This window comes from Pristiophorus japonicus, unplaced genomic scaffold (genome assembly GCF_044704955.1).
Source record: "Pristiophorus japonicus isolate sPriJap1 unplaced genomic scaffold, sPriJap1.hap1 HAP1_SCAFFOLD_91, whole genome shotgun sequence".
NCBI classification, from domain to species: domain Eukaryota; kingdom Metazoa; phylum Chordata; class Chondrichthyes; family Pristiophoridae; genus Pristiophorus; species Pristiophorus japonicus.
This window is the reverse complement of record NW_027254835.1, coordinates 1,974,297-2,046,385: the sequence shown is the minus strand read 5'-3', so window position 1 is coordinate 2,046,385 and position 72,089 is coordinate 1,974,297. Positions and strand designations below refer to the sequence as shown.

Sequence of the window (72,089 nt, the reverse complement as noted above, 5' to 3'; positions counted from 1 at the left end):
AATATCTAAAACCAGGGTGTCAGTCAGTTAAAGCTTCAGATTGCTCCGATGGGGATGGAACTTGTCCGGTCTCAGTTGTACTTTTCCCAAGTAAAGGGTGGGACATTCATTGTGGATGTGTGGAAGCAGTCTGGTCCCGTACACTGCAGACACTTCCATGTCACCGCCAACCAGCTCTCCCACAACCGGTGTGATCTGCCTTCCTGCCTTCCGGTGCCTTGTCTGTGACGAAGTATGTTTCAAAAGTTCGGGTATTATTGGTTCCATGGTGTAATGGTGAGCCCTCTGGACTTTGACTCTTGTGATTTGAGTTCAAATCTCAGTGGAATCTAAAATCTTGATGTCTCAGCTGGTGAAAATTTGGGACAAACAAGTGAAAGACACCTGGTGCTGGTGGGCAGTTTTGTTGTCTTTTTCATTGATGCTGGATCTACAAATCTAGTTGTCAAATTGTGTGCTCAACCGTCAGTGATCTGCTACAAATCAGCGGAGGACAAATCACTTTGTTGTCTAATGCTGCCTTTGCCTGCACAATGTGTGCTGAGATTATCTGTGCAATATGCATTCCGCAGGATGAATAAAAGCAATGCTTTTTGAAATGCAGGCACTGCATGTTTTGCACTCGACAAAACGTTGCATTTTCTTTTCATTAATTTTTCATGAATGCATTGCAATGCCAACGCACTTTTTACGTGGCAAGATCGATAATTAGCATGGCGTAATGAAGAGATCGCAAAGTTTATGTTTAAAGAATGGACTCAGTCAAGAATATTTTGTGGATTTTATTTTTCTGAGGCTATTTTCCCTGTGCTGGGATCAACCTGTGCAGATATGTGAAAAAGCTGGTTTTGTTAAAACTCCAGAGACCGCATGGAAGTTAGCTGGGACAAAAGATCAGTCAGTCATCCATTGACAAAAGAGCTGTCGGCCAGGAAGGGGGACCACTGACAAAGCCACTCTAATTTGTAAAAGCACTTCTCACCTGCATCTCAGAAGGAGACACAAAACAATGAACCCACCAGCCTGGCCAGCCAAGGAGGAGCTGGGTCTTTCCCAACACAAAGGCTCAGAGAGATGCCCAGACTAAGAGCCATCAGCCCAATGCATGGGTGGGATGGCCCATCACTGACTAAGTACCCGTGCTTAGAAACAAAGGGGTTTTAAAGATTGGCGGGAAAGATAGGGGTAGCAAGACTCCCAGAAAGACAGGGTACTTTTTACTTTTTTTTTAGCTTGGAGCTTGGTGTGAAGCTTGGAGCTTGCAGCTTGCAGCTTGTGTCTAGAGAGAGCCACCTCTCCCTCTCGATCTCGCTCCACCGATCGATGTACCAGAGGAAGGGGCCGCAGTTCTGCAGAAGAAGCCACCGAGACTGAAGACCAGGCAGTGACTTCCCACAGCTGAGCTGAGCAAGGTAACGGGCTGCGTGTGGTGCTGAACATGGTCGCGAGTGTCCCAAGCCAGTAAACAGATATCCCAGGCCAGCTGGGTAAGGGCTCAGGCTTTTCTCAGAAGTGAAGCTTTTCAGGGCTATTCTGTGGAGGGTAATTCATTGGTAGGGGTTGGGTTAGAATCCACCAGCGAATTACTGCGTGTTACTAGGTCTCATTTCTGTACTGTATGTATGTTGTTTGTAACCGGGATTTTATTCTGTGATTTCATTTCGCAGTGCATGTTTTAGCCAATGTATGTTTGACCAAATAAATATACTACGATTTATCACCGAAGCATCCCTTTCCGTGACTCATTTAATTTACACTCTGAATAATAATTCCCGGATCTAGAACTTTCGTAAGGTGGGGGCGATTCAAACCGTCCGTCTGGCAATTGGGCGAGGATCACAAACACTTACAATATTTACGAAAGGATATACTTGCTTTGGAGGCAGTTCAGAGAAGGTTCACTGGGTTGATTACGGAGATGAGTGGGTTGACTTATGAGAAAAGGTTGAGTAGGTTGGGCCTCTACTCATTGGAATTCAGAAGAATGAGAGGTGATCTTATCGAAACGCATAAGGTAATGAGGGAGCTTGAAAAGGTGGATGCAGAGAGGGTGGTTCCACTGATAGGGGAGACTAGAACTAGGGGGCATAATCTCAGAATAAGAGGCCGCCCATTTAAATCTGAGATGAGGAGTTATTTCTTCTCTCTGCAGGTTGTAAATCTGTGGAACTCACTGCATCAGAAAGCTGATAAAGCCACGATATTGAATAAATTTAAGACAGAGATAGCTTCTTAACCGATAAGGGAATAAAGCTTATGGGGAAAGGGCAGGGAGGTGGACTTGAGTCCATGATCGGATCAGCCATGATCGTATTAAATGGCGGAGCAGGCTCGAGGGGCCTTATGGCCTACTCCTGCTCTTAGTTCTTAAGTTCTTATGTTCTTAATAGCGACACACAAAAAAAATGCTTTTATAATGGTTGCACCTTATCTCCACGTTTGTTGAACAGTTGGCTCGTTGATCAAGGGCTATGATTCTCGGCAAGGGATTGTTGATTGAAATTTACGAAGGGTCCTGGAGGAACCCTTATATTGCTCACAAATGTTGAAATTGCCGAGAACGTTTGCAAAGAAGGACTTGCATTTCTGCAGCGCCTTTCAGGAACTCATGATGTCCCAAAGCGCTTTACAGACGTTGAGTTATGTTTGAAGTGTTGTAGTGTGGGGATGGATGTGCCCAGATCACCAAACATGAACCTCAACTCTTTGCGAAGGAGTTTGCTGCAAATAATCAGGTGCCTCAGGAACTTGGACTTTCTTTGAATAAGTTCTGCTTGTACCTGCATTCAAGCTTGAAACAGCAACTGGGCTTCCATCTCACGGGAGCAGCGTGTAGCGGTTAGCGAGTAGGTGACGAGGTTTGGGGTTGATGTGCGTCACTTTCAATCTTTGAAATTTCCCCAAGCAAAGAAATGGTGAATCCAACTGTCCCTGTAAGCATTTAGTTCTCTTTTAATCACAGGAATATCCGCAGTCAGGAGCTGAAAAGGAATTAAAACTTACTACCGGCTTCGGGACAATCAGAATACTTCGTCATAGACAAGACACCTTTTAAAAAAGGAGGGAGAGAGAAAGCAGGTAATTATACACCGGTTAGCCTGACATCAGTAATGGAGAACATGTTGGAATCAATCATTAATGATGATTTAGCAGCGCATTTGGAAAGCAGTGACAGGATCGGACCGAGTCAGCATGGATTTATGAAATCTTCTAGAATTTTTTGAGGATGCAACTAGGAGAGTGGACAAGGGAGTACCAGTGGATGTGGTGTATTTGGACTTTCAAAAGGCTTTTGACAAGGTCCCGCACAAGAGATTGGTGTACAAAATTGGTATTGGGGGTAATGTACTTGTGTGGATAGAGAAGTGGTTGTCAGACAGTAAGCAGAGAGTCAGGATAAACGGGTCCTTTTTAGACTAGCAGGCAGTTACTAGTGGGGTGCCGTCGGGCTCAGTGCTGGGACCCCAGCTCGTTACAATATACATTAACGATTTGGATGAAGGAATAGGTTTTAATATCTCCAAGTTTGCGGATGACACTCTCCTGGGTGGTGGTGTGAGCTGTGAGGAGGACGCTAAGAGGCTGCAGGGTGACTTGGACAGATTAGGTGAGTGGGCAAATACAATGGCAGATGCAGTATAAAGTGGATAAATGTGAGGTTATCCTTTTTGGGGGCAAAAACACGAAGGCAGAATATTATCTGAATGGCGGCAGACTAGAAAAAGGAGATGTGCAACAAGACCTGGGTGTCATGGTTCATCAGTCATTGAAAGTGGGCACGCAGGTACAGCAGGCGGTAAAGAAGGCAAATGGTATATTGGTCTTCATAGCTAGGGGATTTAAATATAGGAGCAGGGAGGTCTTACTGCAGTTGTACAGGGCCTTAGTGAGGCCTCACCTGGAATATTGTGTTCAGTTTTGGTCTTCTATTCTGAGGAAGGACATTCTTGCTATTGACAGAGTGCAGCGAAGGTTCAACAGACTGATTCCAGGGATGGCTGGGCTGTCATAGGAGGAGAGACTGGATCAACTGGGCCTTTATTCAATGGCGTTTAGTAGGATGAGAGGGGATCTCATAGAAACATATACGATTCTTACGGGACTGGACAGGTTAGATGCGGGGAGAATGTTCTCGATGTTGGGGAAGTCCAGAACCAGGGGACATAGTCTTAGGATAAGGGATAAGCCATTTAGGACTAAGATGAGGAGAAACCTCTTCACTCAGAGAGCTGTTGACCTGTGGAATTCCCTGCCGCAGAGAGTTGTTGATGCCACTTCATTGGATGTATTCAAGAGGGATTTAGATATGGGCCTTACAGTTAAGGGGCTCAAATGTTATTGATATAAAGCAGGATAGGGGTACTGAAGCAATGATCAGCCATGATCTTATTGAATCGCGGTGCAGGCTCGAAGGGATGAATGGCCTACTCCTGCATCTATTTGCTATGTTTCTATGTTTCTAAGGCTGGAAGGTAGATCACACCGGTTGTGGGACAGCTGGTTGGCGGTGACATGGAAGTGTCTGCAGTGTGCGGGACCAGACTGCTTCCACACATCCACAATGAATGTCCCACCCTTTATTTTGGAAAAGTACAACTGAGAGTCGACAAGTTCCATACCGGTCGGAGCAATCTGAAGCTTTAACTGACTGACACCCTGGTTTTGGATGTCTTACAATGTCATCACCCATCAGTGTCTGTGGCGCAATGGGTTAGCGTGTTTGGCTGTTAACCGAAAAGTTGGTGGTTCGAGCACACCCAGAGACGAAGCCTTTAACTGTTTTTCCCGGATGATTTGGTGCCGTACAGTTCCAGGTTGTCATTGTGCGTTTTGGCTCCACGAATATATTCCACAAACATTGCCAGCTGTGCTGTTATCCAGTGAGTTCCCACTCCAATACTTTTATGAGAAGTCAGTTCAAGTAAAACGATAAAAATATTTTACATGGATCGTGTTCCTCCCTCCAGCCCACTAGCAATAAATTGTGTTATTGGGTTTAAAGAAACTGGTGGAAATTGATTCTATTGATACATATATAGAACTGGAACTTTGGTCTCAAGTGCTCCTCGTATCAAGAATAGACACACACACAATCAATGGTTTTACAACTGAATCATAACCACGTACAATTTTAAACCTGTCTCATAACATACAGCGTGTAAATGAGATAGGGATAAAAGTTCATCACATGGAAAGAGAAAATGAATGATTGAAGATACCACTGTCCCTCAGTAATTATATTATTATTTATTTTATTCTGAAAAAGGTTATCGGTTAGTTAACGGTGATTAAATGAATTCTTATTTTTTCTCAATAGTTCCCTGTCGTCAATTTTATCAGGTTTTGAATTTAAAAACAGTGTTCCAAAAGTTATCGCCCTGACCTGGAATCGAAGCTGTTTTTCGGTGGTATAAGGAGTGGTTTTACCCAAGCATTTAAAGGTGATTTCAAAGAATCACGTGAAGTTAAATTCAGCTCATGGTTACAAGTTGTTTCGATGTGAAACAAGTGGATTGAAAAGGACAATAATGACACCAAGCATTACGATGCAGCGATGCAGCAATGCAGCGTTCCCTGGTGGTCCAGTGATTAGGATTCGGCGCTCTCACCACCGCGGCCCTGGGTCGATTTCCGGCCAGGGAAATTGTACTTCCATTAAAATTAAAACCTTAGAAGAAAGAGTTACATGCATCTCATGTGGAAAAAAAGATTCATTGATTTATACATCATTATTTTATCAATTATAGAACTTCAATCATTTATTTTGCCCTGTGTATGTGAGGAACTTTTATCCCGACCTCATTGTATTTTAGGAGCATGGTCCAGCCCCGGTATCTCCACCTGTGAAAGTAGGAAACTGCTGGAAATACACAACAGGACGGGTAGCCTTTGACAAACAATTAAACCCAGGTTACAGACTCTCTTCCTTCCCCTGCCCTTTGCGGGACACTTGTTCCCCTTTAATTTTACAGACTGACTGAGTTCACTAACCGCGGGGAGAGAGTAGGTATCTCCGCGGCCCCACTGTGCTAACATGGAAGAGAACACGATGGGGATGTGGGGTGGTGGGTGGGGATCAGTGACATGTTTGTTTAAAGGGCAGCGGAGGAGAAGGATTGACAGCTGTCAGTGAGGGACAGAAGTTGTTTAATTTGAGCCAACACATTCACGATCAGCACAGAAGGCATTCACTGGTCAGCTGCCCTCTGCTGTACTTCTGGTCAGAGCGGTTTCCGCAGTGGAGCCGTTATCACGTTTGCTTTCCACGTGAAAGGATCCCGTGCATGAAGATTATGTTTAAACTTGCTGTGGATGAACAGCCATGGGCGAGTTTATTCTCCTGTCAAAAGGGCGACAGTGGCTTCTCCCTTATTCTTTAATTGCTCTTTATTTCATTTCAGTAAATAGATATATTTGAGTGAGAGAAATTGTTCCAGAGTGTCGCCCAATTCATCTTTTGTTCCCTTTTAAACACATAAAATGAGGCCGGGGAATAAATACAGGAAACAAAGCAGAGGGATATAGACAAGAGGAAGAGAGAAGGGGAAATACTGTCCCCACCCAGAACTAATGCAGAAACCCTTCTGCTGCGCTCGGGGTGGCCACCCACAGCCTGGATACACTAACGTCCCAACAGCTCATTGACTGTCGGAGTGGGACCGTGCGGCGCTTCAGAAGACAGGTCGAAAAAGCAAAGTCACTGATTCAGTCCCATGTGCTTATCTGACTGACACCGGGGAAACGGTGAGACAGATTTTGGAGCATAGGTCTGGTTATTGTAAAACAGCAAAGAAAATATTAAGTCTGTAATTAAATTATTTCATGTGTATCCTGCTCGTTTGGGTGGTTAGACGTTCACAGAGGGAGCCCGAGTTCGGAAAGTAACTTTTTAATTCAAGCTATTTTCAAATAATTACATGCAACTAATTAAACTCTGCAGGAGGCGGGGTGATTAATTGTTTTACTCACCATTCATTAACCGATAGAGTGGTTTTGCGGAATGGTCACCGACGGACAGTCGATTACTGAACTGTAATAATTTCAGGAGCTTTTATCATATATGATATTTTGCACCCTATCTGACTGAACACACTCTGTATTTTATGAGATTGGTTTAAAATGTTCACTGCTCATAAGACAAGGAACCTGGGGCTACTTTTGTTCAATTTATTTCACAGCAATTATATTCTAAAATCATGTTTCCGCCCGGTCTCGAAATGGGTCTTTTTGTCTGTGAAATGAACATGATAACCGGTACACTACAGAAACCGCTGCTTAGTTCCCACCCCATAGAGAAGCGTTAAGCCAGAAGGTGTAATTCTGAATCCCTTTCTGTGAAAAAATCTTTTCACAAACATTTCTCTGACCGAAGCTGCACAAGTCAAAAATGTTCCTTTCAAAGTCGTCAAACTCCCAAATTAACGAACTCCCCGAATCTTCTGGATCAGAAAGCTCGAGTTGTGCCGACCCAATCTATATATCTAACTTTGCACACCCTATATTTTAGGAGATTGGTTTAAAATGTTCATTGCTCATAAGACAAGGAACCTGGGGCTACTTTTGTTCAATTTATTTCACAGCAAACATATTCTAAAATAAATCACGCACCCAGGCTCAAACCGGGGGCATTTCGTGTGGGAGGTGAACATGATAACCGCTACACTACATAAACCTTCCCTTAACCCAGCCCCAGGTTCGTCATTTGTACCAAAATTAAACCCAATGAGATCAGGATAAAATTTGCTCACATGCTCATGGCAAAATAAATGGTTGAATATTTACAAAATAATTTATGTATTCATTAATGATGTTCAAGTCAATGATTCTTATATTTTATACATGATTTGCATATAGATCTGTAAAATAAATGAATTCTTTTTTTTTTATAAGGATTTGAATTAAAAGTACAACTTCCCAAGGTGGGAATTGAACCCAGGACATAACTTTGAGAGCATGGAATCATTGCCACGAGACAACCAGGGACCTATATACCATTTTATTGCTGCATCGTTATAGTTCATGACATTATTATCATTTTCAATTCACTTGATTCACACCGAAACAGATTGAACCGTTGTATATGCATGCCTGTTTACTGTGTGATGACTGTAACACTGCTATGTAACACTGAATCTACTCTTACACTGTACACACCTTACCTACACCAGAGGATGCTGCTGCTTGAGACCAAAAGGTTACCTGCAACCCAGTATATAAAGGAGCTCACAGCTTGGTGTCCTCACTCGAGGAGCTTCAAAGAAAGGACTACAGGTCAAAACAGTTTAAGTATCATAACCTGCCTCGTGGAGTCATTACTAAAGGTTCCTACATACACTACAGTCAACGCCACTTGAGATCACATTCAAATGATTCACTGAATCCAACCCTTGTACCACCGCAACACAGGTTCGATTCTTGCTCAGGGAGATAATATTTACAACACAGTTTTCAAACTAATAGCCCAATATCATTGATGACATGCAGCTAATGTGAAAAAAATGAATTCATTTAACCACCTTCAATTAACCGATAACTTTCTTTTGCAGAATGAAAGAAATGATAATATGGTTACTGAGGGATAGTGGTAGCTTCAATCATTAATTTTCTCTTTACATGTGATGAACTTTTATCCCTATCTCATTTACACACTGTATTTTAGGAGAATGGTTTAAAATTTTAAGTGCTATTGTCATGTATTCAACCAGCATTGTAACCCTTGTATAATCTGACCTCAGTTGTACACTGTGAGAACAATGACCACTAGGTGGTGAACTTGTGGGAGACACTCCGAACCTGGACCTTCAGGTATAAAAGGGGAAGCTCCACCCACTTTCATCACTTGAGTGCGAAGGAATAAAGGACAGGCCACAGACTGACCTTCTCTCAAGCATGGGCCTCGTGTGCATTTATACTGTATAGTAAGGACATATCAATGGCGACGAGAAATTGGGATTTAAACCACGCGAGCATGGCCACGAGCAGAACAGACGAGAGGTACTGTGTTAAGGAATGGTTGGAACAGAGAATCAACATTGTTAAAGCAGCACACAGTTCTCCAGGCAGACAAGGGCAATCGAGCCTACCCCAACATATAGTTGAACCCAGAGGGGGAGCTCGACAGAGATAATGGCAAGCTGAACGGCGATTCACGCCATTGCAAGGGACAATGTGGCTAGTAATGGGGCCATCAACACTTGTAAATGGCACACTCAAGGACAGTCACAGGAGTATTCAGGACGATCGACTGGCAAGGGACCTTTTGTTTCCAACAACAGCTCATGTTGGAGGCATGGAGGCACACACTCAACCGGAGATTGCAGATATGAGCAAAATACCTACAGAAATTGCAGAAATGAATGCTGGTGGAAATCGCTGGAAGCTGTAGTTCAGTGAGTTCATGTGGAGCACGTATACAGTTCAGACACTAGGACGCCACCGATAATGATGAAAGTGCTCCTCAGTGGCATCCCAGTATCAATGGAGCTAGACACGGGGGCCAGCCAGTCCCTGATGGGTATCAAATAGTATGAAAAGTTGTGGGTGTCCAAGGCCAGGAGGGCCATAATTATCACCGAATGACGCACAGCTACGGACATACACCAAGGAGATCATTCCGGTGCTAGGCAGAGCCACCGTAGTCGTGACCCACAAAGATTCGGAGAACAGGTTGCCACTCTGGGTTGTCCCGGGGGACGGTCCGCACTACTGGGGAGGAGTTGGCTTGCTGTTATGAACTGTAAATGGGGCAATGTCAATGCAATTTCCTCTGTGGAGCGAGTATCAATTCTCATAGATCCTGCACAAATTTGACTCATTATTTCAACCCAGCATTGGCACTTTGATGGGGGCCAAGATAGTGATTCACATAAACCCGGACGCCAGGCCAGTACACCACAAGGCCAGAGCGGTGCCGTACGGGATGCGGGAAAAGATAGAAGGCGAATTGGACCGCCTGCTGAGGGAAGGCTTCATTTTGCCAGTCGAATTCAGTGACTGGGCGAGCCCGATTGTACCGGATGGGTGGGTCAGGATATATGGTGATTACAAGGCCACCATCAATCGGGTGTCACTCCAAGACCAGTACCTGCACTCGAGAGCGGAGGACCTCTTTGCGACGCTATCCGGTGGCAAACTTTTTTCAAAATTGGACCTGACCTCAGCTTACATGACCCAGGAGCTGGCGAGTGAGTTGAAGAAGCTGACCACTATCACGACACAAAAGGGATTGTTTGACTCCAACAGATGTCCGTTCGGGATTCGCTCGGCCGCCGTGATCTTCCAACGAAACATGGAAAGTCTCCTCAAGTCGATTCCAGGGATGGTGGTTTTTCAGGACGACATCCTCATCACGGGTTACGATACTGAAGAACACCTCTACAACCTGGAGGAGGTGCCACGCAGATTGGACCGGGTAGGGCTGCGAATGAAAAAGGCGAAGTGCGTCTTCCTAGCTCCAGAGGTAGAATTCCTGGGGATGAGGGTAGGAGGCGACGGGATCAGCCCTACTGCGTCCTAGACATAAATGATCGAGAGAGCACCCAGACCCCGTAACACGACGGAGTTGCGTTTGTTCCTGGGGCTCCTGAACTATTTTGGAAACTTTCTTCCAAAATTGAGCATGCTGCTAGAGCCGCTACACGTGCTCCTACGCAAAGGTCGCGAATGGGTCTGGGAGTACAGCCAGGAAAGGGCTTTTAATAGAGCACACAATTTGTTATGTTCCAACAATCTGTTCACACAATACGACCCATGTATGAAACTTGTGTTAACGTGCGATGCGTCGTCCTGTGGTGTCGGGTGTGTGTTGCAGCCTGTCAATGCCAGCGGTCAGTTACAGCTGGTAGCTTATGCCTCCAGAAGTCTGTCCCAGGCAGAAAGGGGCTACGGGATGGTAGAAAAGGAGGCGCTCGCACGTGTATATTCGGTAAAAAACATGCACCAGTACCTGTTTGGCAGGAAATTTGAGCTGGAGACAGATCACAGACCCCTCACGTCCCTTTTGGCCGACAACAAGGCCATAAATGCAAACGCATCGGCCCGCATACAGAAGTGGGCACTCACGTTTGCCGCCTATGAATATACAATTCGGCACAGACCGGGTACCGAAAACTGCGATGATGCACTCAACAGGCTCCCACTAGCCACCACTGAGGGGGCTACCGAGCATGCTGCTGAGATGGTCATGGCTGTTGAATCTTTCAGAAGCAAAGGCTCACCCGTGACAGCCCGTCAGATTAATGTCTGGACAGATAAAGACACGCTATTATCTCTAGTCAAGAAATGTGTCCTGAATGGGGACTGGGCAGCCACGTACAGGGCATGCCCTGAGAAATTTAAACCTTTTCACAGATGCAGGGATGAACTTTCGAGTCAGGCCGATTGCCTACTGTGGGGAAACCGCGTAGTCATGCCCCAGATGGGAAGAGAGGTGTTCATCAGAGAACTCCACAATGGGCACCCGGGCATTGTCACGATGAAGGCAATTGCCAGGTCACACGTTTGGTGGCCAGGGATGATTGCAGATCTGGAACTTTGTGTTCGCAGGTGCAACACATGTGCCCAGCTGGGCAATGTGCCCAGGGAAGCCCCCCTTAGCCCCTGGCCATGGCCCGCCAAGCCTTGGTCATGCATTCATGTGGACTACGCAGGTCCTTTCATTGGAAAAATGTTTTAGGTTGTCGTAGACGCCGACTCCAAATGGATCGATAGAAGATCTACGGGCAATGTTCACCGCCCACGGTCTACCGGACATCTTGGTCAGCGACAATGGCCCGTGCTTCACAAGCACTGAATTCCAGGACTTCATGGTAGGCAACGGAATTAATCATTTCAGAACGGCACCGTTCAAGCCCGCCTCAAACGGCCAGGCAGAACGAAAAGTGCAGATAATCAAACAGGGGATGCTCAGAATCCAAGTGGGTTCCCTACAAAACCACTTATCATGCTTCCTGTTGGCTAATAGATCCCGACCACACTCGCTCAGAGGGGTTCCACCCGCAGAGCTGTGAATGAAAAGGACGCTCAAAACCCGGTTATCCCTTGTACACTCCACCATGAAAGAAATTGTTGAGAGCGGCGCCATTCACAATATAACTACCATGACAGGAATGCGAGGGCGCGATGTATTGGTGTAAATGACCCTGTTTTTGTCCACAACTATGCTGCAGGACCTAAATGGCTCGCAGGCACTGTGATTGCCAAAGAGGGAAATAGGATTCTGGTAGTTAAACTGACCAATCTGCTGTAAACACGTGGATCAAACAAAAAGGAGGTTCTGCAACCCCATAGAAGAAGCAGGGGAAGAACACGATATAGAGTTCACTCCACTACAGGTGACCGAACACCGGAACCAAAGGGAGGAGAGCCCAGTCACTGTGGGCAGTCCAGATAGGCCTGAGGAACCACAAACAGCAGACACACAGGCCAGCGCCCAACAACTGAAGCCTCAACTCAGGTGCTCTACAAGAGAGCGTAAACCACCAGAGAGACTCAACCTGTGATCCCAATAAGACTTTGGGGTGGGAGGTGATGTCATGTATTCAACCAGCATTGTAACCCATGTATAAACTGACAAGTTGTACACTGTGAGAACAATGAACACTAGGTGGTGAACTTGTGGGAGACACTCCTAACCTGGACCTTCAGATATAGAAGGGGAAGCTTCACCCATCACTTGAGTGCTAAGGAATAAAGGACAGGTCACAGACTGACCTTCTCTCAAGCATGGGCCTCGTGTGCATTTATACTGTACAGTAAGGACGCATCACTTATGACTCCAGGAACCCGCTGCAACTTTTGTTAAAATTAACAGGACCCGCTATTTCACAGAAAAAATCTTCTCCAACATAATGTTTTTAGATCATGTCCCGGTCGATCATTCTTCGGTGCCAAGTGGATGGACTGACTCCTCCCCACATTGAACACCAGTAATCACAGTCAAGAAGATATTTAATCGAGGTTTTCAGAATTATGGGGAATCTGTTTCCATGGGCAGGAGTGTCGGTAACCAGAGGACACAGACATAAGATAATTGGTAATAGGAAAAATCCGGGACGGGGGATGTGGGGTGAGGAGATGTATTTACACCTGCTCCTGATCCTTACATGTTTATGATCTTATGACCTTTCACAGGAGAACAATCTCGCCCCTGAGCATGCAAGAGGAGAAAGCTCCAGAAAATATTCCCACCCGGTGAGCTTTCGCGTGTGAGGCGAACGTGTTAACCGCTACACTGCGGAAACATCTCCACTTTCAGCACCCGGTCAGACGGAAATGTGAAGCGAGCAGGTGAACTGCTGAATCCCACTTTTGAGGAGTTGGTCGTGGTGTCAAGCAAATGGGTTTTGCGCAATGACGATAATGAAGAAGTGGAATTTGAACCCACGCTTCCAGAAAAAACTGCAAACTGAACACAGCACCTGAGACCGCTCGGCCATCCTGACTATTTCATGCTGTATGTGGCCATCTGCAGGATGGTTTTGAACTTTTGTGTCCTGTCACATGAAATAAATGAGGGCAGCAGGCGTATCTCTGTCTGACACCGGGGAAACAGTGAGACAGACCTTGGAGCAAGAGTCTGGTTATTGTAAAACAGCAAAGAAAATATTAATTCCGGAATTATCCAAAAGCAATGTGACCCCGACGTGAAATAATCCGGGGCTCAGTTTTGCCAGTATTTTCACAACTTAATGTTGCATTGTGAAACAATGCAGGAAATCAGTGGTGAAGATAAAATCCCACGGTGCTCATTTTCAGATTCAACACAGTACGATTTGAAATAAAGTGAAAGAATTATACAGTGAAAAGATTTGGAAGTGTTCCTTGTATTTGTGTCTTCAATTAAACTTTGTGGCGTCTGACTCCCGTTCATGCCTCTGCTGAATAAGAAAGGAGGGTTTGACGTTGACCAGACTGCACTGCCCCTGATATTTGTGAGCTCATCCTTTATATTCAGTGGTTTCTCGCCCTTTGATGGGATGCAGTGTAGCGGATATCACGTTGGCCTCACACACGAAAGGTCCCCGGTGGATCAGTTTTCTCTCACTGAAAGTTATCTATTTATTGAAGTGAAATAAAGAGCAATTAAGGAATAAGGGAGCCCTTTTGCCAGGAGAATAAATAGCAAATAAAAACAGCAAATGCTGGAAATCTCAGCAGGTCAGGCAGCCTTTGCCAGGAGACTAAACTTGCCTCCGATTCTTCATCCACAGTAAGTTTAGGGAAATTCCAACGTCCTGGGCCCGTACAAAGTTTCTGCGGATTGCGGGATTTACGCATATCTTGCCCAGCAAATATCCTCAAAAAACTTGCAGCTGAAAAAGCAAGCGCATAGCGTAATTTCACAGGCGCAAGTGTTTAAATACACTCATAAGCACAATAAAATAAAATAAACACAATGTATTGTGAAAAACTCTGCCAACTAAGGTAAGTTTATTTTTAACCCGAATTACAAAGCTTAAAAAAAATTGGAACTACCTTGTTTTTTTCTAATGCGTTTATTAACTTTAATTTCAATTAATTTTAATTATGTGAGGTCTGTTTATTATTATTTCTCAGTGTGTGTGTGTTTTTTGTTCTCATGAATAGCACTGAGAACTCGTAGGTACGCGAGTCTCATTGCTATTAATGGGAAAGCTGTGGAATACGAACCTGATTGGCTGAGCAGTCACACGTGGGATCCCTCCGGACGGGAGTGTGCTTCGCAGTGCGGGAAGAGAAGGCCTCCCCAGTGGAATCTACGGTGCCTCCTAGACCACCAGGTAGGTTCGTAAAACATCTCCGGTCGGAAGGGAATTGCCCGTGGGAAGCTTCCAATCGGAATTTTTGGGCCAATATTCCCACCCGGATTGTTTAGCAGACTTACAGTCGATATTTCAAAAACTGAACTGTAATAATTTCAGGAGCTTTAATCATACATGACATTTTACACCCTATCTGACTTAACACACTCTGTATTTTATCAGATTGGTTTAAAATGTTCATTGCTCAAAAGACAAGGAACCTGGGGTACTTATGTTCAACTTTTTCACAGCAAATATATTCTAAAATGATATTTCTGCCTGGGCTTGAACCAGGGACTTTTTCAGTGTGAAAGACTAACATGATAACTGCAACACTACGGAAACCCCTGCTTAACTACCTGACCAGAGAGAAGTGTTAAGCCAGAAGGTGTAATTCTGAATCCCTTTCTGTGAAAAAATCATTACACAAACATTTCTCTGACTGAAGCTGTACAAGTCAAAAATGTTCCTTTCAAAGTCGTTAAACTTCCAAATTTCTGTGCCCCCCGAATCTTCTGAATCAGAAAGCTCGAGTTGTACCGATTCAATCCATAAATAAAAAATAAAAACAGAATTGCTGGAAATCTCAGCTGGTCAGACAGCATCAGCGTTTTTACCAGGAGACTAAGCTCACCTCCAATTGTTCATCCACAGCAAGTTTCAACATAATATAGAATCATTGAACGTTTGCAGCGCGGAAGTATTCCGTTCGGCCTGTCGAGCCCGTGCCGACTCTCAGCTAGTCCCACTCCTCCGGCCTTTACGCCTACCCCTGAGATATTTTTCCTTCAGATACTTATCCAAATCGATTTTGAAAGATAAAGTTAATTCTGCCTCTGCCACCCTTTCAGGCAGCGCATTCCGGATCCTAACCACTCGCTGCCAAATGGCCTCCTCCTGTTCCTATGTTCCTGTGTATAAAGTCTGAGTAACACGAGATCAATTCCTGCCACTCTCACAGCCTTCCTAAATATAGCCAGTCATTCTATTCTCGTAAAACCAGCTCCTGAAGTATCGGCCAGCTGTGTTGGTTGGAGCTCTGGTTATGTTCCTTAGACAACATCTACCACTGTGTGTCTGTAGTGTCGTGGTTATCATGTTCCACAAACACACCAAAGGTCCCCGCGTGGAATCATTTTGAAAACATTAAAATGGGCCGAATGGCCGACTCCTGTTCCTAATTCTTACGTTCTTATGATGTTATGTCCTTTCACTGGAGAACAATCTCTCCCCTGAACATGCTTGAGGAGAAAGTTCCAACAAAATATTTCCGCCCGGTGAGCTTTCCCGCGTGTGAGGTGAACGTGTTAAACGCTACACTGCGGACACATCTCCACTTGCAGCACCAGGTCAGACAGAAATGTTAAGCGAGCAGCTGAACTGCTGAATCCCACTTTTAAGAACTTTGTCGTGGTGTCAGAACAAATTCTGGGTGAGCCTACATTTGCCGGCGAAGTTTGAACTTGCGGTTAGAACTTTTGCAAAGAATGACTGCATTTTTACGTGGCCTTTGAACATCTCAGGATATCCCCAAGTGATTTAAAGTCAATGAAGTACCGATGGAGCCTTATAATGTGGGGAAAGATGTGCCCCAATCACCCCACACGCATCTCAACTCTTTCAGAAGCAGGAGAGTGTGTAACCTGGGTCCATAACATAAAGTAATGGGCTCATTAACGATTAAAGCCCATTATTAATCCTCTCACACACCTCAATTATGTTTATGCAATGCATCGATGGAAACTTCAATAACTGAACTTTACTGCGTTTAGGAACTTTAATCCTTGATGAAGTTTCATCCCCTATCTGATTTTACACACACTGTATTTTAGGAGAGTGAGTTAAAATGCCCATCGCTCACGATACAAGGAACCTGGGGCGACTTTTTAAAAGGTATCCCACAGAAAAATATTCGCTTAAATAATGTTTCTGTCCATGCTCAAACCGGGGATATTTCACATGTGCAGCGAAGGTGATAACCGTTACACGACGGAAACCTCTGCTTACACCTTGAAAAAAAGCATCCTGCAGCGCTGCCTCACTTCCCAGCAACAGATCAAAGCCGCAAACAAACCCATCGATTATTCCCACTTCCCCACCTCCACAGATACTGCCCGACCTGCTGAGTGTTTCCAGCATTTTCTGTTTTTACTGAATACACAAACACGGGTATTCGTTCAAAATCAAACTGGAGGTGGCCACACACAGATTGAACAGAGCCAGAGAGACAGACAGGATCGGGAAACTCCGAGAAATGGGACGAAACGCCTGGCTGCAATCACCGACAGGGACGTGTGATTTATATAATCCTGGCTCGCTCAGTAGATACAGCATGAGGCTCTTATTCTTAGGGTTGTGGGTTTGAGCCCCAGGTTGGGTGAATCATTATTGTTAAATTTTATGTCGCTTTCTGGGCAAACTTCATCAATTAACCTATCAGCTTCTTTTGCACAGTGTTAATGTTAACTGAGGGAAAGTCGACAATTGAATAATTGGTTCTGTGTTTTGCATGTTAACTGTTAAACCATATCCCATTTTACACACTGTACTTCAGGCATCTGATTCAGAATGTTCATTGTAACATGAACGTGCCCCTGGGGAAACAGTGAGACTGGATTTAGAGCAAGGGTCTGGTTATTGTGAAACAGCCAACACAATATCAATTCCGGAAGAACAACAGCTAAATTAACTGATTTGAACACGCAGCCTCCTGATCGGGAGTTAGACCCGTAACCGTTGCACCACGATGTCGAGATTCTACAACAGTCCCAGCGGATTGGAAGGTAGAAAATGTAACATCGCTCTTCAAGAATGGAGGGAGAGAGAAAACCGGTGGGGGAGACTAGAACAAGATCTTAGAAAAAAGGGCCGCCCATTTAAAACTGAGATGGGGAGAAATTTCTTCCCTCAGAGGGTTGTAAATCTGTGGAATTCGCTGCCTCAGCGAGCTGTGGAAGCTGGGACATTGAATATATTTAAGACAGAAATCGATCATTTCTTAAATGATAAGGGGATAAGGGTTAAGGGGAGCGGGCGGGAGAAGTGGAGCTGAGTCAATGATCAGATCAGGCATGATCTTATTGAATGGCGGAGCAGGCTCGAGGGGCAGTGTGGCCTACTCCTGCTCCTATTTCTTATGTTCGTATAACTGGAACACAAGGGGACAGATGTTGTGTGCAGATATACAAAGCCCTGGTGAGACCTCACTTGGGGGACTGTGTTCAGTTCTGGTACCGCACAGGCAGCATCTGCTTTTTTGCCAAGAGACGAAACTCGCCTCCGATTGTTCATCCACAGCAAGTTTAAACATAATGTTCCCGCCTGGGATAGAACCAGGAAATTTTCACATGTAAAGTAAACGTGATAACCGCTACACAACAGAAACCTCTGTTACAAGAAGCACAACAGAGGGGTGCTGAACAATGAGCTCCCTCGGTGCTGATCGGGACCGATGCTGATGTGGAAGCAAGTCATCCTCGACTCCGGGGGACTGCCTCACGAGAAGAGAGGAGGATCAGGTATGTGTTGGCTCACCTTAAACAACTTCTGTCCCTCACTGAAAGCTCTCAATCCTTCTCCTCCGCTGCCCTTTACAGAAATGTCACGTAATTACCACCCACCATGTTCACTTCCACATCCTCACAGTGGGCCACAGAGACTCCTGCTGTCTCCTCGCGATCAGCGAACTCACCCAGTTTGTAAAGTTACACCCGGAACAAGTGTCCCGCAAAGGGCAGGAGAAGCCAGAGAGTCTGTAAACTCAGTGTGTAACAGGAAGTAACGGGGTTATTAACGGTGATTACAGCAATTCATCATCATCATCGGCAGTCCCTCGAAATCGAGGAAGACTTGCTTCCACTCGAAAAGTGAGTTCTCAGGTGACTGAACCGTCCAATACAGGAATTACTGTCTCTGTCACAGGTGGGACAGAAGTGGTTGAAGGAAAGGGTGGATGGGACTGGTTTGCCACACGCTCCTTCCGCTGCCTGTGCATGTGTTCTGCATGTTCTCGGCGATGAGACTCGAGGTGCTCAGCGCTCTCCAGATGCTCTTCCTCCACTGAGGGTGGTCTTTATCCAGGGACTCCCAGGTGTTGGTGGGGATGTTGCATTTTATGAAGTGGCTTTGAGTGTCCTTGAAACGTTTCCTCTGCTCACCTGGGGCTCGCTTGCCGTGTAGGATTTCCGAGTAGAGCGCTTGCTTTTGGAGTCTTGTGTCAGGCATGCGAACAATGTGGCCCGTCCAACGGAGCTGGTCGAGTGTGGTCAGTACTTCGATGCTGGGGATGTTGGCCTGATTGAGGACGCTAACGTTGGTGCGTCTGTCCTCCGAGGGGATTTGCTGGATTTTGCAGAAACAGCATTGGTGGTATTTCTCCAGTGACTTGAGGTGCCCACTGTATAAGGTCCATGTCCCTGAGCCATACAGGAGGACGGGTATCACTACAGCCCTGTAGACCATGAGCTTAGTCGCAGATTTGAGGGCCTGATCTTCGAACACTCTCTTCCTCAGGCGGCCGAAGGCTGCACTGGCGCACTGGAGGCAGTGTTGAACCTCGTCATCGATGCCTGCCCTCGCTGATAATAGGCTCCCGAGGTATGCAATTATTCATCCTCTCAACGACCTCAATTATTTTCATGCGATAAACTGATTGAGAATAGAAAGAGGGTTAGTGCTCGCGATCTTCACCACTCGACCACCAAGGAAAAATTACAATAATGGTATATATTATATATATATATATATATCTATATAAATAGATTCATAGAATCAGAAAGTTTCAGCACAGAGTGAGGCCATTTCAGCCCATCGTGTCCGCACCGGCCGACCAAGAGCTACCCAGCCTAATCCCACTTTCCAGCTCTCAGTCCAGAGCTCTGTAGGCTGCGGCACTTTAAGTGCACATCCACGTATCTTTTAAATGTGGTGAGGGTCCCTCCCTCTACCACTCTTTCAGGCATTGAGTTCCAGACCCCACCTACCCTCTGGGTGATGAAATGTCCCCTCATATTTCCTCTAAACTTCCCCCATTTACTTTAGTTCTACGCCCCTTGGTTGTTGACCCCTCTGCCAAGGGAAACAGGACCTTCCTATCCATTCTATCCAGGCCCCTCAATTTTATACACCTCAATCAGGTCTCCGCTCAGGAGCCTCTGTTGCAAAGAAAACAGATTCAGCATCTCCAAACTATCCTCAAAGCCAAAATTCTCCAGACCAGGCAACATTCTAGTAAATCTCCTCTGCTCCCTTTCCAGTGAAATCACATCTTTCCTGCAATGTGGTAACTCGAACTGCACGCAGTACTCCAGCTGTGGTGTAACTAGTGTTTTGTACAGTTCAAGCATAACCTCCTTTTTTTTTTGGAAATTCGTAGCCAATCGTTCCAATTCTTTGTCAAATCACAAACGCCAGAGGTCACCTTGGGCCCATTCAAGGATCACTCTGCGCCAATGCTCTTAGCCAAAAGGCCGAGAGCCACTGCACCGTTCCTGGAAGTACTGCAATACCAGATTCATGCCATGGAGGTGGATGGGTCAGGCCCCCCACCCACCTCCTATTTCCTGTACTCCATGCCTTGACTAATAAAGGCAAGTATTCCATATGACTTCTTAACCACAGTAACGACCTGGCCTGCTACCTTTAGGGATCTGCGGACCTGCACTCCAAGGGCATTTTGTTCCTCTAAACTTTTCAGTGTCATACCATTTAATGTATATTCCCTTGCCTTGTTAAACCTCCCCAAATGTATTACCTCACATTTATCTGGATTGAATTCCATTTGCCACAGTTCTGCCCACCTGACCAGTACATTGATCATCATCATCATAGGTTGTCCCTCGATCGAGGACGATTTGCTTCCATGAGTTCACAGGTATTTCAATGAAGGACCCGATGTTCCAGTCCTGAATCCAATTGAGGGGGTGGAAGATGCCTTTGTGTGGATTTTTTTAACGTGAGGTGACTGTTGCACATCAGCCATCACACGGGCTTGACAGAGCTGGGTCTTGGTCCAGTGGAAAGTGTTAACCAAGACGACAGGAGACCAGCTCTGCTGCATGGACCCAGTGCCCACACATATCGCAGTGCGGGCTGGGCCCGTGCTGCCCCTGGGCCGTCGGCTCTTCTGGGCCCCGTCCCCTCATCTGTCGCACCTCCTCCATGATCTGTCGCCGCTCCTCCACCATAAACATTCACCGCATCTCGCCACAAACACTCACCGCTCATCCGCCCCGACATTCCCACTCCTCTGTCCCTGGGCCCTGCTGATGTTCCTGCTCACGCTCCAAAATGACGACCAGGGTTTTGATGACGTCCCCCAGACGCCCATTTCAAAAACGTCGGTATTTGTTTAAATACCTTAAAAATGTTAACATATATGTAATAAAGCTTGAAGCACCTCCCGGAATTCCTTCTAAGATGGGATTATGGTTTGTTGATCCAGATTCCAGAATCCATGGAGAAATGTTACCTGTGGTATAAGGTGGTGTGGCTGGATTCCGATGGACTGCATGGATAGCTTACCAACTTCGCTTGTTGTTTTAGTATCATCGCACTGGTCCCTCTGAGAACAGTGTGAAGTGGTGGGAGGATCAATGTGGCCAGGATTCGTGTCCTGGTCAATATTTATCCCTCAATCAACATCACAGAGACAGATGATCTGGTCATCATCACACTGCTGCCTATAGGAGGCTGCCGTGTGCAAATTGGCGGCTGTGTCTTCCACACTACAAGAGTGACCGCACTTCAAAAAGTACTTCATTGGCTGCAAAGCGCCTTGAGACGTCCATTGATATCTTCCTGTAGTCCGCCACTTTCTTCTTCATTATCAACCACTCAGCCTGTTTTAGTGTCATCTGCAAACTTCTTACTCATACCCTCAACATTTAAGTCCAAGTCATTGATGTATACCACAAAAAGCAAGGGACCCAGCACTGAGCCCTGCGGAACCCCACTGGATCACAAAATCAACCATCAACCATTACGCTTTGATTCCTGCCTCTGAACAAATTTTGGACCCAACTTGCCACTTTGCCTTTGAATCCCATGAGCTTTTACATTCGTAACCAGTCTGCCAAGTGCGACTTTCTCAAAAGCTTTGCTAAAGTGCATATACATTACATCATACCACTGCCCTCATCAACCCTCCTGGTTACCTCCTCGAAAAATGCAATCAACTTAGTCAGACACGACCTTCCCTTGACAAATTCATGTTGACTATCCTTGATTAATCCATGTCTTTCCAAATGAAGATTTATCCTGTCCCTCAGGATTTTTACAAATAATTGTAAAAGGTTCTGCTGGCCAGCCTGTATTTACTCAATCCCTTTCTCCCTTTTTAAACAAAGGTACAACATTAGCAGTGCTCCAATCCTCTAGCCCCGCATCTCTCGCCAGTGAGGATTGGACAATGGTGGTCAGAGCCTCTGCTATTTCCTCTTTTGCTGCTCTTATCAGCCTGAGATACATTTCATCCGGGCCTGGAGATTTATCCACTTTCAAAGCTGCTAAGCCACCAATACTTCCTCTCTCACTATGTTTATTTTATCTAATATTTCACAGTTCTCCACCCTCATTGCAAAGTCCACATTGCCCCTCTCTTTTGTGAAATCAGATGCAAAGTATTCATTAATAATCCAACCCACGTCTTCCGTTCCGCGTACAAATTCCCTTTATGGACTCTAATAGGCCCCACTCTTTATCTTGTTATCATCGTGCTCTTAATGTATTTGTAAAACATCTTTGGGTTTTCCCAGATTTAATTGCCAACATTCTCTCATGCTCTCTCTTTGCTTTCCTGATATATTTTTTAATTGCACCTCTGCACCTCGAGAGTTTCTGCAGTATTGAATTATCCGTATCTGTCATAAGCTTCCCTTTTTTTCGTTAACTTTCCCTGTATGTCCCCTGACATCCCGGGAGCTCTAGATTTGTTAGTCCCACCTTTGTTTTAAGGGAACATACATGCTCTGTACCCTCAGGATCTCCTCCTTGAATGCCTCCCACTGCTCTGACACTGATTTACCAGCAAGTAGCCGTTCTCAGTCCACTTTGGCCAAATTCCATCTCAGCTCAGCAAAATTGGCTTTACCCCAATTGAGAACTTTTATTCCTGGTCCCCTTTGTCCTTTTCTATAACTACCCTAAACCTTACTGAGTGTGATCACTCGCACCAAAATGCTCTCCCACTGATACCCCTTCTACCTGCCCCTCTTCGATCACAAGACCCAGTCCAGAACCGCTCCTCCCTTGATGGGCTTGTTACATACTGGATAAAGAAGTTCTCCTGAATGCATTTTAGGAATTCTCCACCATCTGTACCATTCACACTATCATCTTCCCAGTTCATATTCGGGTAGTTAAAATCCTCCACTTTTACAGCTCGATAGGTTTTGCACTTCTCAACATTCTGCCCATATACTTGTTCTTCTATCTCCCTCTAACTTCCTGAGGGTCTACAGTGCACTCCCAGTAGTGTGATCGCCCCTTTTTTGTTCTTCAATTCAACCCACATGGCCTCGTTTGATGACCCCTCTCACACATCATTCCTTTTCACAGCTGCAGGATCCGTCAATAATCTCTCACAACTCAACTGAAAGCAGCTGGAATGTGCAGATTTGAGAGGGGTTTTCTGCACCGTCAGGGCTGGAAACTGTCGAGTTTGAATGTGTACCGAACTGTCCAGAGTATTCAACAAATATAGCAGGACTGGGAGACATTGTGCTTTGTCAATACTGAACCAGAAATGCACATTATTCAATGCTTCTCATATTTAATTGAGCACGTTTTCAGCTGGTTTTGAAACAGGAACCTTTTGCGTGTTAAGCGAATGTGATGACCACTACACTACGGAACCCACACTTTCAAAGCAGACTGCAACCTGAATGCAGCAACTTAGACCGCTCGGCCATCCTGACTGCTCAATATTATGTGTGGCCACCTGCAGTTTGATTTTGAACTTTTGTGTCCTGTCACATGAAGTAAATGAGGACAGCAGGCGTATCTCTGCCTGACACCTGGGAAACGGTGAGACAGACCTTGGAGCAAGGGTCTGGTTATTGCGAAACAGCAAAGAAAATATTAATTCTGGAATTACCCAAAAGGACAGGGACCTCAACATGATTTAAACATGCAACTTTCTGATCAAGAGGCAGACACATCACCGCTGCACCACGAGACCTAAACACTGAGTCTGAGATGTTCGTCAATATGAAGGTTCTGCAATAAAAGGGGCTTTAAAATCCCCTTTAAAATCCCCTGTCAGAAGCTGCGCTCACCTGCCAGTCACCATATGTTTATTTGTTAAACTTTTGTGTTGCTTTCACGGGATAGCATCATTAGTTAACCCATCACCTTCTTTTGCACAATGAAAGAAATGCTAACTGAGGGAGAGTTGATACTTTAATCAATAAATACAGCAAATGCTGGAAATCTCAGCAGGTCAGGCAGCATTTGCCAGGAGATTAACCTCGCCTCCCATTGTTCTTCCACAGCAAGTTTAAACATAATGCTCCCACTTGGGATCGAACCATGGACTTTACACGTATAGAGCAAACGTGACAACCACTACACTACGGAAACCTCTGGCAAAGCAGCCCCAACAGAGGGGAGCTGACCAGTGAGCTCCCTCTGTGCTGATCGGGAATGTGCTGGCTCACATTAAACAACTTCTGTCCCACACTCAAAGCTCTCAATCCTTCTCCTCCGCTGCCTTCACAGAAATGTCATGGATCACCCAGACACCGTGTTCACTTCCACATCCTCACAGTGGGGCCACAGAGGCTCCTACTGTCTCCCCGCGATTAGCGAACTCGCCCAGTTTGTAAAATTAAACCCAGAACACGTGCCCGGCAAAGGGTAGGAGAAGCGGGAGAGTGTGTAAGCTCGTTCTGTAACAGATAGTAGTGAGGTTATTAACGGCGATTACAGCAATCATTAATCCTCTCACACACCTTAATTATTTTTCTGCGATGAACTGATTGAGAATGGAAAGAAGTTTAATGCTCGAGATCTTAACCACTTGACCAGAGAACAGCTTCGATAATTTGTATAAATATAAAAATATATATTTATTTATGGACCTGAATATCAACGGCTCGCTGCCAAGACCTCATCGCGCGACGGTCGTGCATCTAACTTTGAGCGAGAGAAATTGTTCCACAGTGACACCCATTTCATCTTTTGTTCCCTTTTAAACACTAGAAACTGAGACAGGGGAATAAATAGAGAAACCAAAGCTCAACGATACAGACAAGAGGAAGAGAGAAGGGGAAATACTGTCCCCACCCAGAACTGATGCAGAAACCCCTCTGCTGCGCTCGGGGTGGCCACCCACAGACTGGATACACTAACGTCCCAACAGCTCATTGACTGTCGGAGTGGGACCGTGCGGCGCTTCAGAAGACAGGTCGAAAAAGCAAAGTCACTGAATCGATCTCATGTGCTCCTTCTGCCAAGAATAGCTACACACAAAAAATGTTTTTATAAAAGTTACACCTTATCTCAACGTTTGTCAAAAAGTTAGCTTGTTGGTCAAGGGGTATGATTCTCGTTTCTGGCTTGTTAATTGAAATTTGCGAGAGATCCCGGCCGAGCCCATTATTCTGCCGTGAATTTTGAAATTACATCGAACTTTTGCAAAGAAGGACTTGCATTTCTGCAACACCTTTCAGGAACTCATGATGCCTTAAAGCGCTTTACAGTCGTTGAGTTATGTTTGAAGTGTTGTAGTGTGGGGAAAGATGTGCCCAAATCACCCCACACGAACTTCAACTCTTTGCGAAGGAGTTCGGTGCAAATAATCAGGGACTTGGACTATCTTTGAATGAGTTCTGCTTGTACCTGAATTCAAGCTTAAAACAGCAACTGGGCTTCCATCTCACGGGAGCAGCGTGTCGCAGTTCGCGAGTAGGTGACGAGGTTTGGGGTTGATGTGCGTCACTTTCAATTTTTGAAATTTCACCAAGCAAAGAAATGATGAATCGAACTGTCTCTGTAATCCTTTTGTTCAGGTTTAATCACAGGAATATTTGCAGTCAGGAGGTGAAAAGTAATTAAAACCGACGACTGGCTTTGGGACAATCAGTATACTTTGTCACAGAAAAGGCACCGGAAGGCTGGAAGGTAGATCACACCAGTTGTGGGAGAGCTGGTTCGTGGTGACATGGAAGTGTCTGCAGTGTGCGGGACCAGACTGCTTCCATGCATCCACAATGAATGTCCCTCCCTTTATTTGGGAAAAGTACAACTGAGAGTAGACAAGTTCCATCCCGGTCGGAGCAATCTGAAGCTTTAACTGACTGACACCCTGGTTTGGGATGTCTTGCAGTTTACATTTAAGTTAGTCTCTGTGGCGCAATGGGTTAGCGCATTCAGCTGTTAACCGAACGGTTGGTGGTTTGAGCACACCCAAGAACGAAGCTTTTAACTGTTTTCCCCGAGGATTCAGTGCCGCACAGTTCCAGGTTGTCATTGTGCGTTTTGGCTGCACGAATATATTCCGCAAACATTGCCAGCTGTGCTGTTATCCAGTGAGTTCCCACTCCAATACTTTTATGAACATTTAGTTAATGGAAAACGATAACAATTTTTTACATGGACCATGGTCCTCCATCCAGTCCACGAGAAATAAATTACGTTACTGGGTTTAAAGGAACTGGTGGAAATTGTCTGACCGATCGTTATGGCTTTGCTCAGATTCTGAGAGTCAACAGTTTGCGAAGAATTATCTCATGGCCAATGCCTAGCATGAAAATGTCTCTCAGCATTTGTTCTAGGTATCCCTCAAATTCGCAATGTCCTGCGAGGCACCTTAATTTGGCGACATAGCTCGCCACTTCCTGGACCTCCGACCGTTGGCACGTGTAGAACCGATACCTCGCCATCAGATCGCTTTCTTTAGGATTTAGATGCTCGCAGACCAGCTTACACAATTCTTCATAGGATTTAGTTGTTGGTGTCACCAGAGCTAGAAGATTCTTCATGAGGCCATAGGTTGGTGCCCCACAGACGGTAAGGATGATCGCCCTTCATTTGGCAGCGTTCTCGTCGCCTTCCAGCTCGTTGGCCACGAAGTATTGGTCGAGTATCTCCACAAAGGCTTCGCAATCGTCCACTTCTGAGAACTTCTCCAGGATACCAACTGTTCCTTGCATTTTTGCGTGGTTGTTCATTGTCTCGTCGCTAATTGATATGCTCATAATAAAGGATGAAACTTAGTATTTTGAACACTGAGTAAGTGTGACCTTTGCTCCTTTAATAAGTCTGCAGAGTACAGGTACCTCATGGGTGGCCTGCTTACATACCGTGCTCCCAAGGGATACTGGGATCCCTTGGGACTCCGACAGGTAGGCCCTCTGGTGGTGGTGTGCACAGGTTGTCAAGGGTTAAATACATAACACAAGATGTGAAAAGAAATCAACCATCAAAAGCCCTGTCATTAACCGCAAAGGGTTTCCTGCAATTTTCTGATCGCAAAGCGCTTTCAGTCCTTGTCCTTAAAATTGCAGACGTGGAAATTGGGGAGTTTAATGAATTGAAAGGAGGACATTGTTGTTTGGTGCCGTTCTGGTGAGAGAAATGTTTGTGAAAGGAACTTTTTGCAGAGAGAGGGATTGGGCATTTCAGCTTGTTCCTGAACACTTCTCTCTGGGCACTGAGCGAAGCAGCAATTTCTGTCGTGTGGAGGTTATCACATTTCCTTCACACTTGAAAAGTTCCCGGTTCAAGCCTGTGCAGAAACATTATTTATCAAACAAAAACTTGTCTGCAATAAAAACTGTTTTGGATACATTGTTGAATGAGCAATGCACATTTAAAACCAGTCTCCTCCAATACAGATTGTGTAAAATCAGATCGGGGATAAAACTTCATCAAGGATTAAAGTTTCATGAGTTATTAAAGTTCACTTTTTGAAGTTTTGACTGTCCCTGTCAGCATTTCATTCATTCTGTGAAACAATGCGATCGGTTTACACCAGCAGATCTAAGCTGCATTTGAAACCACAAACAACTCATTAATTATGCGCTTTTCCCTAGTTCCAGAGCTCAGAGGGTTATTGTCCATCCCTGGGATACAAGCTACCTCGGACCCAGGCCAAAGCTCCCCGTACACCGAGCACAGGCTCAGGAAAACCCCGGGGGAGAGGTTATCCCGGTCACTGGGCCTTCCAGCAGCCCTGAACAAGCGCCCGGTCTGAAACTTTCCAGAGTAATAACTTGTATCTGGAACATCTAACAGTAAGGACGGCCGAGCGGTCTGAGGCGCTGCTTTCAATATTTGATTAAATTATCAATTCTCCCTCAGTTCGCATTTTTATCATTGTGCAAAAGAAGATCATGGGTTCATTAATGATATTTACCCACGAAAGCAACATAAAAGTTTAATGAAAAGTAATCGCCCAACGTGGGGCTCGAACCCACGACCCTGAGATTAAGAGTCTCATGCTCTACCGACTGAGCTAGCCGGGCTTCTCAACATTTAGTCTGTCAATCCCCTTCAGAATATTGTCCGTTTCAATGAGATCACCTCTCATTCTTCGAAACTCCAGAGAGTATCGGCATGTTCTGCACAATCTCTCACCATAGGACAGTCCTCTCATCCCAGGAATCAATCTGTTGAACCTCCGTTGTACCACCTCCAAGGCAAGTGTATCCTTCCTCAGGTAAGGAGACCAAAACTGTGCGCAGTACTCCAGGTGTGGTCTCACCAGGGCCCTGCACAATTGGAGCAAGATTTCCTTACTCTTGCACGATGGGCGGAATATTAGGTGCTATGGTCCGAATATCATGATTTTATGCTGATTCTACGGTTGTATAAAAAGTTATTAAAATTCGACAGTCACTCGGCAAACATAGTTGTATTTCCTTCAGTGTGCAACACTGATGGATGGATTAATGATGATTGAAACAATTATTCAGTATTTCACAGACTTGAATTATATTTGTCAGCTTGCTCTGTAAAAATGCTTTCCCTAACCAGGAATCAAACCCAGACCATGGCAGTGAGAACACCAAATACTAACCACTAGACTACCAGGGAACACTGCTTGCAGCCTCTGCGATAGCTTTAAATATAGTCAGCTTACAATCACAGCTGAGAATTGTGCGGTGACACGGGGTGTAACTGGATTTGCTGGGAGCAGCGTGGAGGCCCCGACCTGCGTGAGAACACCAGCGGCAGGTCGGGGCCATAAAAGGAGCGGTGAGCGGCGGCCTGGGAGCAGCGTGGTGGTGTACCACGGCAAGGTACAGCGCGAGCTGGTGAATGAGGGCGACGGCAGCGAAGAGTGACGTCATGAAAGTCCAGGTCGGTGATTGGAGCGTTGGCAGGTCTAGCAGGAGCAGCGAGAGACTGTGGAGGGATGTGATCGCGGCCCAGGGGCGGCGTGAGTTCAGGGCCAGGGGTCCAGGGGCAGCACGGGCCAGCCCACACTGCGATATGTGTGGGCACTGGGTCCGTGCAGCAGAGCTGGTCTCCAGTCGTCTTGGATAACCCTTGCCACTGGACCAAGACCTCGCTCTGTCAAGCCCGTGTGATGGCTGGGGTGCAACGGCCACCACACGTTAAAAAAATCCACGCACAGGCATCTTCCACCCTTCAACATGCAGTTCGGGACCTGGAATATTAGGTCCATCATTGAAACACCTGTGAACTCATCCTTTTTTGGCGTGGAAGCAAGTAATCCTCGCTTCGAGGGACTGCCTATGATGATGACGAACTGGATTTGCTGCAGTCCGCGGGCAGCAGGTGATGAAAACGGGCGTGAGAGGGTGAGTGACAGGTGGGCACTGCTTCTGATGCTGTCTGACCCACGGTGGGAGTGGCCGGGGATTTTAAAGCCCTTTCATTGCACCAATGCAGGGTAAATGAAACTGTGTTTCAGGAACCTTCTTGTATACAAACATGGGCACTCTGCACTGTAGACCTCGTGGTGTAACGGTAGTGTGTCTGACTCCAGATCAGAAGGCTGCGTGTTTATATCACGTCGGGGTCACTGTACTTTTCCATATTGTTCTTCCGGAATTAAGATTTTCTTTGCTGCATCACAATTTATTTTCCCACCCATCTTTGTACCATCAGCAAACTTGGCTCCATTACACTGGGTCCCTGTATCCCTGGGATAGGGGAGGGACGACACACCGGAGAAGTGTGAGCTTGTGGACCGGAGAAGTTGCAGCTGCTGGAGCTGTGCGTTTTATCGGGGAGGGACGGGGGGAGAGCCCGCCGAGCGACCGGAGAAGCTGAGAAGCTGCTGTGCTTTTCATCGGGTTTGACACTGTTTAAAAATGGCAGAGTGCCAAGTTTTCTCTCCCTACTGCGCATGCGCGAAGGTGCCGGCAGTGTTTTCGGCGCAGGCATTTGGCTCCACCCCCCACTTCACCATCGACACCACGCCAGGACTCCGGGGACAGTACACAGCGGCCAGGATGGGGCGAGTTTTTTCCCGAGCCGTTTCCAGCGCGCAAAGTCGGTGCGCTTGAGGTCAGTGCGCCGACAATACTGCTTGGGGAAAATCTAGCCCTTGAAGAGTAAGGAGTACACTGAAGGTAATACAAATATGTTTGCCAAGCAACTGTCAAATTTTAATAACTTTTTATACAACCATCGAATCAGCAAAAAACAGGGCACTCGGCCCATAGTACCTAATATATAGCCCACAGTACAAGAGTAAGGAAGTCTTGCTACAATTGTACAGGGCCCTGGTGAGATGAGGAGAAACTTCTTCACTCAGAGAGTTGTTAAACTGTGGAATTCTCTGTCGCAGAGTTGTTGATGCCAGTTTGTTAGATATATTCAAGAGGGAGTTGGATGTGGCCCTTATAGCTAAAGGGATCAAGGGGTATGGAGAGAAAGCAGGAAAGGGGTACTGAGCTGAATGATCATCCATGATCTTATTGAATGGTGATGCAGGCTCGAAGGGCCGAATGGCCTACACCTGCATCAATTTTCTATGTTTCGATGTTTCTCTGTCCTGCTACTGCTTCTTTAATAATGGATTCCAACATTTGCCCAACCACAGATGTTCGGCGAACTGGTCTATAGTTTCCTGCTTTTTGTCTGCCTCCTTTTTTAAATAGGGGCATTACATTTGCAGTTTTCCAATCTGCTGGGTCCTCCCTAGACTCCAGCGAGTGCATGTCCACAGATCCCTGAAAGTAGCAGGCCAGGTAGCTAAGGTGGTTGAGAAGAAATATGGAATGATTGCCTTTATTAACCGAGGCATCAAATACCAGAGATGGGGTCGGTGGGGCAGGTTAGGTCACAGCTAGAGTACTGCGTGCAGTTCTGGTCGCCATATTACAGGAAGGACATGATTGCACTGAAGATGGTGCAGAGGAGATTTACGAGGATGTTGCCGGGAGTGGAGAATCTTCGCCATGAGGACAGATTAGAAAGGCTGGATTTGTTTTCCATGGAACAGAGACTGAGGGGAGACCTCATTGAGGTGTATAAAATAATGAGGGTCCAAGATTTAGTGCATAGAAAGGACCTATTTCACTTAGCAGAGGGGTCAACAACAAGGAGGCATAAATTTAAAGTAATTGGTCGAAAGTTTAGTGGGGATATTTCTTCACGCAGAGGGTTGTGGGGGTCTGGAACTCACTGCCTGAAAGGGTGGTAGAGGCAGAAACCCTCACCACATTTAAAAAGTGCTTGGATGTGCACCTGAAGTGCTGTAACCTGCAGGGTTATGGACCTAGAGCTGGAAAGTGGGATTAGGCTGGAGAGCCTCTAGTTGGCCGGCGCAGACACGATGGACCGAAATGGCCTCCTTCTGTGCTGCAAACTTCTTTGATTCTATGAACTCATTTGCAAAGATTTGAGGTGCGTGTGAAGTGATTTGGGCACATCTTTCCTCACATGACAACATTTCAAAGGTACTGAACGGCTGCACAGCGCTTTGAGGCGTCATGAGTTACTGACAGACGCTGCATAAATCCTAGTCCTTCTTTGCAAAATTTCAATGCAATTTCAAGGCTGGTCTGGGATTTGAAGTCAGGATCTTTCTGCAAATTTCAAGAAACAACCACAAAGCAAGAATCATACCCCTAGACCAACAAACCACCTGCTTAGCAAATGTGGAGATAAGATGTAACCATTATTGAAGCATTTTTAGTGTGTGTTGCTGTTCTTGATCGGAGGAGCACATGAGACGGAATCAGTAACTTTGCCTTTTCGACATGTCTTCTGAAGCGCCGCACGGTCCCACTCCTGCAGTCAATGAGCTGTTGGGACGTTAATGTATCCATCATCATCATCATCATAGGCGGTCCCTCGAAACGAGGATGACTTGCTTCCACGCTGAAAAAGGATGAGTTCACAGGCGTTTCAATAAATGACCCGAAAGACATCCCAGAGGGTGAAAGATGCCTGTGCGTGGATTTTTTAAACGTGTGGTGGCCGTTGCACCCCAGCCATCACACGGGCTTGACAGAGCGAGGTCTTGGTCCAGTGACAAGGGTTAAGGAAGACGACAGGCGACCAGCTCTGCTGCACGGACCTAGTGCACACATATCGCAGTGTGGGCTGGCCCGTGCTAACCCTGGGCCCCTGGACCCAAACTCATGCCTCCGCTGGGCCCCGATCACATCCCTCCACAGTCTCTCACCGCTCCTTCGCCCCGATCTCGCCGCTCCTGCTGTATCTGCCCACGCTCCAATCACCGACCTGGACCTTGATGACGTCACACTTCGCTGCCGCCACCCTCCTGCACCAGCTCGCGCTGCTCCCTGGGTTGGTCTCCCGGGACCTCCAAGCTGCTCCCAGGGCCGCTCGCCGTTCCTTTTATGGCCCCGACCTGCCGCTGGTGTTCTCCCGTTAGTGTATCCAGGCTGTGGGTGGCCACCCCGAGCGCAGTAGAGGGGTTTCTGCATTAGTTCTGGGTGGGGACAGTATCTTTCCCCTTCTCTCTTCCTCTTGTTTGTATCCCTGTGCTTTTATTTCTCTATTTATTCCCCCTGTCTCAGTTTCTAGTGTTTTAAAGGGAACAAAAGATGAAATGGGTGTCACTGTGGAACAATTTCTCTCACTCAAAGATAGACGCATTACCGTTGCGCCATTAGGTCGAGGCAGCGAGCCGTTGATATTCAGGTTCATATATAAATATATATAAATATATCTATATGTCTCATAACTGTTCCCTGGTGGTCGAGGGATTAAGATCCGGCGCACTAAACTGGTTTCAATTCTCGATCAATTCATCGCATAAAAATAATTGAGGTCTGTGAGACGATTAATGATTGCTGTAATCACCATGAATACCAATACTTTCTGCGATAGACCGAGCTTACAGACTATCTGGCTTCTCCTGCCCTTTGCTGGGCACGTGTTCGGGGTTTAATTTAGTAAACTGGGCGAGTTCGCTGATCGCGGGGAGACGGTAGGAGCCTCTGTCCCCCACTGTGAGGATGTGGAAGTGAACACGGTGGCTGGGTGATCCGTGACATTTCTGTAAAGGGCAGCGGAGGAGAAGGATTGAGAACTTTCAGTGTGGGTCAGAAGTTGTTTAAGGTGAGCCAACACATTCCCGATCAGCACAGAGGGAGCTCACTGGTCAGCTCCCCTCTGTTGGGGCTGTTGTGCCAGAGGTTTCTGTAGTGTAGTGGTTATCACATTTGCTTTATGCGTGAAAAGTACCCGGTTTGATTCTGGGTAGAAACATTATGTTTAAACTTGCTATAAGGGAACAATCAGAGGAGAGTTTAGTCTCCTGGAAAATGCTGCCTGACCTGCTGAGATTTCCAGCATTTGCTGTTTTTATTTGCTATTTATTCACCTGGTAGAAAGGCTCCCTTATTCCTGAATTGCTCTTTATTTAACCAATAAATAGATAACTTTCAGTGAGAGAAAACGGATCCACCGGGGACCTTTCGTGTGTGAGGCCAACGTGATATCCGCCACACTGCAGCCCATCAAAGGGCGAGAAACCACTGAATATAAAGGATGAGCTCACAAATATCAGGGTCAGTGCAGTCTGCTCAACGTCAAACCCTCCTTTCTTATTCAGCAGAGGCATGAACGGGACTCAGACGCCACAAAGTTTAATTAAAGACACAAATACAAGTAACACTTCCAAATCTTTTCACTGTAAAGTTCTTTCACTTTATTTGAAACCCTACTGCGTTGAATCTGAAAATGATCACCATGGGATTTTATCTTCGCTGCAGATTCTAATTTCTCTGCACGGAAGGAATAACCGGTGCTGTTAAATTTGACAAAAGTTGCCACAGATTCCTGGTGACATCGGCAATACAGTGTGTAAAATGGGTTAACATGCTGAAGAACAGAAGAACAGAACAAATAGGAGCAGGAGTCGATCATACGCCCCTCGAGCCTGCTCCGCCATTTAATACGATCATGGCCGATGTGATCATGGACTCAGGTCCACTTCCCTGCCCGCTCCGCAAAGCACAGGACAAATGATTGAAGTATCGACTGTCCCTCAGTTAGCATTTCTTTCATTGTGCAAAAGAAGGTGACGTGTTAATTAATGATGCTTTTCCATGAACGCAACACAAAAGTTGAAGAAAAAAACATACGGTGACTGGCAGGTGAGCGTTGCTTCTGACACCCGGTGGGAATGGGCGGGGATTTTGAAGCCCCTTGTGTTGTGAAAGCTTCATATAGAGGAACATCTCACAATCATTGTGTAGGCCTCGTGGCACAACGGCAGCGCGTCTGACTCCAGATCAGAAGGCTGCGTGTTCAAATCACGTCGGGGTCACTGTTCTTTCAGAATTAATATTTTCTTTGCTGTTTGGCAATAACCAGACCCTTGTTCCAAGGTCTGTCTCATTGTTTCCCCAGTGTCAGGCAGAGATACGCCTGCTGCCCTCATTTAATTCATGTGCCAGGACACAAAAGTTCAAAATCAACTTGCAGGTGTCCACACACACCGCCGAGCGGTCTCAGGTGCTGTGATTAGATCGCAGTTTTCTCTGGAGGTGTGGGTTTGAATTCAACTTCGGACATTTCTTGTTTTTAATCATAAAGCGAAACTCATTGTTTGACAGCACGACCAACTCCTTAAAACTGGGATTCAGCAGTTCACCTGCTCGCTTAACATTTCCGTCTGACCTGGTGCTGAAAGTGGAGATGTTTCCGCAGTGTCGCGGTTAACACGTTCGCCTCACATGCGAAAGCTCACCAGGTGGGAATATTTTCTGTAGCTTTCTCCTCATGCATGCTCAGGGGCGAGTTTGCTCTCCTGTGAAAAGTTCATAAGATGAGAAGCATGTAAGAATTAGGGGCCGGAATAGGCCATTCGGCCCCTCGAGCCTGGTCCACCATTCAAGAAGATCCTGGCAGTTTCTCGACAGCAAGTTTAAACATCTGGGGCGGAGCCAACAGGCGACTGTCTGCAATCAGTGAGAGAACGGTATGTTTGGCAGAAGCCTGGCGAGCTCAGTCAGTGAAACATAAGACATTTAATCTCAGGGTCGTGGTTTCGACACCAACATTGGACATTTACATTTTTCATAGAATTATAGAATGATAGAAGTTTGCAGCACATAAGGAGGGCATTTTGTCCCATCACTTCCACCCCGGCCAACAAGAGGCAATCCAGCTTCATCCCACTTTCCAGCTCTGGGTCCATAACCCTGCAGGTTACGGCACTTCAGGTGCACATCCAAATACTTTTTACATGTGGTATCTCCCTCCGCCATTCTTTCAGGCAGCGAGTTCCTGACCATCACAAACCTCTGCATGAAGAATTTTACCTTCAAATCCTCTTTAAACCTTCTACCAATTACTTTAAATATATGCCCCCTGGTTGTTGACCCCTCTGCTATCCACTATATCTCGGCCCCTCATAATTTTATACATCTCAATGTTGTCTCCCCTCAGCCACCTCTGTTCCAATGAAAACAAACCCAGCCGATCCAAACTGTCCTCATAGCTAAAATTCTCCACGCCTGGCAACATCCTCGTAAATCTGCTCTGTACCCTCTCGTACAATCACATAATTCCTGTAATACAGTGACCAGAACTACATGCAATACTCCAGCTGTGGCCGAACCAGTGTTTTATACATTTCAAGCATAACCAACCTGCTCTTCTATCCCATGCCTCACCAATAAAGGTAAGCATTCCGTGCGCCTTCTTACCCACCTTATCCAACTGGCCTGCTACCTTCAGGGATCTGTGGACATGCACTCCAAGGTCCCTTTGTTCTTCCACACTTCTCAATGTCCAACCATTTAATGTGTGTTTCTTTCCTTGTTTTCCCTCCCCAAATGCACAGCCTCACACTTCTCTGGATTAAATTAGTATCACCTGAAAAAGTTTTAATCATACCTCCTATATTTAACTTTAGATCATTGATGTTGCCACTAAAAGACAGGGACCTAGCACTGAGCCCTGTGGAACCCCACTGGAAACATCCTTCCAGTCCCAAACACTCCCTTCAAACATTACCCTTTGCTTCCTTCCTCTGAGCCAATTTTGGATCCAACTTGCCACTTTGCCCTGGATTCCATGGGCTTTTACTTTCGTGACCAGTCTTCCATGTGGGAACTTGGCGAAAGCTTTGCTAAAATCCTTATACACTACATCAAACGCACTGCCCTCATCGATCCTGTTGGTTACCTCCTCAAAAAATTCAATCAAGTGATTCAGACAAGACCTTCCCTGAACAAACCCATGCTGACTATCCGTGATTAACCCATGTCTTTCTAAATGCAGAAATTAAATCATTGTTAAATTTTATCCTGCTTTCACGGGAAAGCACCATTAATTAACTGATGATCTTTGTTGTGTATGTATAAAATAAGTATACATCCTGTACACTCAATGTACAGTTACATAAGACCACTGGATGTATCTTCACACTGTACACACACTATGCTTGTACCACCAGAGGGTGCAACTGGTGGAGACCTCGGGGTCACCTGTACACAACAGGTAACCAGGTATAAAAGGGAGCTCACAGTACTGTACCCTCACTCAGGAGCTGCAATAAGTGGACGAAGGTCACCACAGTTCAAGTGCAATACCTGACCTCGTGGAATCATTACTAGAGTGCTTGCAAACACAATAACTGGTGACGAGAATACGAATTTCCATGTGACAATGGCTAACCTTGGCACGCTTGAACAATTCGCCGATGGGGAAGATTGGGAGGCATTTGTGGAAAGGCTCGAACACTTCTTTATTGCGAATGACGTGGGGGGAGACGACCCGACATCGCTGGCTGATAAGTGCTGAGCTATCCTGCTCAGCAGTTGTGGGCCCACCGTCTATGGCCTTGTCAGGGACCTGCTAGTCCCAGAGAAGACAATAACATATGTGGAGCTCGTAACGCTGATACAGGAACAGCTCAAACCTATAGAGAGCATCCTCACAGCCAGACACCGGTTCTCTCCCCACCGGTGGATCCGAAGGCCAGGAAATCGCAAAATATGTTGCAGACCTGAGACGATTGGCTGCACCATGTGATTTTAGCGATCACCTCACCGAAGTACTAAGGGACATCTTTGTTACTGGAATCGGTCACGAGGGCCTTCTCCACAGACTGCGCTCTGCGGACACCACGGTCACCCTTCAGAAGGCAATTAACGTGAGCCAGGCGTTCATGATCTCGGCCTGCGATTCCAAGTGGATGTCTCACCCCCAGGACTCTAACCCAGCAAGTAATGTGAACCGAAAGGTGCCTTTTAGAGGCAGGGCTGCTGCTAGCAGTCTCTCTCAGGGAAGAGAGAACAGAACACCGAGTCCCACAATCCTGAATCCGCCACATGGGGCCAACCGGCCAACCCCATGCTGGCGCTGTGGAGGAAATCACAGGGCCCACCAGTGTCACTATAAAGACTATACTTGCAAAGGCTGAAACATGAAGGGCCACCTCCAGCGAATATGCAAGAGAAATCGTACTCACCGAGTCGATGAAGAGTTGGCCGATCATCCGGACTCCAGCGACGATGAGGTGTACGGAGTGTTTACCTGCACCACCGAGAGTTCCCCGTTGAAAATGGAAGTTAAAATCAATGATGTTCCAGTCACGATGGAGGTGGACATAGGGGCGAGCCAGTCACTGATGAATCAGGCGGCCTTTGAGAAACTCTGGGACAATCCAATCGAACGACCTAAAATGATCCCGATCGAAGTGAAACTGCTCACCTGCACAAACGATACATCCCAGTCGTTGGCAGCGTGGATGTCCAGGTGTCCCATGGCGGCGAGATGCACAGGTTACCTTTGTGGATCATTGCTGGTGATGGTCCAAAGCTATTAGGAAGAAGGTGGATGAAAAAGATCAATTGGAGCTGGGAAAAGCTCCAACCTCCAGCGATCGACATCCCTCATGGCCCCGAAGTTGGATCCAGCACAACACCTGAAAAACCAACCGCCCAACTCGACTGTGAGGCGACGACACAGACCGGTCAACCCAACGGCGAGATGATCCAGCCCAAACGACTCGACCTCACCTTCCAGGCTCCAGTGGCAGGACTCCAGAGGAAGAAAATTCACGCAGAAGATAACTTCCCGGCTTCCGTGGCAGAACCTGGGGAGAAAAGGATCACCGCAGCCTACCTCATGGAGAGAAAGAAGATTGCGTCCGAACCACGAGGTGAAGGGCCTGAAGTAAAGATGGCGGCAGCCAGACCACAAGGGAGCAACACGTGATGCCGAGCGGCGAACAGGATTGGGGTAAAGATTGCAAGACCCTCTTAAAGGAGACCGGCAACCCATCACAATTAAAGGGACAGTTCCACTCTTTATACAGCGATGATGGTGATAAATATGTAAAAGATGTAACTGACAATTTCAAGTTTGTAAATGTAACTAATCATGATAAGTCAGGCGATTGCGGTCAGAACCAAAGTATTGTGAGAGTCAACGAAGTGATGACGTGCGATGCTGGGATTTACAAGCATGCCGACAAAACCAAGGGCAACCTCCCGTCAGCACCCAGGTCCAGCGATCATGTAGCCTGCCCCTCCGGGACCAATGTGATACCCCAGGGAGTGTGGCCACACACAGAGGGAGCATACCAGCTGCAGGGCCAGTGATCAGCGGACGGCAAAGGCACCACGACCAGTACCCTGCCCCCGATCGGCTCTAACTCTCTGGCCACCAGGGCCAGTACTGGGAGCGAGCGGATAGCACCCTCCTGCCCTCCCAACGGGACCTGGGACGACCAGGCTCCCACTATCGCTGAAGAGCAGCAGGGAGACACTGCAGCCTTCAAAGGAGGACAGGGAGGCCACACACTCCTGTGGCTCTGCCCATCACGAGGCAACGGCAAAGGCTCTGACACTCAGCCAGGTGAGCGATTTGAGCCCACCCAGCTGGCAGGGGACACAGCGCCGCCATCAGACAACCTGGACACAGTCTGGTTACTCTGGAACTAGTGTCCTCACCCACCTGCACCTACACAACCCAGGGGCAAGGCGGTGATACCACGTATGTACCTTACCTGTAAAATGTACTTGTTCCACTACTGTAGAACCCAAACAGTGATGTAACTAATCCGATGTTTTTTTGTTCTTTCTGTCTGTACAGGTCTGCACTTGCAGGTGTTGAGCCACACACATGGTCTATGTATGGGGGGGCTAAATGGATGTATGTAGCCATGGACACACATGGATCACACCCAGAACCCACTCAACCCCCACTGCAACCTCCAACCATCCACTGCTGACCATTTCCCAATGTCGTGGTAATAAGGACTTGGGGATCCACAGGGAGAGAACCAAGCCAAAGCATAGACAAGGTGCAAGGGCTTTGGGTCTCGGGCCAGAGCACACAATGCAAAGGCCAGTGGCACAAGACAAAGGGGAGAGTGATGTTGTGTCTGTATAATATAATTATACTCCCTGTACACTCAATGTACAGTTACATCAGACTACTGGATGTACCTTCACACTGTATACACTATGCCTGTACCATCAGAGAGTGCAACTGGTGGAGACCTCGGGATCACCGGACCACGACAGGTAACCAGTTATAAAACGGAGCTCACCATACTGTACCCTGACTCAGGAACTACAATAAATGGACTAAGGTCACCACAGTTCAAGTACAATACCTTGCCTCATGGAGTCATTACTTGAGTGCTTACAGACACAATAGAAAGAGATTGAACATTAAATGGTAGGACATTGAGAATTGTAGACGAACAAAGCGACCTGGGAGTGCATGTCCACAGATCCCTGAAGGTAGCAGGCAAGGTGGATTAGCTGGTTAAGAAGACATACAGAATGCTGGCCTTTTTTAGCCGAGGCCTAGAATAAGAGAGCAGGTGGATTATGCTTGAATATAAAACACTGGTTAGGCCACAGCTGGAGTACTGCGTGCAGTTCTCGTCACCACTTTACAGGAAGAAGACTGTGATTGCACTGGGGCATTACTGAGGAGATTTCGAGGATGTTATCGGGAGTGGAGAATCTTAGCTATGAGGACAGATTGGATAGGCTGGAGTTGTTTTTCTTGGAACAAAGTGGGCTGAGGGGAGGCATCATTGAAGTGTATACAATTATGAGGGGCCTTAATATAATGGATAGAATGGGCCCATTTCCCTTAGCAGAGAGGTCAACAAACATGGGGCATAAATTTTAAGTCATTGGTAGAAAGCTTAGGGGGGATTTGAGGGAAAATTTCTTCACGCAGAGGGTTGTGTGGGTCTGGAACTCACTGGCTGAAAGGGTGGGAGAGGCAGAAACGCTCACCACATTTAAAAAGTGCTTGGATGTGCACCTGAAGTGCCGTAATCTGCAGGGTTATGGACCGAGAGCTGGAAAGTGGGATTAGGCTGGAGAGCCTATTATTGGCCGGCACGGTCACGATGGGCCGAAATGGCCTCCTTCCGTGCTGTAAACTTCTGATTATATAATTCTATGAAAAATAATCACCAAACGTGGGGCTCGCACCTCTGACCCTGAGATTAAGAATCTCATGATCTACTGACTGAGTTTGCTGGGCTTCTGCAAAATGCACCTTTTTGTCGTTGATTACAGCCAGGTGCCTGTTGGCTCCGCCCCAGATGTTTGAACTTGCTGTCGAGGAACTGCCAGGATCTTCTTGAATGGTGGACCACGCTCGAGGGGCCGAATGGCGTACTCCGGCCCCTAATCCTGACATGCTTATGATCTTATGACATTTCACAGGAGAACAAACTCGCCCCTGAGCATGCATGAGGAGAAAGCTCCAGAAAATAATCCCGCCTGTTGAGCTTTCGCGTGTGAGGCGAACGTGTTCACCGCTACACTGCGGAAACATCTCCACTTTCAGCACCAGGTCAGACGGAAGTGTTAAGCGAGCAGGTGGACTGCAAAATCCCACTTTTAAGGCGTTGGTCGTGGTGTCAAACAATGAGTTTCACTTCATGATTAAAAACAGGAAGTGTCAGAAGTGTGATGTGAACCCACACCTCCAGAGGATACTGCGACCTAAAAACAGAACCTTGGACCGCTCGGCCATCCTGACTATTTAGTGCTGTATGTGGCCAACTGCAGGTTTATTTTGAACTTTTGTGTCCTTTCACATGAAATAAATGAGGGCAGCAGGAGTATCTCTGCCTGACACCGGGGAAACAGTGAGACAGACCTTGGAGCAAGGGTCTGGTTATTGCCAAACAGCAAAGAAAATATTAATTCCCGAATTACCCTGAAGAACAGTGACCTCAACGTGATCTGGGGTCAGACGCGCTACCGTTGCGCCACGAGGTCGATACAGCACATCGGAAATGTTTGACTATATGAAGGTTTCACAATACAAGGGGCCTTAAAATCCCCGCCCATTCCCACCCGGTGTCAGAAGCAGCGCTCACCTGCCAGTCACCGTATGTTTTTTTGTTCAACTTTTGTGTTGCTTTCACGGGGTTGCATCATTAATTAACCCGTCACCTTCTTTTGCACAATGAAAGAAATGCTAAATGAGGCAGAGTCGATACTTCAACCATTTTTTTTCTGGGCTTTGCATAGAAACATAGAAACATAAAAACATAGAAAACAGGTGCAGGAGTAGGCCATCCGGCCCTTCGAGACTGCACCACCATTCAATATGATCATGACTGATCATTCACCTCAGTACACCTTTCCTGCTTTCTCTCCATACCCTTGATACCTTTAGCATTAATGACCACATTTAACTCTCTTTTGAATATATCAAACGAATTGGACTCAACAAATTTCTGTGCTCGAGAATTCCACAGGTTCAGAATTCTCTGAGTGAAGATGTTTCTCCTCATCTCGGTCCTAAATGGCTTACCCCTTGTCCTGAGACTGTGACCTCTGGTTCTCGACTTCCCCAACATCGGGAACATACTTCCTGCCTCTAACCTATCCAATCCCATCAGACCTGTATATGTTCTATGCGATCCCTTCTCATTCTTCTAAATTCCAGTGAAGAAAAGTCTAGTTGATCCAGTCTTTCTTTACATGTCAGTCCTGCCCTCCCGGGAATCAGTCTGGTGAACCTTCGCTGCACTCCCTCAATAGCAAGAATGTCCTTCTTCAGATTAGGAGACCAAAACTGTACACAATATTCCAGGTGTGGCCTCACCAAGGCCTGCGTCCGCGCACATACAGAGGCTGAATTCCAGGACATAGTCGACGTATTTACTGAGGCGTATGAAAGCATGGGCCTTACGCTAAACATCCGTAAGACAAAGGTCCTCCACCAGCCTGTCCTCACCGCACAGCACGACCCCCCAGTCATCAAGATCCACGGCGCGGCCCTGGATACCATGGACCACTTCCCATATCTCGGGAGCCTCCTATCAACAAGAGCAGGCATCGATGACGAGATTCAACACGGCCTCCATGCGCCAGTGCAGCCTTTGGCCGCCTGAGGAAAAGAGTGTTTGAAGACCAGGCCCTCAAAACTGCCACCAGGCTCATGGTCTACAGAGCTGTAGTAATACCTGCCCTCCTGTAAGGCTCAGAGACATGGACCATGTACAGTCGACACCTCAAGTTGCTGAAGAAATATCACCAACGATGTCTCCGCAAGATCCTACAAATCCCCTGGGAGGACAGACGCACCAACATCAACAGCCTTATTCAGGCTAACATCCCCAGCTTTGAAGCACTGACCACACTCGATCAGCTCCGCTGGGCAGGCCACATAGTCCGCATGCCAGACACGAGACTCCCAAAGCAAGTGAACTACTCGGAGCTCCTTCATGGCAAACGAGCCAAAGTGGGCAGCAGAAACTCTACAAGGACACACTCAAAGCCTCCCTGATAAAGTGCAACATCCCCACTGACACCCAGGAGTCCCTGACCCAAGACCACCCGAAGTGGAGAAAGTGCATCCGAGAGGGTGCTGAGCACCTCGAGTCTCAACGCCGAGTACATGCAGAAATCAAGTGTAGACAGCAGAAAGAGCGTTCGGCAAACCTGTCCCACCCATCCCTTCCCTCAACAACTATCTGTCCCACCTGTGATAGGGTCTGTGGCTCTAGTATTGGACTGTTCAGCCACCAAAGAACTCACTTTAGGATTGGAAGCATGTCTTCCTCGATTCCGAGGGACTGCCAATGTAGATTCCAAAATTCATGGAAACCCCCCAGTGTTTGGACTCACTGAAAAGGAAATTAGATTTCGGACTATTAAACATAAAGTTTGGGATTCTAAAAAGCATATGGAAGAAATCTACAATTCTTAACCAAGTTTGGGATTTTAAAAGGCATGTTTGGGCCTGTGGGGAAAAGCTGCAGTGACAGAGGGGTGGGATTTAGAGTTTGGATATTGTAGCTCATCAGTTTGTCTGGGGGAGCTGTTTAACCATAGTCAGGCTCCCAGAAAAAATTAGCATTTAAACCATCGACCACGGAAGAAACATTATCCACCCCACCCACAGGACGCAAATATCCCATCCATATTCCAACACCTTTTCAACATGTATGGAAATATCTGGCTCAGCTCAGACTTCCCGAAGCCAAAACAGTGCTATTCCAATGGACAAGAGTTCATCAGTTCATAAAGAAGGAGTGTCGCCGTCCCAAAGTCAATCAACACCAGATTAAAACATTTAATCAAGTCTCAGTTAGCTAGTCCGCCAAAACTTACACAAAGAAGACCACTTAAATCAATGGGCAGCAAAACTTAAACAAAAGAAACGTTAGATTTGGCACGAAGATTAAGCAGCCTCTCAGAGTATAACTGGGGGCCTATCGTACCAAGAGCAACATATTTTTCTGACCATTACTTTGGAACAACAAGATCAAGATCGAGAGCAAACGGCGAGATAACACAGGAAGAGACATCACGACATCGGAGAAAAGAACTTCAAAAAACCAATCAGTGGAACATCAATACCAACTGACTTGGTAACAGGCATCAACCAGACCACCGCGACCGACGGACCCAACCAGGAAAATCAACCACGAGAAAACCGGGTTCCACGCAAGTTTTCCACTCTACAATTTGTGCCTCGACCGTCCAGCAGTTAAAAATTACCGAAACAACTTAAAACCCTATTGATGACAAAGGATACCGGCTTCGGGACAATCAGAATACTTCGTCACAGACAAGGCACCGGAAGGCTGGAAGGTCGATGACACCGGTTGTGGGAGAGCTGGTTGGCGGTGACATGGAAGTGTCTGCAGTGTGCGGGACCAGACTGCTTCCACACATCCACAATGAATGTCCCACCCTTTATTTGTGAAGAGTACAATTGAGAGTGGACAAGTTCCATCCCGGTCAGAGCAATCTGAAGCTTTAACTGACTGACACCCGAGTTTGGGATTGTAATGTCTGTCAGCATGTAATGCTTGTAGCTCCACACTGTGGATGTGGACGTATTGTGTACTGCAACTGTACAGTTAATCATTAAACATAACAGGCTCTTTCCGGAGAGTTCCGAGAGAGCAGCCTGCATGTTAGGAAGCTGTGTGTGCTGTGCTCTGTGAAGATGTCACAGGGATGTCTTGCAACATGTGCATCTATCAGTCTCTGTGGTGCAATGGATTAGTGCGTTCAGCTATTAACTGCAAGCTTGGTGGATCGTAGCCCATTCAGGGACAAAGCCTTTAATTGTTTTTCCCCGAAGATTCGGTGCCGTGAAGTTTCAGGTTGTCATTGTGCATTTTGGCTGCACGAATATATTCCGCAACCATTGCCAGCTGTGCTGTTATCAAGTTATACCAACTGTTACTTGCATTTTCGCGTGGTTGTTCGTTGTCTCGTCGCCAATTGATACGCTCATAATAAAGAATGAACTGAGTAATGTGAACAATGAGTAAGTATGACATTAGCTCCTTTAATAAGACTCCAGAGTGCTTCTATACCGTGCTGCCAAGGGATGCTGGAATCCCTTGGGACTTCAAGAGGTCGGCCCTCAGGTGGTGGTACGATACAGATCGCCAAGGGTTAAATACATGACAAAGGTGTGTACGGAAATCAATCATCAAAAGCCCTTTCATTAATCACAGGGGTTTCCGGCAATTTTCTGATCGCAAAGCGCTTTCAGTCCTTGTCCTTAAAATTGCAGATGTGGAAATTGGGGAGTTTAATGACTTTGAAAGGAGAACATTGTTGTTTGGTGCAGTTCCGTTCAGAGAAATGTTTGTGAAAGGAACTTTTTGCAGAGAGAGGGATTGAGCATTTCAGCTTGTTGCTGAACACTTCTCTCTGGGCACTGAGCTAAGCAGCAGTTTCCGTAGTGTAGCGGTTATCATGTTTGCCTCACCCGCGAAAGGTCTCTGTTTCGAGCCTGTGCGGAAACATTATTTGTGAAGCAAAAACGTGTCTGCAATAAAATTGAACAAAAGCTGTCCGGGATACATTGTCGCATGAGCAATGAACATTTTAAAACTAGTATACTCAAATACAGAGTGTGTAAAATCAGATAGGGGATAAAACTTCATCAAGGGTTAAAGTTTCACTAATTATTAAAGTTCAGTTTTTGAAATTTCGATTGTCCCTGTTCGCATTTCTTTCATTCTGTGAAACAACACTATCGGTTTAGACCATCAGATCTAAGTTGCATTTGAAACCCACAAACAACTCATTAATTATTCGCTCTTCCCCAGTTCCAGAGCTCAGAGGGTTATTGTCCATCCCTGGGATGCAAACTTCCTCCGACTCGGGCCAAAGCTCCCCGTGCACCGATCACAGGCTCAGGAAAACCCTGGGGGAGAGGATATCCCAATCACTGGGCCTTCCAGCAGCCCTGAACAAGCGCCCGGTCTGAAACTTTCCTGAGTAATAACGTGTAATTGAAGGACCCAACAGTCAGGATTGCCGAGCGGTCTGAGGCGTTGCATTCAGGTCTGGAGGCGTGGGTTCGAATCCCACTTCTGACATTCAGTGTTTTTAATTACAAACTCATTTGTTTTGACACCACTCTGAAGTGCTTTGGGACATCCATCTGACTTCATAAAATTACTCCATTTCAATTATAAACGGTGATATCAAAGTTACTTCCCAAACCAGGAAATGATCCCGGGTGGCTGTAGCGAAAGGAATGGTTTTGTGAAGCATTGAAAGGTGCCCTCTAAATATCTCTAAATGATAGAAGATTATGGGTTCATTAATGATGTTTTCCCGTGAAAGCAACATAAATTTTAAGAAACAGTAATCGACGAACATGGGGCTCAAACCCACGACCTTGAGATTAAGAGTCTCATGCTTTACCGACTGAGCTAGCCAGGCTTGTCAACATCTACCCTGTCAATCCCCTTCAGAATATTGTCCGTTTCAACGAGATCACTACCAATTCTTCGAAACTCCAGAGAGAATCGGCATATTCGACACAATCTCTCATCATAGGACAGCCCTCTCATCCCAGGAATCAATCTGTTGAACCTCTGTTGCACCATCTCCAAGGCAAGTATATCCTTCCTTAGATAAGTACTATGGGCGAATATCCTGTTTTTCTGCTGATTCTACGGTTGTATAAAAAGTTATTAAATTCATCAGTCGCTGGGCAAATATATTTGTATTTCCTTCAGTGTGCAATACATGTAGGTGCATTAATGTTGATTGAAACAATTATTCAGTATTTCACCGACTTGAATTATTTTTAATCAACTTGCTCTGTAACAATGCTTTCCCTGACCGAAAATCAAACCCTGACTGACCACAGCAATGAGAGCACCAAACCCTAACCACTAGACTACCAGGGAGCACTGTTTGCAGTTGCCCCATAGTACCGAATATATAGCCCACAGTACAAGAGTGAGGAAGTCTTGCTACAATTGTACAGGGCCCTGGTGAGACCACACCTGGAGTACTGCACACAGTTTTGGTCTCTTTATCTGTGGAAGGATTCACTTGCCTGGGAGGTGGTACAACAAAGGTTCACCAGATTGATTCCTGGGATGAGAGGATTGTATTAAGTTGAGAGATTGTGTAGAATGGGACTATACTCTCTGGTAGTTTAGAAGAATGAGAGGTGATCTCATTGAAACACACAATATTCCGAAGGGGATTGACAGGGTAGATGCTGAGAGATTTTATCCTCCGGTCTGGATTGTCTAGAACCAGGGGGCACAGTCTCAGGTTAAGGGGTCGGCCATTTAAGACAGAGATGAGGAGGAATTTCTTCACTCAGAGGGTTATGAATCTGTGGAATTCTCTGCTCCACAGGCCTGTGGATGCTGAGTCTCTGAATATATTCAAGGCTGCGTTAGATAGATTTTTGGAGTCTCAGGGAATCAAGGGATCGGGAGATCGAGCGGGAAAGTGGAGTTGAGATCGACGATCAGTCATGATCACATTGAATGGTGGAGCAGGCTTGAGGGGCCGTATGGCCTACTACTGCTCCGAATTCTTATGTTGTTACCTGTGCTGGCTCTGTGAAAGAAGGTTCCAATTAGTCCCATTCCCCAGCACCCTGCAAATGTTTCTTTTTCAACTATATTTCCCTTTGGAAAGGTAATATTAAATCTGCTTCCAAAACCCTGTCAGGCAGAAAAATATTCACATTAATTTTATACATCCCCATGTTAGATAGTACTTTCCCTGCTTTGCATGTCATGCGTCGGCAAATGTATGGCAGATGAAGTATAATGTGGATAAATGTGAAGTTATCCACTTTGGTGGTAAAAACAGAGAGACAGACTATTATCTGAATGGTGACAGATTAGGAAAAGGGGAGGTGCAACGAGACCTGGGTGTCATGGTACATCAGTCATTGAAGGTTTGCATGCAGGTACAGCAGGCAGTTAAGAAAGCAAATGGCATGTTGGCCTTCAGAGCGAGGGGATTTGAGTACAGGGGCAAGGAAGTGTTCCTACAGTTGTACAGGGCATTGGTGAGGCCGAGCCTGGAGTATTGTGTACGGTTTTGGTCTCCTAACTTGAGGAAGGACATTCTTGCTATTGAGGGAGTGCAGTGAAGGTTCACCAGACTGATTCCCGGGATGGCGGGACTGACATATCAAGAAAGACTGGATCAACTGGGCTTGCATTCACTGGAGTTCAGAAGAATGAGAGGGGATCTCATAGAAACGTTTAAAATTATGACGGAGTTAGACAGGTTAGATGCAGGAAGAATGTTCCCAATGTTGAGGAAGTCCAGAACCAGGGGTCACAGTCTAAGGATAAGGGGTAAGCCATTTAGAACCAAGATGAGGAGAAACTTCTTCACCCAGACAGTGGTGAACCTGTTGAATTCTCTACCACAGAAAGTTGTTGAGGCCAATTCACTAAATATATTCAAAAACGAGTTAGATGTAGTCCATACTACTCGGGGGATCAAGGGTTATGGCGAGAAAGCAGAAATGGGGTTCTGAAGTTGTATGTTCAGTCATGAACTCATTGAATGGCGGTGCAGGCTCAAAGGGCCGAATGGCTTACTCCTGCACCTATTTTCTATGTTTCTATGTTTCTATGAATTATTATCTTGTCTCATTTTACACACTGCATTTTTGACATTGCTTTAAAATGTTTGGTGCCTGTGACAACAGCCATTGTTAGATTTAGTCACACACCATCCTGACTTGGAAAAATATTGGTCGTTCCTTCATCGTCAATGGGTTAAAAGTCTCGAACTCCCTCCCTAACAGCTCTGTGGGAGCACCTTCTCCACACGGACTGCAGCGGTTCAAGATGGTGGCTCACCACCACCTTCTCAAGGGCAATTAGGGTTGGGCAATAAATTCTGGCCTTGCCAGTGACACCCAGATCCTGTGAACTAATATAATAAAACATTATTTTAGGAATCTGGTTCTAAATATTCTTTGCTGACGACACCAGGAATCTGGGGCAACTTTTGTCAAATTGGGCTCAAAACTGGAGCGGTAATTCCTACCGTGCACAGAAAATAGAATCAGTATTAAAGATAAAATCACATGGTGCTCATTTTCAGAATCAACGTAGTAAGATTTGAAATAAAGTGAAAGAATTTCACAGTGAAAGGATTTGGAAATTAAATTTGACTTGTATTTCGCTCTTTAATTAAACTTTGTGGCATCTGTCTGCCATTCATGTCTCTGTTGAATAAGGAAGGAGGGGTTTGACATTTACCAGACTGCACTGTTCCTGATATTTGTGGCTCATCGTTTACAATGAGATGTTTCTTAACTATTGGTCAGTGCCCACTTTAGCTCAGCCGTTGCTTCGTAGTACCAACTTTGTGAAAAGTTTGAATTTGTCTTAATGCACTTGCTGCCTGGTGTTTTTGTTGTCATTTTCAATCCCCTTCTTTCGCACTGAAACAAATTGTAACCGTGTTTTTAAATTAGCAGTGCGAGATTTTTGCAGTGCATATTTAAATGCTTCACAAAACCTTTCCAATCACTTCAGTTATCAGGGTTCGATTCCCAGTTAGGGAAGTAATTTTGCTACCACTAAGTGAAGTAATTTAATTAAATTACATAGATGACTCAAAGCACTTCAGACTGGTGTCAAAACAAATGCGTTGATAATTAGAAATAAGGAATGTCAGAAGTTGGACTTGAGTTTCTGGGATGGAGTATAAATAATCCTCTGTGCACTGGAACTGGGAAGGGTGAATAATTAATGAGCTATTTCCGGGTTTGAAATGCGGCTTAGATCTGCTGGTATTAACCGATAGCATTGTTGAGCAGAATGAAAGAAATGCTGACATGATCACTGAGGGTCAGTCGAAACTTCAACAACTTCATTTTAATAATTTGTGAAACTTTAATCATTGAGGAAGTTTTATTCCCTTTCTGATTTTACACACTCTGTATTTTAGGAGACTGGTTTTAAATGTTCATTGTTCATCATGGAATCAGAGAAGTTTACAGGACGGAAGGAGGCCATTGTCGCATGAGCATTGGACATTGAAAAACAGTTTTTGGTACAAAAATAACATTTTCATTTGGGCTCAAACCAAGGTGTGAGGCGAATATGATAACCGCTTCACTAAAGAAACTGCTGCTTAGTGCAGTACCCAGAGAGAAGTGATCAGCGACAAGCTGAAATGCTGAATCTGTTTCTGCAAAAAATTCCTTTCACAAACATTTCTCTGACCGAAACTGCACAAAACAAAAATGCTCCTTTCAAATGTGCGAATTATTTTCGTTATACTTTTATTTTGCTTTCATGAGGTAACATAATTAATGAATCGATAATCTTCTTTTGCACAATGAATGAAATGCTAACTGAGAGAAAGTCATCCATCAATAATTTGTTCTGTGCTCTGCATGTTTGTAATGTCGCCAAGTTTGCTGATGATACAAAGATAGGTGGGAAAGCAAGTTGTGAGGAGGACACAAACAATCTGCGAAGCGATATTGATAGGCTCAGTGGGTGGGCAGAAATTTGTCAGATGGAGTATAATGTGAGAAATATGAGGTTATCCACTGTGGTAGCAAAAAAAATAATAAAAAATCAAATAATTATTTAAATGGGGAGAGATTACGAAATGCTGTGGTGCAGAGGGACCTGGGGGTCCTTGTACATGAAACACAAAAGGTTAGTATGCAGGTACAGCAAGTAATTAGGAAGGCCAATGGAATGTTATTCTTAATTACAAGGGGGATGGAGTATAAAAGCAGGGAAATCCTGCTACAACTGTACAATTGTGAGACCACCAATTGCAGAAGCTCGAAAGGAATATAAGAAGTGCAGGGGTGCAATTAAAAAATATATCAGGAAAGCAAAGAGAGAGCATGAAAGAATGTTGACAAGTAAAATCAGGAAAAACACAAACACAAAGACATTAAGTGTAAGAGGATAATGAGAGAAAGTGTTGAGCCTATTAGAGACCACAAAGGAAATATGTGTGTGGAGGCAGAAGACATGGCTATGATTCTAAATCGATACTTTGCCTCTTTTTCGCAAAAGAGAGGGGCTGTTGATGTAGCACTTCAAAGACCGGACCTTGTCCGGGTGAAATGTGCCCGCACTGTCTCAGTTGCTTTTCTACCGAGACTACCTCTGGTTCTTCCAATGAGTCGAGTCGAGTAGGTCTTAATTCAACATCAGCTCTTTATTTCTCCAGCATATGCACGATGTTTTATAAATATATTAAGAGCAAGAGGATAACTAAAGAAAGGGTGGGGCCTATTAGATACCATGAGGGTAATCGGTGTGTGGAGGCGGAAGATGTGGAGATGGTTCTCAATGAATACTTTGCGTCTGTGTTCACAAAAGAGAGGGGCGATGCAGACACTACTATCGAGGAGAAGAAATGTGAAATATCAGATGAAATAAACATAGTGAGAGATGAGGTATTAAGGGATTTAGCAGCTCTGAAAGTGGATATCCCCAGGCCTGGATGAAATGCATCCCAGGCTGTTAAGTGAAGCAAAAGAGGAAATAGCAGAGGCTTTGACCATCGTTTTCCAATCCTCTCTAGTTTCAGGTGTGGTGCCAGAGGATTGGAGGGCAGCTAACGTTTTACCTTTATTTAAGAAGGAAGAAAGGGATAGACCGAGTTATTACAGGCCAGTCAGCCTAACCTCGGTGGTGGGTAAATTATTGGAAAAAACCTAAAGGACAGGATAAATCTTCACTTAGAAAGACACGGATTCATCAACGACAGTCAGTACAGATTTGTTAAGGGAAGGTCGTGTCTGACTAACTTGATTGAATTTTTTGGGGTGGTAACCAGGAGGGTCGATGAAGGCAAAGCATATGATGTACTGTGTATGGATTGTAGCAAAGCTTTTGATAAGGTCCCACATGGCAGACTGGTCACAAAAGTAAAAGCCCATGGAATCCAGGGCAAAGTGGCAAGTTGGATCCAAAACTGGCTCGGAGGCAGGAAGCAAAGTGTAATGGTTGATGGGTGTTTTGAGACTAGAAAGATGTTTCCAGTGGGGTTCCGCAGGGCTCAGTACTCGGACCCTTGCTTTTTGTGATTTACATCAATGATCTACACTTGAATATAGGGGTTATGATTCAGAAGTTTGCAGATGATACTAAAATCTGCGGTGTGGTTGATAATGAAGAAGAAAGCTGCGGAATGCAGGAGGAAATCAATCATCTGGTCAGGTGGGCAGAACAGTGGCAAATGGAGTTTAATCTGGAGAAGTGTGTGGTCATGCATTTTGGGAGGGCTAACAAGGAAAGGGAATACACATTAAATGGTAGGACACTGAGAAGTGCAGAGGAACAAAGGGACATAAGAACACAAGAACATAAGAAATAGGAGCAGGAGTAGGCCATACGGCCCCTCGATCCTGCTCCACCATTTAATATGATCATGGCTGCTCCGATCATGGACTGGGTCCACTTACCTGCCCGCTCCACATAACCCCTTATTCCCTTATCGTTTAAGAAATTGTCTACATCTGTCTTAAATTTATTCAACGACCCAGCTTCCACAGCTCTCTGAGGCAGCGAATTCCACAGATTTACAACCCTCTGAGAGAAGGAATTTCTCCTCATCTCAGTTTTCAATGGGCGGCCCCTTATTCTAAGATTATGCCTCCTAGTTCTAGTCTCCCCAATCAGTGGAAACATCCTCTCTGCATCCATCTTGTCAAGCACCCTCATAATCTTATACGTTTCGATAAGGTCACCTCTCATTCTTCTGAATTCCAATGAGTAGAGTCCCAACCTACTCAACCTTTCCTCATAAGTCAACCCCCTCATCTCAAGAATCAACCTAGTGAACCTTCTCTGAACTGCCTCCAAAGCAAGTATATCCTTTCGTAAATATGGAAACCAAAACTGCACGCAGTATTCCAGGTGTGGCCTCACCAATACCCTGTATAACTACAGCAAGACTTCCCTGCTTTTATACTCCATCTCCTTTGCAATAAAGGCCAAGATTCCATTGGCTTTCCTGATCATAAATTTAATTTAAGACAGAGCTAGACAGTTTCTTAACTGATAAGGAAATAAGGGGTTATGGGGAGCAGGCACAGAAGTGGACCTGAGCCCATGTTCGGATCAGTCATGATCGTATTAAATGGAGGAGCAGGCTCGAGGGGCCGTATCGCCTACTCCTGCTCCTATTTCTTATGTTATGTTCTCATCACTTGCTGTACCTGCATACTAACCTTTTGTGTTTCATGCAAAATTACCACAGGTCCCACTGTACTGCAGCACTTTGCAATCTTTCTCCACTTAAATAATAACTTGCTCTTTGATTTTTTTTCTGCCAATGTTCATAACCTCACACTTTCCAACATAGTACTCCATCTGCCAAATGTTTGCTCACTCACTTCGCCTGTTTATGTCCTTTTGAAGATTTTTTGTATCCTCGTCACACATTGCTTTTCCTCCCATCTTTGTATCATCAGCATAATTGGCAATGTTACACTCGATCCCTTTTCCCAAGTCATTAATATAGATTGTAAATGTTGGGGCCCCAACATCGATCCCTGTGGCATCCAACTAATTACTGATTGCCAAACCGAGAATAAACCATTTATCCCGACTCTCTGTATTCTGTTAGTTAGCCAATCCTCCATCCATGCTAATATATTGCCCCCAACCCCGTGAAATTTTATCTTGTGCAGTAACCTTTTATGTGGCACCTTGTCAAAATGCTTTCTCGAAGTCAAAATACATCACATCCACGAGTTCCCTTTATACACCCTGTTCATTACATCCTCAAAGAATTAATAATTGCTGTAATCACCATGAATACCTCTACATTCTGTGATAGACCGAGCTTACAGACTATCTGGCTTCTCCTGCCCTTTGCCGGGCACGTGTTCCGGGTTTAATTTTACAAACTGGGTGAGTTTGCAGATCGCGGGGAGACAGTAGGAGCCTCTGTGGCCCCACTGTGAGGATGTGGAAGTGAACACGGTGGCTGGGTGATCCGTGACATGTCTGTAAAGGGCAGCGGAGGAGAAGGATTGAGAGCTTTCAGTGTGGGACAGAAGTTGTTTCAGGTGAGCCAACACATTCCTGATCAGCACAGAGGGAGCTCACTGGTCAGCTTCCCTTTGTTGCTGGTGCTGTGCCAGAGATTTCTGTAGCACAGCGGTTATCACGTTTTCTTTACATGAGACAGGACCCTGGTTCAATCCTGGCCACGAACTTTATGTTTAAACTTGCTATAGAGGAACAATCAGAGGCGAGTTTATTCTCCTGGCAAATGCTGCCTGATCTGCTGAGATTTCCAGCATTTGCTGTTTTTATTTGCTATTTATTCTCCTTGCAAAAGGGCTCCCTTATTCCTTTATTGCTCTTTATTTCACTTCAATAAATAGATAACTTTCAGTGAGAGAAAACGGATCCACCGGGGACCTTTCGTGTGTGAGGCCAACGTGATATCCGCTACACTGCAACCAATCAAAGAGTGAGAAACCACTGAATTTTAAGGATGAGCTCACAAATATCAGGGGCGGTGCAGTCTGGTCAACGTCAGACCCTCCTTTCTTATTCAGCAGAGGCATGAACGGGAGTCAGATGCCACAAAGTTAAATTAAAGACATAAATACAAGTAACACTTCCAAATATTTTCATTGTAAAATTCTTTCACTTTATTTGAAATCCTACTGCATTGAATCTGAAAATGAGCACCGTGGGATTTTATTCTCACTACTGATTCTATTTTCTGTGCACGGTAGGATTAACCGGTGCTGTTAAATTTGACAAAAGTTACCCCAGATTCCTGGTGTTATCGGCAATGAAGGTTTTGAAACAGAATCCTAAAATACAGTGTGTAAAATGGGTTAATATGCAGAAGAACATAATAACATAAGAAATAGGAGCAGGAGTCGGCCATACGCCTCTCGAGCCTGCTCCGCCATTTAATATGATCATGGCCGATGCGATCATGGACTCAGGTCCACTTCTCTGCCCGCTCCCCAAAGCACAGGACAAATGATTGAAGTATCTGACTGTCCCTCAGTTAGCATTTCTTTCATTGTGCAAAAGAAGGTGAGGGGTTAATTAAAGATGCTTTCCCGTGAAAGCAACACAAATGTTTCAGAAAAAAACATACAGTGACTGGCAGGTGAGCGGTGCTTCTGACACCTGGTGGGAATGGGCGGGATTTTAAAGCCACTTGTATTGTGAAACCTTCATATAGACGAACATCCCACACTTTCTGTGTAGACCTCGTGGCGCAATGGTAGCGTGTCTGACTCCACATCAGAAGGTTGCGTGTTCAAATCATGTCGGAGTCACTGTATTTTTGGAAATTGTTCTTCCAGAATTAATATTTTCTCAGCTGTTTGGCAATAACCAGACCCTTGCTCCAAGGTCTGTCTCACTCTTTCCCTGGTGTCAGGCAGAGATACGCCTGCTGCCACATTTATTTCATGTGACAGGACACAACAGTTCAAAATCAACCTGCCGGTGGCCACACCTCGCACTGAATAGTCAGGATGGCCGAGCGGTCTAAGGTGCTGTTCGCAGTCTCCTCTGGAGGTGTGGATTTGAATCTGACATTTCTTACTTTTAATCATTAAGTGAAACTCATTGTTTGACACCACGACTAACTCCGAAAAACTGGGATTCAGCAGTTCACCTGCTCGCTTCACATTTCCGTCTGACCTGGTGCTGAAAGTGGAGATGTTTCCACAGTGTCGCGGTTCACATGTTTGCCTCACAAGTGAAAGCTCACTGGGCGTAAATGTTTTCTTTAGCTTTCTCCTCATGCATGCTCAGGGGCGAGTTTGTTCTCCAGTGAAAGGTCATAAGATCATATGTATGGAAGGATTGGGGCCGGAGTAGGACATTCGGCCCCACAAGCCTGGTCCACTATTGAAGAAGATCCTGGCAGTTCCTCGACAGCAAGTTTAAACATCTGGTTATGTTCCTAACATCATTTGAACCGCAGTGTTTCCGTAGCGTCGTTGTTATCACGTTCGCTTCACACGCGAAAGGATCCCGGGCGGAACGTGATTTTTGAGACTATTTTTGCTGTGAAATAAATTGAACAAAAGTCGCCCCAGATTCCTTGTCACATGAGCAATAAACATTTTAAACCAGTCTCCTAAATACAGAGTATTATGTCTTGAATAAAGAATCTGACCAGATACTGCAAACTGAAAGTAAGGTGTGACCGTCGTCCTTTATTACAAGTCTCCAGTGTGCCTCTCCAACCTGTGAGGCCTCCTGGTGTACAGTGCTCCCAAGTGATTGTGGGATCCCTTGGGACTCCAGTGGATGAGCCCTCTGATGGTTAAACAAGGTATTTACAGGTTTATATATGTAACAACACTCCCCCCGCACCGCTCCCCCCGCCTCCCCAAAGTCAGCAGTGTAACTATTTACAATTTGAGTCAATCTGTGGCCTTCCTTTCCCTGGTTGAACGTCTCAGTGCAAATGCTGGTTTTGGTGAGTCATTTGTTGGGCCCTCGCTGGCCTGCTGGGCGTGGTGAGTCCTGCTGGGCTGCTGCGGGTGATGGGTTCTGCTTCGTGGTCAACCGCTGGGTTGATTGCCACTTGTGTGTGTGTTGGAGTAGCGAAAAATGTAGTGTCTATTGTGGGTTGTTCTGGATAGTCCGTTAATCTGAGTTTGGTTTGGTCCAAGTGTTTCCTGCAGGTGAGTCCATATGAAAGTTTGACCAGGAACACCCTACTCCCCTCTTTGGCCACGACAGTGCTGGGAAGCCACTTGGGACCTTGTCTATAGTTCAACAGAAATACAGGATCATTAATCTCGATTTCACGTGACACATTTGCTTGATCATGATATGTATTCTCTTGAAGCCGCCTGCTCTCTACCTGTTTGTGTAGATCAGGGTGGACTAACGAGAGCCTTGTCTTAAGTGCCCTTTTCATGAGCAGTTCCGCGGAGGGAACCCCAGTGAGCGAGTGGGGTCTTGTGCGGTAACTAAGCAGGACTCGGGATAGGTGACTCTGCAGTGAGCCCTCAGTTTACCCTCTTCAAGCTCTGCTTGATTGCTGCACTGCTCTCTCTGTCTAACCATTGGATGTTGGTTTAAACGGGGCAGATGTGACATGTTTGATCCCATTGCGTGTCATGAACTCTTTGAACTCAGCACTGGTGAAGCACAGCCCATTGTCACTGACAAGAACGTTAGGCAGGCCGTGCATGGCAAACATGATCCGCAAGCTTTCAATGGTGGCAGCGGACATCATCTCACATTCAATCCACTTGGAGTACGCATCTACAACCACAAGGAACATTTTACCCAAGAACGGGCCTGCATAGTCGACGTGTACCCTAGACCACGGTTTGGAGGGCCAAGACCAAAAACTTAGCAGCGCCTCCCTGGGTACATTGCTTAACTGCGAGCATGTATTACATCTGTGAACGCAGGACTCTAAGTGCGCATCGATACCGGGCCACCACATGTGGGATCTGGCTATCGCTTTCGTCATTACAATGCCTGGGTGTGTACTGTGGAGATCACTAATGAAAGTGTCCCTGCCCTTTATTGGCACCACTACTTGATACAGTCTGCCTGTATGGACATTTTATCTCTGCGCCGCTGGTACGGCTTTATTTCTTCCTGCATCTCTAACGGAACACCAGACCAACTCCCGTGGAGCACACAGTTTTTTACTAAGGACAATGAGGGATCCTGGCTCATCTCGGTTCTAATCTGTCGGGCGGTAACAGATGATTGCTCACTCTCGAATGCTTCCATTACCATAACTAAATCTGGGGGCTGTGCCATCTCCACCCCTGTGGTGGGCAATGGCAGCCTACTGAGAGCATCGGCACAGTTTTCTATGCCTGGTCTGTGGCGGATGGCGTAGTTGTATGCGGACAATGTGGGCGCCCATCTCTGGATGCGGGCCGATGCATCTGTATTTATCCCCTTACTTTCAGAAAAGAGGGAAATAAGTGGCTTATGGTCAGTTTCCAAATCAAATTTGAGCCCAAACAGATATTGATGCATTTTTTTTACTCCATAAACACATGTTCACACTTCTTTTTCGATCATGCTGTAGGCCCTCTCAGCCATAGACAGACTCCTGGATGTATAAGTAACCAGTTGCAATTTCCCAGATTCATGAGCTTGATGCAATACACACTCAACATCGTATGACGACGCATCACATGCTAGCACCAAACGCTTACATGCATCATACAGCACAAGCAATTTGGTTGAGTATAACAGTTTTCTAGCTTTTACAACGGCATTTTCTTGGCTTTACCCCATACCCATTCGTTTTGTTTGTGCAGTAAAGCGTGCAGTGGTTCTAACAGTGTTCTGAGACCCGGTAAGAAGTTACGAAAGTCGTTCAGGAGTCCTGGAAATGACCGCAGCTCCGTCACGTTCTGTGGCCTTGGTGTGTTGTCGATTGCCTCCATCTACGAATCGGTGGGCCTGATGCTGTCCGCCGCAATTCTTCTCCCCAGGAACTCCACTTCAGGCGCCAGGACAACGCACTTCGAGCATTTTAACCTTTGCCCCACGCGATTAAATCGACTAAGAACCGCCTCCAGATTCTGCAGATGCTCATCTGTGTTTCGACCTGTAACCAAGATGTTGTCCTGGAAGACCATGGTGCGCGGGACCGAATTCAGTAAGCTTTCCATGTTTCTCTGGAATATCGCCGCGGCTGATCGAATCCCAAACGGGCATCTGTTGTGAATGAAGAGACCTTTGTGCGTGTTGATGCAGGTGAGGCCCTTCGATGATTCCTCCAGCTGCTGCGTCATGTAGGCTGAGGTCAAGTCCAGCTTCGTGAACGTCTTTCCTCCACCAGCGTCTCAAAAAGGTTGTCTGCATTTGGTAGTGGGTATTGATCCTGAAGGGAGAAACATTTGATAGTTACTTTGTAATCACCACAGAATCTGACGGTGCCTTCACCCTTGAGGACTGGAACAATCGGACTGGTCCGCTCTTTGAATTCGATCGGCAAAATGATGCCCTCTCGTTGCAGCCTGTCCAGCTCGATATCCACCCTCTATCTCATCATGTACGGTACTGCTCTCGCTTTGTGATGGATAGGTCGCGCCCCGGGGAATTAGGTGGATCTGCACTTTTGCTCTTTGGAACTTCACGATGCCTGGTTCGAACAACGAGGGGAATTTGTTTAAGACCTGGGCAGACGAAATGTTGTCGACGGGCGAGAGCACTCGGATGTCGTTCCAGTTCCAGCGTATATTCCCCAGCCAGCTCCTGCCGAGCAGCGTGGGGCCATCGCCCGGTACCACCCAGAGTGGTAACTTGTGTATCGCTCCATCGTAGGAGACCTTTACAGTAGCACTGCCGATTACGGGAATCAGTTCATTTGTGTAAGTTCTCAGTTTGGTGCGAATGGGAGTCATGACTGGCCTTGAGGCCTTGCTGCACCACAATTTATCGAAAGTCTTTCTGCTCATAATGGACTGTCTCGCGCCCATGTCTCGCTCCATTGACACCGGGAGTCCATTTAGCTCAACCTTCAGCATTATCGGGGGCACTTTGTGGTAAATGTATGCACCCCATATACCTCTACCTCCTCGGTCTGATGCTCTGGTTCGCTGTGATCTGCCGTGGATCTGCCCTCCTCTGCAACATGGTGGTTTGCAGGATTAGCAGGGTTTGCAGCTTGCCTGCACATTCGTTGCAGGTGTCCCATTGTTCCACAGCCCTTGCAAACGTATCCTTTGAAGCGGCATGAATGGAAATGATGATCACCCCCGCAGCGGCAACAAGGTGTTAATGGCGTAGCATTCATCGCCCTTGATGGTGGACTCTGAGACATCTGCAGACGTACAGCTGCAGGCATGTGAGGCCTGCCCTGTACGTAACGATTTGAAAACAACATTACTTTGTTCACAGTACTTGTACAGCACTCGTGTGCTGAGAGATTTTTTGGTATTGTCACTGGTGGCGATGAACGCTTGGGCTATCGCTATGGCTTTACTCAAGGTTGGGGTCTCGACTGTCAAAATTAGTTTACGAAGTATTTCTTCATGGCCAATGCCAAGTACAAAGAAGTCCCTGAGCATGTGCTCCAAATGTCCTTCAAATTCCAAATGCCTGCAAGATGTCTTTGCTCGATGACACAGCTCGCCACTTCCTGGCCTTCAGACCTTTTGCACATGTCGAACCGGAACCTCGCCATCAGAACGCTTTCCTTCAGGTTAAGATGCTCCCGGACCAGTGTGCACAAATCAACATACGATTTCTCTGTGCGTTTCGCTGGAGCAAGCAGCTTTTGTCTGAGGCCATAAGATGGTGCCCCGCAAACAGTGAGGTGAATCGCCCTTCCTTTGGCAGCATTCGCTTCTCCTTCCAGTTCGCTGGCCACGAAGTATTGGTCGAGTCGCTCCACTAAGGTTTCCCAATCATCTCCCTCCGAAAATTTCTCCAGTATGCCCATTGGTCTCTACATCGTTGCGGTGGGGTTCGTCATCTGTATCTCATCGCCAGTTGTAGTGCATGAATAAAGAGTCTGACCAGATACTGTGAGCTCAAAGTAATTTGTGACCTTAGTCTTTTCTTGCAGGTCTCCAGAGTGCTTCTCCAGCCTGTGAGGCCTCCTTAAGTACAAGTGCTCCCAAGGGATTGTGGGATCTCTTGGGACTCCAGGGGATGAGCCCTCTGGTGCTTAAACAAGGTTTTCACAGGTTGACATACATAACACTTGTTTGCATAAGTTCCATGCAAATTGAAAGGGCTCATTCGGTATTTAAACGTGGAATCTCTCGCAAATTGCCATTAACAGCCTTGAAGTGAGAATCATACCCCGGACCAACGAAACGACTGCTTGACAAGAATGGCGATAAAGTGTAACCATTATAAAAGCATGTTATTGTGTGTATCTATTCTTTGTAGCCGGAGCACATGAGACCGAATCAGTGACTTTGCTTTTTCGACCTGTCTTCTGAAGCGCCGCACGGTCCCACTCCGACAGTCAATGAGCTGTTGGGACGTTAGTGTATCCAGGCTGTGGGTGGCCACCCCGAGCGCAGCAGAGGGGTTTCTGCATTAGTTCTGGGTGGGGACAGTATCTTTCCCCTTCTCTCTTCCTCTTGTCTATAACGTTGTGCTTTGATTTCTCTATTTATTCCTCGTCTCAGTTTCTAGTGTTTAAAAGGGAACAAACGATGAAATGGGTTTCACTGTAGAAAATAATTTATCTCACTTAAATTTAGACGTGCTACCGTTGCGCCCTGAGGTCTCGGCAGATAGCCGTTGATATTCACGGTCATATATAAATATATATAAATATATCTACATGTATCGTAGCTGTTCCCTGGTGGTCGAGGGGTTAAGATCCGGCGCACTAACCTGGGAACGATACTCGATCAATTCGTCAAATAAAAATAATTGAGGTCTGTGAGACGATTAGTAATTGCTGTAATCACCATGAATAACCCCATTACATTCTGTTATGGACCGAACTTACAGATTCTCTTGTTTCACCTGCCCGTTGCTGGACACGTGTTCCGGGTTTAATTTTGAGTTCGCTGATCGCGGGGAGAAGGTAGGAGCCTCTGTGGCCCTACTGTGAGGATGTGGAAGTGAACACGGTGGCTGGGTGATCCGTGACATTTCTGTAAAGGGCAGTGGAGGAGAAGGATTGAGAACTTTCAGTGTGGGACAGAAGTTGTATAAGGTGAGCCAACACATTTCCGATCAGCACAGAGGGAGCTCACTGGTCAGCTCTCCTCTGTTGGGGCCGCTGTGCCAGAGGTTTCCGTAGTGTAGCGGTTATCATGTTTGCTTTACGCGTGAAAGATCCCGGGTGGAAACATTATGTTTAAAGTTGCTATAGTGGAACAATCCGAAGCGAGTTTAGTTTCCTGACAAATGCTGCCTGACCAGCTGAGATTTCCAGCAATTGCTGTTTTTATTTGCTATTTATTCTCCCGGCAAAAGGGCTCCCTTATTCCTGAATTGCTCTTTATTTCACTTCAATGAATAGATAACTTTCAGTGAGAGAAAACGGATCCACCGGGGACCTTTCGCGTGTGAGGCCAACGTGATATCCGCTACACTGCAGCCCATCAAAGGGCGAGAAACCACTGAATATAAAGGATGAGCTCACAAATATCAGAGGCAGTGCAGTCTGGTCAACGTCAAACCCTCCTTTCTTATTCAGCAGAGGCATGAACGGGAGTCAGACGCCACAAAGTTTAATTAAAGACACAAATACAAGTAACACTTCCAAATCTTTTCACTGTAAAATTCTTGCACTCTATTTGAAATCCTACGATGCTGAATCTGAAAATGATCACCGTGGGATTTTATCTTCACGACTGATTCTATTTTCTGTGCATGGTCGGATTAACCGATGCTGTTAAATTTGACAAAAGTTGCCCCAGATTCCCGGTGTCATCAGCAATGAAGATTTTGAAACAATCCCCGACAACAATTGTGTAAAATGGGATCTGGTTTAACAGTTAACATGCAAAACACAGAAGAAATGATTGAAGTATCGACTGTCCCTCAGTCAGCATTTCTTTCATTGTGCAAAAGATGGCATTGGGTTAAGTAATGATGCTTTCCCGTGAAATAAAAACAAAAGTTCAACAAAAAAACGGACGGTGACTGGCAAGTGAGCGCTGCTTCTGACTCCGAGTGGGAATGGGCAGGGATTTTAAAGTCCTTATTTTAAGGAGCGTTCATATCGATAAACATCTCATATTCGTCGTGTACAGCTAGTGGTGCAACGGTAACACATCTCACTCGAGATGAGGACACTGCTATCGAAATCATGTCAGGGTTCCTGACCTTTGGGATAATTCCGGAATCAATATTTTCTTTACTGTGTCTTAATAACCAGACCCTTGCTCCAAGGTCTGTCTCACTGTTTCCCCGGTGTCAGGCAGAGATACGCCTGCTGCCCTCATTTATTTCATGTGACAGGACACAAAAGTTCAAAATCAACCTGCAGGGGGCCAGATAGAGCAGCACCGAGTCAGGATGGCTGAGCAGTCGAAGGTGCTGTGTTTGGATTGCAATTGCATGTGGAGGAGTGGGTTCAAATGCAATGTCTGACACTTTCTGCTTTCAATCATAAAGCGAAACTCATTGTTTGACACCTCGACCAACTCTTTAAAAGTGGCATTCTGCAGTTCACCTGCTCGCTTAACATTTCCATCTGACCGGGTGCTGAAAGTTGAGATGTTTCTGCAGTGTAGCGGTTAACACGTTCGCCTCACACGCGAAAGCTCACCGGGCGGGAATATTTTCTGTAGCTTTCTCCTCATGCATGCTCATGGGCAAGTTTGTTCTCCTGTGAAAAATCATGAGATGATAAACATGTAAGGATTCAGAGCCCGAGTCGGCCATTTGGCCCCTCGAGCCTGGTCCACCATTCAAGAAGATCCTGGCAGTTCCTCGACAGCAAGATTAAACATCTGGGGCGGAGCCAACAGGCGCCTGGCTGCAATCAGCGACAAAAACCCGCATTTGGCAGAAGCCCGGCTCGATCAATTGGGAGAGCATGAAACTATTAATCTTAGGGTCACTGGTTCGAGCCCCACGTTGGGGCTTTTTGTTCAAGGTTATCCTGCATTCAACGGATCATTAATTAACCGATGATCTTCATTTGCATAATTAAAGAAATGCTAACTGAATGAGAGTCAATAATTTAATAATTTGGGTCAAACAATGAGAGTTACCTGGTGCTGGTGGGCAATTTTGTTGCCTTTGTCATTGATGCTTGATCTACAAGTCTAGTTATCAAATCGTGTGCTCAACCGTCAGTTACCTGTTACAAATCAGCGGAGGAGAAACTAGTTTGTTGCTGCATTTACCTGCACAATGTGTGCTGAGATTATCTGTGCAATATGCAATCAGCAGGATGAATAAAAGCAACACTTTTTGAAATGCAGGCACTGCATGTTTTGCACTCAACAAAACGTTGCATTTTCTTTTCATTGCAAGCATTTTACATTAATGCATTGCAATGCCAACGCACTTTTTACCTGGCAAGACTGAATGCTGTGATAAACAGTGTGAAACAGAAACAGCTACTTGAGAACCCATAGCCTCGACGGTATCTGTGTGAATTGCTCTGCATCGATAATTAGCAGAGCGTAAAGTGGGGAAAGTGACGGTGTGGATGAGAAAAGGCCGAGCCAAAGTGTAATGTTGGAGATGATCTTGTTTTTGAGAAATGTTTCAAAGAATTTGGGATCGTTGGTTCCATGGTGTAATGGTGAGCACTCTGGACATGAATCTAGCGATCTGAGTTTAAATCTCGGTGGAAACTGAATGCTTGCTGTCGCAGCTGCTAAAAAATTGGGACAAACAAGTGAGAGACACCTGGTGCTGGTGGGCAGTTTTGTTGCCTTTGTCATTGATGCTTGATCTACAATGCACAGTCCCGCATTGCTGAACTCTTTGCTTCAGTACGCAGTCTGAAGTTTGGATTAAATAACAGGAAGATTGAAGTTTGGATGGTAAAGAGACTGTGAGACAATGTGGTGCCTTCAGCCAGTGAGATGAGTAACTGGTCATTGTCTGGATGTTAAATATTTGAGTACCTTGTTATGGTGGGAATAATTAAAACTCAGGACTAAACGATTTGATAATGTCTGTATGTTCAGTATTTGAGTGTCACCTTGTTACTATTTAATGACATCTGTAGGTTAAACAAGCAATATTAAGTCTGTCTGTTAAACGATTCAGAAAGCAGTTAGTCAGGATTGTCTAAATGCAAAGAATAAGAGTTCAAAGGCTTTTTCAGTGTAATGATGTGACTTTTATGGACTGTAGAGACATAGACCGCAGAGACACTGGACATTCGGAAGGTGTGTGTCTCAAGCAGCCACGGAAATCGAAGCAAGCTGCCTTTGTGAAGTGTTCTCAGTAACTTTCATACTTGGTTTGTTTAGTATGAATGTTTAAATAAAAGACCCAATCCTGCCTTTACTTCAACGGAGTGTGCGGGTAATTCGATATTAAAAGCAACGAAGCGAAAAGAGCAAGACAGCTGTTTGCAAAATTTTGGTGACCCCGACGTGATTTTCAAAAGTTCGTTGGCTTATTCAAAGTCCCCGACGTGAAGCAGAAAGTTGGCTGAGTTGTTGGAAGAAGTGTTTCCCACAAATCAGTTCGAGAGGTGAGCATTCTCTTAGTTGTCGTGATTAAAGGGATCTTCAGTTAGTAATGGGAGGCTCAGGGGATATTCCAGTTGAGCTCCAGTCATTTCTTAATGAGTAGATTGAGTCGAAAGGGGGAACTTATGGGATAAGACAGGAAACAATGACAGGAGGATGGAGAGAGACACGGCAGTCCTTAGTGGAGGGTGTCCAGTTGAATTGGTGATTTCAGGCACTCAATCAAGATCTAGAGAAAGGAATATCTAAGCTGCAGCAGATGGTGGTATTAGGTTGCCCACGGAGACAGCAATTGATAAAGCCGGGTGGTATTCGGAGGATTCCCCGGGTCTGAGAGTTGAAAAGGGGATTAAGGGACAGGGAGAATGCCCACCGTTCCCATCCACAGCTCCTTTGTCTTCTCTGACTTCGGAGCCTCGAACCCGTGTGGTTCATGTGGCAACGTTAGGTACGGAGGCGGAGCAGTTAAATGCCTCTTCGGTTACTCAGAAGCTTAACACCCCACAACATTACACACGACCTTCCGGTAATGTGGAGAGTGGGGGAAGCACGCTCGAGCGGACAAGGCCAGAGCAGGATCATGATTCCTCTACTCCCTGTGGAGCTCGTGAAGGGAACACAACCTTAAGTGGTTTCAGGGTTTCCTGGTATGAGCGAGGAGGAGTACAGTTACAGGACATGAGAGCTCTCCTTAGAGAAGCCAGGATTTCAGAGCAGACTGTAACCTGAACACAACAACTTAGACCGCTCGGCCATCCTGACTATTTAGTGCTAGATGTGGCCACCTGCAGCTTGATTTTGAACTTTTGTGTCCTGTCACATGAAATAGATGAGTGCAGCAGGCGTATCTCTGCCTGACTCCGGGGAAACAGTGAGACAGACCTTGGAGCAAGGGTCTCGTATTTGCCAAACAGCAAAGAATATATTAATTCTCGAAGAACAATATCCAAGAATACAGTGACACCAACATGATTTGAACACACAACATTCTGATCTGGAGTCAGACGCACGATTGCACCACGAGCTCGACGCAGCGAATCTCAGATGTTCGTCTATTTGAAGGTTTCAAAATACAAGGGGCTTTAAAATCCCCACCCATTCCCACCAGGTGTCAGAAGCAGCGCTCACCTGCCAGTCACTGTGTGTTTTTTTCTTCAACTTTTGTGTTGCTTTCACGGGAAAGCTTCATTAATTAACCTCTCACCTTCTTTTGCACAATGAAAGAAATGCTAACTGAGGGACAGTCGATACTTCAATCATTTGTCCTGTGCTTTGGGGAGCGGGCAGGGAAGTGGACCTGAGTCCATGATCGCATCGACCATGATCGTATTAAATGGCGGAGCAGGCTCGAGGGGCGTATGGCCAACTCCTCCTCCTATTTCTTATGTTCTTATGTTCTTCTGCATGTTAACCCATTTTACACATTGTATTTTAGGAGTCTGGTTCAAAATCTTCATTGCCGATGACACCAGGAATCTGGGGCAACTTTTGTCAAATTTAACAGCACCGGTTATTCCTTCTGTGCACAGAAAATAGAATCAGTAGTGAAGGTAAAATCCCATGGTGCTCATTTTCAGATTCAATGCAGCAGGATTTCAAATAAAGTGAAAGAATTTTACAATGAAAAGATTTGGAAGTGTTACTTGTATTTGTGTCTTTAATTAAACTTTATGGCGTCTGACTCCCCTTCATTCCTCTGCTGAATAAGAAAGGAGGGTCATACGTTGACCAGACTGCACTGCCCCTGATATTTGTGAGCTCATCCTTTATATTCAGTGGTTTCTCGCCCTTTGATGGGCTGCAGTGTGGCGGATATCACGTTGGCCTCACACACGAAAGGTCCCCGGTGGATCCGTTATCTATTTATTGAAGTGAAAAGGAGCAATGAAGGAATAAGGAAGCCCTTTTGCCAGAAGAATAAATAGCAAATAAAAACAGCAAATGCTGGAAATCTCAGCAGGTCAGGAAGCATTTGCCAGGAGACTAAACTCGCTTCTGATTGTTCCTCCATTGCAAATTTAAACATAATGTTCCTGCCCGGGATTGAACTGGCCACATTTTGAATGTAAAACAAACATGAAAACCACAACACTACAGAAACCTCTGGCAAAGCTGGCACAACAAAGGGGAGCTGAGCAGTGAGCTCCCTCTGTGCTGATCAGTAATTTAACCAGGGACCTGTCACATGTAAAGAAAACATGATAACCACTGCACTGCACAAACCTCTGGCACAGCAGCCTCAACAAAGGGGAGCTGACCAGTGAGCTCCCTCTGTGTTGTCTCACCTTAAACAACTTCTGTCCCACACTGAAAGTTCTCAATCCTTCTCCTCCGCTGCGCTTTACAGAAAAGTCACGGATCACCTAGCCACCGTGTTCAATTCCACATCCTCACAGTGGGGCCACAGAGGCTCCTTCCGTCTCCCAGCGATCAGCAAATTCGCCCAGTTTACAAAATTAAACCCGGAACACGTGTCTGGCAAAGGGCAGGAGAAGCCAGATAGTCTGTAAGCTCGGTCTATCACAGAAAGTATTGGTATTCATGGTGATTACAGCAATTATTAATCGTCTCACAGACCTCAATTATTTTTATGCGATGAATTGATCGAGAATTGAAAGCAGGTTAGTGCGCCGGATCTTAACCCCTCGACCACCAGGGAACAGTTATGATACATGTAGGTATATTTATGCATATTTAAATATAAACCTTAATATCAATGGCTAGCTACCTAGACCTTATGACGAACAGCAGTGCATCTAACTTTGAGTGAGATAAATTGTTCCACAGTGACACCCATTTCATCTTTTGTTCCCTTTTAAACACTAGAAACTGAGACAGGGGGAATAAATAGAGAAATAAAAGCACAGGGATATCGAGAAGAGGAAGAGAGAAGGGGAAATATACTGTCCCCACCCAGAACTAATGCAGAAACCCCTTGCTGCGCTCGGGGTGGCCACCCGCAGCCTGGATACACTAACGGGAGAACACCAGCAGCAGGTCGGGGCCATAAAAGGAACGGCGAGCGGCCCTGGGAGCTGCTTGGAGGTCCCGGGAAACTGCTCCAGGGAGCAGCGCGAGCTGGTGCAGGAGGGCGGCGGCAGCGAAGTGTGACGTCATCAAGGTCCAGGTCGGTGATTGGAGCGTGGGCAGATACAGCAGGAGCGGCGAGATCGGGGCAAAGGAGCGGCATGAGTTCGGGGGCCAGGGGCCCAGGGGCAGCACGGACCAGCCCACACTGCGATATGTGTGTACACTAGGTCCGTGCAACAGAGCTGGTCTCCAGTTGTCTTGGATAACCCTTGCCACTGGATCAAGACCTCGCTCTGTCAAGCCCGTGTGATGGCTGGGGTGCAACGGCCACCACACGTTAAAAAAATCCACGCACAGGCATCTTCCACCCTTTGGGATGTAGTTCGGGTCCTTCATTTAAACACCTGTGAACTCATCCTTTTTTGGCGTGGAAGCAAGTCATCCTCGTTTCGAGGGACCGCCTATGATGATGATGATGATGGTTACATTAACGTCCCAACAGCTCATTGACTGCAGGAGTGGGATCGTGCGACGCTTCAGAAGACATGTCGAAAAGGCAAAGTCATTGATTCCGCCTCATGTGCTCCTCCGATCAAGAATTGCAACAAACACTGAAAATGCTTAAATACTGATTAAATCTTACCTTCACATTTGCTCAGCTCATTGGTCTAGCGGTATGATTGTTGCTTTGGGTTTGTTCCTTGAAATTTGCGAGAGAGCCTGATTTCAAATCCCAGACCAACTTTGAATTTGCATCAAACTTTTGTAAAGAAGGACTTGTATTTCTGCAGCGTCTGTGAGGAACTCATGACGCCCCAAATCACTTTACAGCCGTTGAGTTGCCTTTGAAGTGTTGTCATGTGAGGAAAGATTTGCCCAAATCACCTCACACGCACCTCAACTCTTTCCAAAGGAGTTCATAGAATCATAGAAGTTTACAGCACAGAAGGAGCCCTTTCGGCCCATCGTGTCCGCGCCGGCTAACAAGAGGCTATCCAGCCTAATCTCACTTTCCAGCTCTAGGTCCATAACCCTGCAGGTTATGGCACTTCAGGTGCACATCCAAGCACTTTTTAAATGTGGTGAGGGTTTCTGCCTCTACCACCCTTTCAGGCAGTGAGTTCCAGACCACCACAACCCTCTGCGTGAAGAAATTTCCCCTCTAAACTTTCGACCAATTACTTTAACTTTATGCCTCCTTGTTGTTGACCCCTCTGCTAAGGGAAATAGGCCCTTTCTATCCACTGTATCTCGACCCCTCATAATTTTATACACCTCAATGAGATCTCCCCTCAGGCTCTGTTCCATGGAAAACAAATCCAGCCTATCTAATCTGTCTCATTGCTAAGATTCTCCACTCCCGGCAACATCCTCGTAAATCTCCTCTGTACCCTCTTCAGTGCAATCATGTCCTTCCTGTAATATGGCGACCAGAACTGCACGCAGTACTCCAGCTGTGACCTAACCTGCCCCACCGACCACATCTCTTGTATTCTATGCCTCCGCTAATAAAGGCAAGCATTCCATATTCCTTCTTAACCACATTAGCTACCTGGCCTGCTACTTTCAGGGATCTGTGGACCAGCACTCGCTGGATTCTGGGGAGGACCCAGCAGATTGGAAAACTGCAAATGGAATGCCCCTATTTTAAAAAGGAGGCAACAAAAAGCAGAAAACTACTGACCAGTTAGCCTTACATCTGTGGTTGGGAAAATGTTGGAATCCATTATTAAAGAAGCAGTAGCAGGACACAGAAACATAGAAACATAGAAAATAGGTGCAGGAGTAGGCCATTCGGCTCTTCGAGCCACACCACCATTCAATAAGATCATGGCTGATCATTCAGCTCAGTACCCCTTTCCTGCTTTCTCTCCATACCCCTTGATCGCTTTAGCCATAAGGGCCACATCTAACTCCCTCTTGAATATATCTAACGAACTGGCATCAACAACTCTCTGCGGCAGAGAATTCCACAGTTTAACAACTTCTGAGTGAAGAAGTTTCTCCTCATCTCAGTCCTAAATGGCCTACCCCTTATCCCTTAGACTCTGACCCCTGGTTCTGGACTTCCCCAACATCGGGACCTGTCCAGTCCCGTCAGAATTTTATATGTTTCCATGAGATCCCCTCTCATTCTTCTAAACTCCAGTGATCTCTCGATCCCTTCATTCCCCGAGACTCCAAAAATCTATCGAACGCAGCCTTGAATATATTCAGAGACTCAGCATCCACAGGCCTGTGGGGCAGAGAATTCCAAAGATTCATATCCCTCTGAGTGAAGAAATCCGTCCTCATCTCTGTCTTAAATGGCCGACCCCTTAACCTGAGATTGTGCCCCCTGGTTCGAGACACTCCAGCCCAGGGGAAACAACCTCTCAGCATCGACCCCATCAATCCCCTTCAGAATATTGTGTGTTTCAATGAGATCACCTCTCATTCTTCTGAACTCCGGAGAGTATCGGCCCATTCTACACAATCTCTCAACTTAAGACAGTCCTCTCATCCCAGGAATCAATCTGGTGAACGTCTGTTGTACCACCTCCGAGGCAAGTATATCCTTCCTCAGATAAGGGGACCAAAACAGTGCGCAGTACTCCAGGTGTGGTCTCACCAGGGCCCTGTACAATTGTAGCAAGACTTCCTTACTCTTGTACTGTGGGCTATATATTAGGTACTATGGGCCGAGTGCCCTGTTTTTTTGCTGATTCGATGGTTGTATAAAAAGTTATTAAAATTTGACAGTTGCTCGGCAAACATATTTGTATTTCCTTCAGTGTACTCCTTACTCTTCAAGGGCTAGATTTTCCCCAAGCAGTTTTGTCGGCGCACTGACCTCAAGCGCACCGACTTTGCGCGCTGGAAACGGCTCGGGGAAAAACTCGCCCCATCCTGGCCGCTGTGTACAGTCCCCGGAGTCCTGGCGTGGTGTCGATGGTGAAGTGGGGGGCGGAGCCAAATGCCTGCGCCGAAAACACTGCCGGCACCTTCGCGCATGGGCAGTCGGGAGAGAAAACTTGGCACTCTGCCATTTTTAAACAGTGTCAAACCCGATGAAAAGCACAGCAGCTTCTCAGCTTCTCCGGTCGCTCGGCGGGCTCTCCCCCCGTCCCTCCCCGATAAAACGCACAGCTCCAGCAGCTGCAACTTCTCCGGTCCACAAGCTCACACTTCTCCGGTGTGTCTTCCCTCCCCTATCCCAGGGATACAGGGACCGAGTGTAATGGAGCCAAGTTTGCTGATGGTACAAAGATGGGTGGGAAAGTAAATTGTGACACAGCAAAGAAAATCTCAATTCCGGATGAACAATATGGAAAAGTACAGTGACCCCAACGTGATATAAACACGCAGCCTTCTGATCTGGAGTCAGACACAATACCGTTGCACCACGCGGTCTACAGTGCAGAGTGCCCATGTTTATATACATGAAGGTTCCTGAAACACAGTTTCATTTAACCTGCATTGGTGCAATGAAAGGGCTTTAAAATCCCCGGCCACTGCCACCGTGGGTCAGACAGCATCAGAAGCAGTGCCCACCTGTCACTCACCCTCTCACGCCCGCTTTCATCACCAGCTGCCCGCGGACTGCAGCAAATCCAGTTCATCATCATCATAGGCAGTCCCTCGAAGCGAGGATGACTTGCTTCCTCGCCAAAAAAGGATGAGTTCACAGGTGTTTTAATGATGGACCTAATATTCCAGGTCCCGAACTGCATGTTGAAGGGTGGAAGATGCCTGTGCGTGGATTTTTCTAACGTGTGGTGGCCGTTGCACCCCAGCCATCACACGGATTTGACAGAGCGAGGTCTTGGTCCAGTGACAAGGGTTAACCAAGACGACTGGAGACCAGCTCTGCTGCACGGACCCAGTGCACACACATATCGCAGTGTGGGCTGGCCCGTGCTGCCCCTGGACCCCTGGCCCTGAACTCACACCGCCCCTGGGCCCCGATCACATCCCTCCACAGTCTCTCGCTGCTCCTGCTGTACCTGCCCATGCTCCAATCACCGACCTGGACTTTGA

The 72,089-nt window shown here is 46.1% G+C and overlaps 4 non-coding genes across 4 annotated transcripts; 2 read left to right on the top strand and 2 right to left on the bottom strand.

Annotated features, from left to right (window-relative positions):
* Positions 1-28,173: 28,173 nt before the first annotated feature.
* trnak-cuu (transfer RNA lysine (anticodon CUU)) lies at positions 28,174-28,246 on the bottom strand. The gene has a single exon. It is a non-coding gene; the product is annotated as a tRNA-Lys (tRNA).
* A 6,185-nt stretch (positions 28,247-34,431) lies between these two features.
* On the top strand, positions 34,432-34,503 carry trnaw-cca (transfer RNA tryptophan (anticodon CCA)). The gene has a single exon. It is a non-coding gene; the product is annotated as a tRNA-Trp (tRNA).
* Positions 34,504-46,308: 11,805 nt separating this feature from the next.
* trnak-cuu (transfer RNA lysine (anticodon CUU)) lies at positions 46,309-46,386 on the bottom strand. Its single transcript has one exon. It is a non-coding gene; the product is annotated as a tRNA-Lys (tRNA).
* Positions 46,387-55,163: 8,777 nt separating this feature from the next.
* Positions 55,164-55,235, top strand: trnaw-cca (transfer RNA tryptophan (anticodon CCA)). Its single transcript has one exon. It is a non-coding gene; the product is annotated as a tRNA-Trp (tRNA).
* The last annotated feature ends 16,854 nt before the right edge of the window (positions 55,236-72,089 follow it).